At 38.4% G+C, this 72,089-nt stretch overlaps 1 protein-coding gene across 3 annotated transcripts; it reads left to right on the top strand.

Moving 5' to 3' along the window:
• The first annotated feature begins 29,957 nt into the window (after window positions 1–29,957).
• On the top strand, window positions 29,958–61,512 carry zbtb7c (zinc finger and BTB domain containing 7C). 3 transcript variants are annotated; one of them, XM_030151027.1, is made up of 4 exons: window positions 29,958–30,074; window positions 55,160–55,920; window positions 58,166–58,839; window positions 59,315–61,512. In XM_030151027.1, exons 2-4 carry the CDS (start codon window positions 55,186–55,188, stop codon window positions 59,931–59,933), a joined length of 2,028 nt encoding a protein of 675 aa, XP_030006887.1. In that variant the 5' UTR covers window positions 29,958–30,074; window positions 55,160–55,185; the 3' UTR covers window positions 59,934–61,512. The 3 variants fall into 3 exon arrangements, with proteins under 3 accessions (XP_030006887.1, XP_030006888.1, XP_030006889.1); XM_030151028.1 differs by lacking the exon at window positions 29,958–30,074 and adding an exon at window positions 48,986–49,423; XM_030151029.1 differs by lacking the exon at window positions 29,958–30,074 and adding an exon at window positions 48,986–49,428.
• Window positions 61,513–72,089: the final 10,577 nt, after the last annotated feature.

Here is a 72,089-nt window from a genome sequence, read left to right as displayed (position 1 = left end):
ATTTTACTGGAAAAAGTGCAAATTCAGAGGATAATATTATAATAAGTGGTGATAAATCACTTAAGAAAGGTTAAATAGAGAGAAAAATTCATTGGGAACAAGCACAAAAGTCACACTGGGTCCTTATGGGTTAAAACTTATGTTAACGCATCTTTAATCTTTAAGACCAGAGGCAACGTTTGAATGTTTTTGGACTGAAGATCGATATTTGTATGTTGTAACTTTAAAAGACTGGTACAGGCATGTTTTTACCTCCAAGACTGGGAGTTTTGTTACCGTTTTTTTTTTTTTTTTTCCTGTAAGACTGGAGGATGTTTGCATGTTTTTACCTTCAACATACCTCATCTGTTTAACTTCACTGTTGCACCTTTATTTTCTATTTATTGTCTCCTCAACCCCTGCTGTTATAGTTGTATTGTATTTTTTTATTTTTTTTTGTATTTTTTCTACTATGTTCATTTTGCACTGTGGGTCTTAGAGTTTTGCAATTTCAGTTTTCTCTATGCAAAACTGACAATAACTTTGAAATATTTGTGTAATTTTATATTTATTTGCGAGATTTCTCCTTGACAACACATATTACATTTGTGTCTTTTTACTTCTCAGACTGTTTATGGTATTCAGGCATTTTTACCTTTAAAATATTGGTTAATTTTTTTTACCTTTTCGTCTTTCCTCGCATTGATGGTAAAGAACACTTACACATCAGCTAAGCTTGTCAGAAAACCCTTAGTTTTACAAGGCCGTTCTCAATCAATACTGACGCTTTAAAGGGTTTGATGACATTTTGAGAATGTATCAACTTTTTCCATTGAACCAACATCTGTGTAAGATTTGTGTATTATCTCATCACAGATTAACCCATAAAGACCCAAACAGCCACCGCCGACCAAAACAATCTACTGATCTAATATGTTCAATACCTGTTGATCCACTAATACTATCAATACATGTACATAATTGATGGAAAATACGGTTATTCGCCTTTTCACGGTCATCAGATATGACCCATTTGGATGTTCAGAGGCTCCGTTGTTACCATGGAAACACCGTCATCTTCTACAACATTGATTCACCAGTAAAACCCATGGAGTTTGAATGACAGTGGATGGAAATGCTTGTTTTTATGTTCAGTTATTGATATATTTGCTTAAAAATTCACCTTTTCTTCAGTTTTCTCCGTTTCTTATATAATAACCCTCAACTTTAGTCTGAGCTTCTACGAATATATATATATGATTAATGAATTAAATATAGGAAAATACATGATGTTCACTGAAAAAACACCAAATAAAGAGTATAATGTTAGCATAAATGGAGATAAATCACTTATGAAAGGTTAAATCTAGAGAAAAATTTATTTGGGAACTGCCACAAAAATAGCACTGGGACTTTATGGGTTAATAACAGGAAATGCTCCTTTTGGAACTGTGATTATGGAAATGGTAATGGATATATCAGGTAAAATATAGAGGTTTGGTATGGTGAAAGCTAGGGAAAAAGACTTAAAATTGATAAAGTCTGAGAAAAATTACAAACTGATAAAATGCAAACATCATTATCTGCCTGTGACTAGAGGCAAATTCTAGTCTTTTGAATAAATCCACCACTTGACATCCATGACCTTATTTTCTGCCTTGCTGTACAAAGTGAACAAATTAAACATGTAGTTCAGCATTTTTCAGTATGAATGTATTTCCTGTGAGTGGGACCTTAAACAGCTCCACTGTTCTAAAGCTTTTAACTGTGTAATAAGAGACTCAGATTATCACTATGTAATGGACTGTTTTATTTAAAATATGCTCATAAATTATTGGTGTGAGATCTTTGAAGTAGTTATACATTGATGATAGATGACAGACAATAATATAAAAAAAAACCAAAAAAAACCGATGTCTTTTATTGTCAAGTATGAGGGTGTTCTGTAGAATGCTCTCACTGTTTTTTTGGAATAATTAATCTGTGTTAATGAATTCAACCTCCCATACTGGATGCTGTTTGGATCTGAGGTCAACACCACACACTTGACAGTGAAGAGGGCAGCATCATATATTTTGTACTGTTGTTTAAGCCAAACATTTGAACGTATCCCACTTTAAGTTTAGTTTTGTACCAGCGGTTAATTAGACGAATGCAAACTAGAGTCTAACCTCGACGAACCTCCTGCTATATGCTACATGTGCTTCAGTCTATAAAATATATTTCAAGAAACTCAGTGTGATTTTTTATGAGCAAGTCAAAGGTCAGTGTTTTCCACTTACTGTTGAAAAGTATTCTGTGCAGTATTTTAAGAAAGAACAAGACAAAAGAACTTGTTTAATGAGCCATACCACGGACGCAGAAAAAGTCTTTCATTTTATTTTCTATAAATAAAATATATATATATATATATATAAACACTGCTGAGGCTGTATATATGCACTACAAACAAATAGTTAAGGATATTTCATTTTTTATTGCCATTTTTTTATGTCATTTTTGCCATTTGTAAATAAAACTATGTCTGGTCATTAAAAACGTGTTTCAATTCAATTCACACACAAAAAAGTAAAAAGCGCTGTGCAAGAATCCCAACTGAAAAAAAATTGCCCAAAAATGAAAAATATTCTTAACTTTTTGTTTGTAGTGTATGTGTGTGTGTGTATATATATTCATTTTCTTATTTATTTTATGACCTAATGAATTATCAATCAAAATCAATCAATTAATACCATATTATCAATAGGTTCTTGATGTAGTATAACAACATCGAAACTGTCGTGTCATCTTTGCTTTACTCAAACCTTTGTATATTTAATTAAAATGACTTTTTTCCCCAGTTGCGTCAATGCAAAGTGCAAAAGTATTGTAAAACATATAAAGCTTGAGTTGACGTTTCTGTGCCTGTGTGTACAGTATAGGTGTGTGTGTGTGTAGACAGAACAGGAAATATGTGTTTAAGGTGAAGTACAGCCCTGGTTCTATTCAGAATTCTGTCGGGGGGGGGGGGGGGGGGGGGCAAAAAAACACTTGTGAAAAGCTAAAATGTTTATTAGAAATCAGTAAGAATGAGGGACTCAGTTGAAACCCTGCTGAGACAAATATATTACTGTCTTCTTAAGAGAACAAGAGAAACTAAAATGAAGTTAAATAGTGAAGTAAGTCATGTTGAATAAAACCACATTAACATGAGGCTGAGTCATATACGGTCGGTGGTTTATATGCATCTCTAATGTATGGGAACACTGATGAGAGATACACACCTCTTATACACAGACTATGGATAAATATCTCATACAACAAATACAGACCTAGGCCTTTAAGCTCCGAACAACACCATGCTGAAGTCTCCCAGAGCCGGTGTTACTGTAAACTCAGTCATGTTTAAACATGGAAAGTCTGAGTTGCTTTTCACTCATGAAACATTTACCTAGGATGTTGAAGCGAGATGAGGAGATAACTAATAAGACGGAACTCTGTACGTACACACACATGCATAGACAGTATTTGTAATGTTTGTTTTTTGGTTTACTCCAGTGGAATAAGTGTTGTTTTATTTTTGGTGGTTGATAAGTGTGTTGAACTCACATATGGGACAGGCCAAAGGTCCAAAAGACAAACTTGCTAATTCTATTGTTTTATATGAAACCACAGGAGGAGAGCAGTTTGGCTGTCAACTTTCACTCAGCCTCTTTCTTAAGCGTTATTGTTTCCCATTTACTCCAGAGAGAGCAAATCTGCTGAGGCCCACAGATGGATGGATGCTGCTTCTGTGTAAGGGTCCTACTGAGAAAACCACAACAGACTGATGACAGGTATCGGGACCCGCTGATAGCAGACACCTTAACCTTTAAAGCTGTCTCTCTCTCTCTCTCTCTCTCTCTCTCTCTCTCTCTCTGTGGAAACGATTGAATCCTCTACCACATCCTGTCAACCCACATCAGCGTGGCCTCAACATGACTTTATGCAAAAAAAAAAAAAAAAAAAAAAACAGGCACACAAGAAACAGAGCAAAAATATAGGCCAGTTAAAAGATGCAAATCTATAAAAGATGCTCTCGTTTTTAAATCATTGATGTCAAAGCAGATGAGAATGGACTAATGTTTACATTTCTGTTGATTTAAAAAAAAAAAAAAAATTCTAGTCACGTTTTCAGTGAAACAGCCACTCTGGCCTGTCCCTCATGCAGTGATGGCGTTTGTTGCCCACCCGAATCTCTCCCACCTCCTCTCTCAGTGGGTCAGCTGGGCCCGGGGTGTGTGGGATGTTACTGTATGTTGAGGGAGAGGGAAACTGTGTGAAAAGTGTGTAGGAGAGGCTAAGAAAAACATTACGGCCTGGCAGCAGTGTTGTAGGGAGTGGAGGATGAGGAGGAGATCAGGGGAGGGGGAGGGGGGGGGGGCAGGGTGAGCGCATGGGTATGGGTATGACGGAGGGGAAGGTAGGAGTGTGTGTGTGTGTGTGTGTGTGTAGGGGTTGGGGGTGGCTGCTGAGGTAAAAACTCTGGGAGTGTGGTTAGATCATATTCCTCTCCCTGTATTCTCATGCTGTGGGTGGGGTTTTGTGGTGGGGCCGGCTGGAAGAGAGGGAGGGGATGGAGGAGGAGGAGGAGGGTTGGGGGAAGTATGGGGGGATGGTGGGGGGTAGGGGTGAGAGATGGGCAGTGCTCAGTTCTCACTCCAGCAGCAGCAGCAGCGTTAACGCCCCTGGAGAGGCAGGACCGGTTCAGCCCAGCTGCTCTCCACCTTACGCCTCAAGTTTCCTCTCCGTCTTCCCCCTTTCACTTGTTTCCTCCAAACTGTTAACTAATTAGACACTCTTTTGCGGTTTAACACAAACTGGATGATTTAGACCGAATCGGAAACCTCAAAATCAAACACATCAAGCAGAGAGGCACTTACAAGTCAGCAAAATTGACCATAATTACTCTAATTTATCATTGTTCACCCTCCGTATTTCTCAGGCTGTGGCGATGCTCAAAATATCCTGCTGAATTTACTTCAGTTGACCCTTATATACGACACATGTATCAGATGGTATTTTAAAAGTAAGAGCAAGGCACTTCGGAGATAAGTGGGAAAACAGGTTATTCTACTAAAGCTTTTTTTTTTTTCTTTTCTTTAAAAGGGCGCAATGTTTATGGGGACTGAGGAGGATCTAACTGCAGAAATGGAAAATAATATTCACAATATTCACAAGTATATAATACGGTGCTCCTGCCTCCATCATCATGATTCATTTATCCATATAGTTGTGATAGTGTTTATTACCTCCGCCAAGGAGGTTATGTTTTTGCCAGGGTTTGTTTGTCTGTTTGTTTGTCTGTCCGTTAGTGTGCAACATAACTCAAAAAGTTATGGACAGATTTGGATGAAATTTTCAGGGTTTGTTGGAAATGGGATAAGGAAGAAATGATTAAATTTTGGTGGTGATCGGGGGTGGGGGGGGCCACGGGGGGGGGCGCAGACCACAAAATTTCATCAAAATCTGTCCATAACTTTTTGAGTTATGTTGCACACTAACGGACAGACAAACAGACAGACAGACAGACAGACAGACAAACAAACCCTAGCAAAAACATAACCTCCTTGGCGTGGGGGGGCCCACGGGGGGGCCACTGATCAGCCTTGGCGGAGGTCTGCGCTCTCTGAGTGCTTCTAGTTATATAGTGACATGGATGGCAGAGGTTTCTATTATTGGTACTAACAGCTGCAGCAGTAGTACATCCACCAAGGTTATAATAGTTGTGGATTTTTCATTATAGTTACCTCCGCCAAGGAGGTTATGTTTTTGCCAGGGTTTGTTTGTCTGTCTGTCTGTTTGTTTGTCTGTCCGTTAGTGTGCAACATAACTCAAAAAGTTAAGGACAGATTTTGATGAAATTTTCAGGGTTTGTTGGAAATGGGATAAGGAAGAAATGATTAAATTTTGGTGGTGATCGGGGGTGGGGGGGCCCACGGGGGGGCCACTGATCAGCCTTGGCGGAGGTCTGCGCTCTCCGAGTGCTTCTAGTTTATTTTTATTTAGTTTTGACCTTTTTTTTTCTCCAATTCAGTTAGTTTTAATTTGTTATTAGAGCAGGTTTTCTAATTTTAATTAGTTTTCATTTTTTTCTAAATGCTTAGTTTTAGTTTAGTTTTAGTATTAATTTTGGTTTTGTCGTATCTTTTATCTTCTTCGCCGTCGTATTCAAATAAATCCCAGACAGGACTCTGAATTCTCTAAACTTTAGTCTCCATGTTTCCAGGTAGAGTGAGGACCAGAAGACAACTCTAAACCATAAGTGACGACAAGTGACAGACTGTAAAGTGCCATATGGTGCTGCTAGCTAAAATTGCTCGAGTGAAATAAATCAATTTCATATCAATCCGAAATTGATAAAGACGAAAATGAAGGGAATTTTATCCACAATTTTTATCTGTTTTAGTTAATTTTGTAAGCACACAATACAGTTTCAGTTAGTTATTGTTTTTTTTTCTTTTAATTATAGTTTTTATTTATTTCAGTTAACAAAAATGTTTTTTTCAATTCTAGTTTTCGACATTTCGTTAGTTTTCGTTAACGATAATAACCTTGATATCCACTGGTAGTACTTGTAGTTGGAGTAGTAGCATTAACAGTTATGGATATTTGTACTAGTTATTGGTACTTATACTAGTGACAGTTCCAGTCTTTAACACAGTGTTTTTCAATCTTGGGGTTGCAACCCCACACAGGGTCGCCTGGAATTCAATTGGGGTCATCTAAAATTTCTAGTAATTGATTTAACAAAAAAAAAAAAAAAGAAGAAATTACTAATAATTTTTTTTTTTTTTAATGTTTCAATATACATTTCATTATAATTAAAGCACCACACACTTTTCCTAATAAAAATCAAGTTCAAAGAAAATGCAGGATATACTATCTGAGAGGGCATATCTTGATTGATCCGATCATGTGACCGTATGCGTTACTAGCTTCAACCTGCCACAGTCGCAGTCAGAAAACCGGACTGAACAGAGAATGGAAAGATTTCTTCGCCCGCCTGGCCCCGCTAAGACATCTCCAAAAGAAACTGAGAAGCAGACACCAAAAAGGTGCATTAAATATATATATAGACTAATGTCATCTAATGTTAACGTTTATTTGCAACATAGTACAGCAAACTATTACATGATCAAAATCTATTAATTTTAGCAAAAAAATGTCTCAGTTTTGAATGCCTGGGGTCACCAGAAATTTGTGATGTTAAAATGGGGTCATGACACAAAAAAGGTTGGAACCACTGCTTTAACAGTTATAGTTCATCCATGTGTGATTGATTGATTGATTAATGGACTGATAATCACACAGAAATGACAATTGTTGCTGTGCTTGTTGCCTTCAAATAAGCTGTTTCTATCTGAGGGGGAGCAGGTTGTCGTTTACAAGTGCACCACGGTTCTACAGTAGAGTCCACTATGGGGGAAAGCAAAAAAAGTGGATTTAGTTGATTGCATTATGTAACTTTGCCGCTAAATATCACAAACTGAACCTGTCAGTAAATTAGCCTTGCATTTTCATTTGTCACATCTGAGAAGTTTGTGCTGGAGAATATGTTAAACAGCAGATGATCTTTTGTTGACATTAGCCAAGTGTTAGCATGTTAGCATGGTGTTACACAATGTTGTCACTGTAGAGGAGCAGTGAAGGGAGCAAGCACAAGGATGTATGGCAACTGAGAGAGTTGGGAGGATGGGGGGAGTTATTTTATAAGGTATGTAACAATCTGTTTACATATATAAAACAAGGCTTACACTGTTGGGGGCCAACAGCAAGGGTATGTCCCCGAAATCCCCCCAATCTTCTGCTATATATAAATCTATCCACGATAATTGTTAGACAATCAATATGAACTCAATTTGAGCTGCATTGACCTGATATTGGCAGAATAATTATCAGAGAACCCATTATTCCCCACAAAACTCCACCTAGTGAATGAAAATGACCCCATATGAACTCTGGATGGTCGACAGAAAATGGACTTTTGGACGACGATCAATATGAAACAAATTTGATCTCAATCGGCCTATTATTGCTTGATTTATGTCCAAAAAACAGATTTTCAACTAAAGCGTCCCCATGTGGATGACTTATAATACTTGTAGAGAAGCTGAAATCCATAGGGTTCTTCCACTATGTTGGTTATCAAGGGAGAAGAAATCCAACCAAATCTGTCCAACATTCACACGAAGGAGATCCGATGGTGGCGGATCTGGCTACGGCGGGCGGTGTAAAACTATTATATCCCCAAAACCTGATTTTGAGGATATAAAAAAATAATAATAAAACACTCGACACAAGTAAGAGTAAATCCACATTTGGTGTCAGATTTTTCAAAATAATTATTTCAGTTAAATTTCATGCATTTTTCTAATAATTTTGTGGCTGTTTTATGTCTTGGTCTGAATGGTTTGACCAGCTGTAAATCTGTCCACAAAGTCTCTTTACAATTTAAATAATGTATGACAAAAGCAGCTGATGAGATCTGTTGATCACATTTGTTCTATGTACTCAGTGGTTATAAGAGTTTTTAATCACATTGTGGATCATGTGCAGTTCAATCATTGGTCTATTTTTCTTCAACAACAGATCAATTATTCTAAATTTTTCTTCAACAACAGATCAATTATTCTAAATGTTGACCTTTGACCTTTAGACTGAATATGTGTCACCACAACTGGATGACCTTCAACCAACCATCATTTTCCAGTAGATGGTGCACCGCCACATTGGGGACTGCATGTTTGTAGGTTCTAAAATCTAACATTTGCAGACCAGTGGATTGGACGGGATGGTCATATTCCCTGGACACCTCGTTCAGCAGATATCACTGCCCTGGATTTCCTTCTATGGGGTTATGTTAAAGATATCGTGTATCAAACAAAGATACGGGACATCAGCGACCTGAAGGAAAAGATCACTAGTCACTTTTCCATTGGTCATATGCACTAAACTTTACCGATACTTATCAAATGTCAAGAAAAACCAAAACAAAACACAAGTGTGTAAAGTCGATTTTTCCGTAAAATCACAAATGCGATGAATGTTTATTTATTATCGTGAGATGACACAAGAAGTCATTCCATAAACATGGTGATAAACATAAATATCGTGTTGATTTACAGATAAATTAATTATTATTATATATTAGCCATCTATCCCATCCTAAATTAAAAAATATTGGGTTTCCTGGTGTGTCCACACATACCACACCATGTTTTTTTTTTTAAAAACTTTTCTTCTTTGCTTGTTGTAACGTCCGTCAACATTCGGGTTTTTTTATTCACATGACTAGTTGCAGAAAAAAGGTCTTTCCATTGCAATTTTGAGTGATATACCATTTGCGCTACGCCTGAAAAACACCTCTTGCCAGTGCAAAAACTTTGAATCGAAAAACGAGGTTTTGGCGAAATTGTCATTTTACATTAAGTAAATTTTTATGTACAAGTTATATTCGTGCAATTTGAGGGTCAATGGAAAAGTGACTATTGATGCCATTGACACCATTGATGAGTCTATGATACAGCCAGTCTGGATGTGTTTTATAAAACTAATGGTCCCATATAGAGGTAGATTAAATGAACCAAAAAACTTCAGTATCTACTTTTCATTTTGTACTAATTTCCACAGATTTGTCTATTCATTTGCTTTTATAATAAATTAGTTAAATTGTAATGAGACTTTATGGACACCCTGTATTTCTGCCTGTGCCTTAACCATCATGTCACCCTGCTTCATTTGCTTTTGTTTTATAATTAGCTGTAATTTTCAGTGTAGTTGCATTGTGTTAAGACACGTTTGTCATAAGTCTCATGCTCTTCATTCACTCTCTGCTTTCTTTCTTGGAATGTTGGTGTCCTTCCCATTTCTTCTTTTCAGTAAAGGCCTGTTAAACTGGTTTTAACATCATTGTAGTGGCCAATAAGGTTATATGTGAAGGATTTATGGTGACTTAGTCAGGATGAATAATGAATAGATGTGTACCACCCCCTGAAACTAAAAGTATGCTCATCTGTGCCAAATCCCACGAGATCACAAACACTAACCTGCCTCATGTTGCTTTTCACAGATGGATGCTTTTACTGTCTTTATTTTTTTTTTGTCAACACTGTAAGGCTTTCATTCATTGCTCATCTTAGGTGTACGTCTGTGCTCTTTCTCCAGCAGGACACCAGTTTCAGCTGTGGCAGGAGATCTAAATGAGGAAAAATATCTCACTTGACAAAATATATCAGCTGAGTGCAATATCAAGCTGAAATAGTACGGTACAAGAACATGAAAGGACGTTTCAAAAACTGTGCTGACACTGAGCTGACAGACAACACAGAAACTACATATACAAATAGCCTCCTAGTTGTAATTATGTGGCACGTAGATCAGATGGAACTTGGAATTAGGCATGATTTATGTAGCATACTGTACATTCACTACCTAAATAACCGACTGGGTTCATGGGTGGAACTACAGCTGAATTTACTGTGTAGAACTAGTGCATATTCATTTAGTTCCATAGGTATTGTCTTGAACGTGGATAGATGGTGTTCTACTCCAAATGTTTGAGTTTAGGTCTTGAGACACAATAGAGTTACAGTCTGTGTCAAAAAATAAGCACTGCTAAAAGAGAGTGGAAATAGCCCTATAAAAGGTATTTTAAAACCAGGAATAAATAAACTGATTTAATAACATAATGACTTCATGACTTCAGTTTCATCTCAGAATCAAACCAGTTGTCATGTTTGTCTGAGTCTCAGACCAGGAGGACTTATGGAGTTCATACCAGCACAGATGTCACTAAACTGCCAGTGCATTGTATGATTTATTTATTAACATAATTATTGTTTTTTGATCTAAAACACCTGAATGAGCAATAGTGGAAAAACTACTGCACACTGCCTCAGTGATCATGTACTGAACTGTACAATGGATGAATCTATAACATTTTGAAAGTTTTGACAAAATGTCTGTTTTTATCAGTTTTAAAAATCTCAGATTCTACTAAATATAATTTGGGAGACCATTTCTGCACTAAGGAATCACTGGTGCCACCCCCATTAAAATTATTAGGAGAAGATATATTAAAGCATAATGTTTAACGGCTAAAATTTGCTTAGAGGTCTTATTTATGTCTTTGTGCATAAAAAAACAATATAAGTGAATCCCCAAAGGAACTTTGTGTTGGTAAATGCAAGTTCTGCAAATTTACAGCAACATGTTGATGGTCATAGGAACTATGTTTTCAGGTCAAAAATGTCCAATTTCATCACAATTAATGCTATATTTTCATGTCACAAATGGCCAAGTTATATTTTAATGGAATTTATCTGAAAAACAAATATTCTATTCTTTTAGATTCCCCAATTTTTCTTACAGATTATATACTACATATCATGTTTTATTTTTACAGGTTGCAATATGGAGTATGGTTCTGATCCATCCTGCTTATGTTACGCCAATACATACATTAAGAATGTCACACATCACTTTTTAAATCAACAGTTTTCTATTAATAAGCATTTTTATGAAGAAATAATTCTATATTGTTATTTACTCTTTAGTATGATGATAAACTATACAATAAATAATTCTGATCCTAGTTTTTGCACAGGGATCATTAGTGTAAACGGTGACATGGCTGCCGAGCATCAGTATGATGGGATCTGTAACAACCATGTCACATCCGTCCACTGCCACATTTTGTGTTTTGTGTCAGCTGTTATTGTTTAGATCCACAATACTAACATTTATGAAGAAGAGGATAATTAGCAATAGTAAGTATATAAGTTTATTACTAATAAAGTACTGGTACTGACCAGATCATCATGGATAATGTCACGTCCGTCCACCAGCAAAAGTTTTCACATACATGTGCTATTCAAAATCCAATATTTCTGAAAATATAGCTTCCACTGTCAAATAATATCAGTAGTCTGTGCACAATGTATTAGCGTTATTTCAACACAGTTCTATGCATTTCTTACAACTTTTGTTTTTTAACAATAATGGCCACTCATTTGACCCCCTAAGTAAATTTTAGTCGGTAATCAAATGTAAATTTTAGCAAAAATATCTCTGATTTGTTTTTTCTGTCACATAATTCTCACCCTGTGTCCTGTAGTTCAAGTCATCATTAACTAAAGTTGTTTTTTAACTGTATTTACTTCATTTCTGTGTGAATATGTTCACTTCCTGGTCGAAGGGTGTGAATCGAGTGTGTTCCAAAAACCTTTAGTGAACAGGTGACCTGAGGCTGTGCTGTCACTGAAGGGTCACCTCAAGCACCCTGTGATCAATCAGACTTGACTGGCTTCTCTGTACTTCTGATTGAATAATTTTCACGGGGTAATTAGGAGGTACTGACAGATACAGACACTTGAGCCAAGGGAAGTGTTTTAGGCATGTCAAAGCAGTGGGAGACCCCAGGACATGATGGATGGATGGATGGATGGACACTTTCAGGACTCCAGAAGGAACATGAGACAGAAGATCAACCTGCTCCACGTGACACAGGTAATAAAATGTAGTCCTGGTAAGCCCATTGCACCTCCCTCTAGTCAACTCCACCTCAGCGTTTTACAGGAACTTCACTGTAATGGAGTATGACGAGAAAGACCAGTTGCAGTTTGGCTACACTGTAACAAATTTCTGTAATTTCTACAGTAAAAAATTACATTAGCTTCCTGTTCTAACAATTTACAAGGTGTAACTGTATTTTGCAGTGCATTATGGGTAAAAATATTTACTGTAACTTCAAGCATTTGTTCACAGTATCACATTGTAAAATAAAATTACAGGATGGTTGTGTTTTCACTTGGTCCTGACTGTAAACGATACAAATGACAATTATACACTGTTAATATTAGAAGGCATGACAGAGGACATGAAGGCAAACACAATGGAGCAACCCCGACATCCATCCACTCAATAAAGTGTAAGTAAGACATTATTAGCCCACAAAATTAAAATGAGATTCAAGTAGTAACTTCATGCAATAGAATTTGACCGTGTAGACATCTATTTTAACTCGGAGTGTAATGTAAACATGTCAAAACCACATTTAATGCCGCGTTTCCACTACGTGGTACCGGCTTGGCTCAACTCAACTCGACTCAGCCGTTTTGCGTTTCCATTACGAAAAAGGACCTGGAATCTGGTACCCGGTACTAGTTTTTTGGTATCACCTCCGCCGAGGTTCCAGGACTGGGGAACAGATACTAAAATGTGACGTATAAACTCTGCAGACTACTGATTGGTCAGAGAGTCGTCTCTGTGACCCGCCATTTTACAAAAAACAGATGCGGAAGTTTACAGTAAATATAGCGGTAGGTTAATCCACATGATGACAGCCCGGAAAACTACACCATTCCGTCAGGAGATTCAGTCTTTGGTGGCCGACGTAAAAATTCAGCATGAGTTTGACGAGAAAACATGCAACGAGCGAGTTTATCAGCAACTCTCTGAGCAGATGACACAGAAGTAATGTGCTGCATCGCTATGACGTCCAGGTACTGTAAAGTCTGTAGTATCCTGTAATGGAAACGGTCTCCAGGAATAGTATCTGGTATCCGAGTCGAGTCGAGTCGGTTCCACGTAGAGGAAACCCAGCATTAGTGAGTAACTGTATTTCACATTATTCTGTTTATATTAGTCGTGTTTCATACAGAATATACGGGGTGTGGGACTCAGAATGCTGTTTTTGCAAATGTTAGCTGGCAAAAAAACTGGTCAAGATAAGCTAACGCTAGCTGTGTGCATTAGCCCCGTTCGGAAATGCCTCCAGTAATAATCCAGGCTCTGTTAGCGCTGTTAGCACAGCTAAAGTTGTACTAGAGCAGTCAAAACAAAAAAAAAAGTGCAATTAATGGTTGTTTCTAATATAAAACAATACATTGCTGTAATTTATATATGGCACAAACCTGTAATATACTGTAATTATTTTTACAGTAATTAGCAAAAAATTTTACAGCACTTTAATGGCAACTTTTTTGCCTGGTATTTACTGGAAATTCTACTGGAAATTTGTTTCAGTGTACAGAGGTAATGTAAGGCCCCATTATAGCCACTGGTCTGTGGTGGAGTGGATGTGTTGTGAGGTTGTCATCAGTTCTTGAGAGCTGCACAAATCTTTTTTTCCCACTCTTTATTATGGTTCCTCTCCATCCTCATTCCATCGCTTACAACTGGTACAACATGCAGCTGCCCGTTTCTTGACCAACTCCTCCAAATTCAACCACATCAGCCCCATCCTCTCTTCTCTGCACTGGCTCCCAGTCCGCCATCGTATTGATTTTAAAATTTTAATGTTTGTTTTTAAAGCTTTAAATGGTCTGGCTCCTCCCTCTTTATCTGAGATTTTAACAGTTCACCGCCCCAGCAGAGCCCTCCGATCGTCCTCTCAGATGGTTTTGGATGTCCCCAGGTCCCGATATAAACAGTGGCGTGATCGTTCATTTGCTGTTGAACTTGTTGCCCTCTGACTTGCGAGTCCTCACCGACCTGCCCCTGTTCAAGTCCAGGTTAAAGACTCACCTGTTTAGACTGGCTTTTAACCCTTAGTACTGAGACACTATTAGGTTTGAATCTGTGGTCTCTTTTATCAGTGTGTGTTGTGTCCTATTGTTTAAAGCATATTTATGGTACTGGATTAACCTGTTTTTTATCTTATAATTTAATCAAGCTTTTAGATGTAAAGCACTTTGGGCTTCGTTATGTTGTTGTAAAGTGCTATAGAAACTAGAAGCACTCGGAGAGCGCAGACCTCCGCCAAGGCTGATCAGTGGCCCCCCCGTGGGCCCCCCCCACCCCCGATAACCACCAAAATTTCATCAATTTCTTCCTCATCCCATTTCCAACAAACCCTGAAAATTTCATCCAAATCTGTCCATAACTTTTTGAGTTATGTTGCACACTAACGGACAAACAAACAAACAGACAGACAAACAAACAAACAAACCCTGGCAAAAACATAACCTCCTTGGCGGAGGTAATAAACTTTGATTGATTGAAAACACTAAAAGCCAGGTGGAATTTAGTGAACATCAAACTCAAACATTTATGACATACCAGCTGACGGACAGATTCAGACTTCGGCTTTTCACACAGATTCACAACAGCTGTGTTCATATTCTCTTATAGGCCGACCTGTTCCCAGTCTTATCAGTACCAAGGCTGTCTGTATCAAAACTCTTCAGAAACCTCTTCAACCCTCTACCAAAGACGTTTAGTCAATATTATGAGTACATGTTATGGTCATGGATGGATACACTCGGCCTGATCACAATCAAGGGTACCAGAAAGGGTGCACATATAGATTAAAAAAAAAAAAACAATGTTCTATCAAAAAATCAGACAGGCCATTTTATTTGTCTGATGTTTTATCTTTTAAAGTCCAAAATATTTTTGTATTATGGTGTCTACTAAAAATTTCGCAGGCTTGTACCCCTGTCTAATCAGAAATTATTGGGTGTACGGACACTCCAGCCTAATAGCCTCCATATTTAATGCCTACAAAGATAATCAAATGTTTCAGCACTCAGGATAATCATGCATTGTTTATTGCATAGATGTCATGTCCAAAGCATGCGAGCTGAAAAATTCCATATATTGACAGAAACAATAAAATTAGACCCACATATTTTGATATGGTGTACGGACACTACTTGGTGTACGGACTCTACAAGATTGGAATGGAAATCTGGCTTACCACATGGTCGCATCTCTGTTAGATCTGTAACTAAGTCTTCCTGGTACAGGAGGAAATAAACATTTGTGAACAAGTTATAACAATATATCTACAGGGTGGGGAAGCAAAATTTACAATGAACATTTAGTTGTTTTTTCTCAGCAGGCACTACGTCAATTGTTTTGAAACCAAACATATATTGATGTCATAATCATACCTAACACTATTATCCATACCTTTTCAGAAACTTTTGCCCATATGAGTAATCAGGTAAGCAAACGTCAAAGAGTGTGTGATTTGCTGAATGCACTCGTCACACCAAAGGAGATTTCAAAAATAGTTGGAGTGTCCATAAAGACTGTTTATAATGGAAAGAAGAGAATGACTATGAGCAAAACTATTACGAGAAAGTCTGGAAGATACTATTAAAGAAGAATGGGAGAAGTTGTCACCTGAATATTTGAGGAACACTTGCGCAAGTTTCAGGAAGCGTGTGAAGGCAGTTATTGAGAAAGAAGGAGGACACATAGAATAAAAACATTTTCTATTATGTAAATTTTCTTGTGGCAAATAAATTCTCATGACTTGCAATAAACTAATTGGTCATTCACTGTCTTTCAATCCCTGCCTCAACATATTGTAAATTTTGCTTCCCCACCCTGTATAAGGCATATACGCCATATTATTGATGGAAGTATATTGGTGTACAGACACTACATGAATTTTGGTGAACGCGCCATTAAAAACATGCGGTTTGACGTAAACATCCGTTTGCCACATTGTTACCAAATTTTCTGCAGCCAGGGAGCATACCAAAATCTGTCTAGATGTGCATATTTAGTCCTAATAATACTTAAATAACAGGTTCTCATTCTATTATTACAATTAAAGGGCTGTAAAAGAAGGGTTTTCAGAACAAAATGGTTGATTGTCTTAATACTGCAAAATAAGAATTGATAATCAAACAGCTGTTCAACAAAAATGATCAATAAATGAAAAGCAATGTGATGTGTGTATTTTGTAATAAAAAAAGACACAGGAGTTGAGTAGTAATTATTTGTTGTGTTACAAAACATTATGTACCGTAATTTTGCTCTTATAACAATAAAATTGTGTACATGTTTTCACGCTCATTGGGTCGCCATTTTATCAGTTTTTATCCAGTTTTCTTCGAATTTGGAGGATTGCAAGATCTAGTAACAAGATGGCCAAAGAAACATTTTGGGAATGGTTTTGGGGGTATCTTTTTTGCAATACTGATCAATAACTGATGCAAATACACTTGTACACCTTGATTGTGATCAGGCCGACTGCATGTTTCAGGGCTGTGGTTAATTGCCAGAGACCTGCTAATGAACTTAGCATGTATTGAGGCTAATGCAGAGTTAGGTTTGTACCAGATGAAGGAACAGGACAGGATGATAAATTGTCACATTTCTGATTGCGATAAGGAACAACCTATGAAAAGATAGGCGGGATGGAATGCAACCTCTCTGTATGTGTTTTCAGCCTCTCAAAGTCTTTGTTGTCTCAGCCTTCATAATAACGCAACAGATGATGTTGTTGTTTACTCCTTGGTCTTCCTCTGACACAGGAGGTGAGTGAAGACAAAGAGGTGTATCTGGGGCCATATAGAGCATATATGAACTCTGAGAGCTGCTGATAATGTTGGTGATGTTGTTGCACCTCCTACATACACCTACACACCTCTGACCTACACTGCTCTTAGTTAGCTTGTTGCACACATTTTTACCACTTCACGGGAAGAGAAAAGGTGGAGAGATACTTAGTATGTTACAGATAGCAGGAAATATTAATAATAGTATGAGAAGACACTTTTTCATTACAGAGTCTTCAAAAATATATCTCATAACCGGGGATGTTTTTGAGGTACATGTCTCTTTACTCATACGCCCTGTATCTTAAATCAGCTTTGACTTAAAGGGGTCATATTTATCTAAACCCACTATTATTAGTCTTTGGTACATTTATTTGTGTATTTGGTACAGATGATAATCGATAAGAATTTAACGATTCCTATTCCATTATCGATATTGCTTATCAATCCGATTCCTTGTCGATTCTCATTGGGTGAGGGAGTAAGAGTACAAATGGGTGTGGTTGCATTAACTGTCTTTTGTATTTTCATCTCTGCAGAGAAAGTATAACATATACAGTAGGCCTGTAACGGTACACAAAATTTTCGGTTCAGTACGTTTTCGGTTTTGAAAGCCACCGTTCAGTTTTTTTTTTTTTTTTGGTTCGGTACAGGAAGAAAGAAAACCCCTCAAAATGTCTTTAATGCATTTATTATTAATTTTTAAACATTTCCCCACCAACTTTTGGAGACAACAGAATATAGAAAAACAAGAATCATATAATTCTGCTTCAAGAAATCAAATAGAAAATAAAATAAATAAAATATTACTAAATGTATTTTAAACATTAGTATTGCACTTTTCCCAGAAAGGTAGTTTTGAACAAACAAAAATCTAATCACAGTTCTGTCAGTTCACATTCTGCATAAAAATAACAAAAAAAAAAATCTACATGAAATGCAACATTATCAAGAGGATAAACTGGTATTCTGTTTAAACAAACTGAAGAGCAACATTGACAACAAAACTAACCAAATTATTTATTTTAGGACAGAGAACAAACTGTTTAGGCCACTTTGTGTATTTGTGTGTGTGTGTGTGTGTGTGTGTGTGTGTGTGTGTGTGTGTATGCAGGGTGTGATTTGTAAAAAACACAGAGGGGGATTTTTTTTTTTTTTTTTTTTGGTCGGAGCGGGGTGGTGGGAGAGCACATTAACATAAGTGCTGATGCGGTCCATACCTACCACTGACGCGAAACGAAAGTGAAATTTTACATACTTTCAACGTCCAACTCCAGGGTTCTATTCCTCTATTATACAGCGTGTGTGTGACAGAGAGACAGACAGAGAGAGTAAGTGTAAGTGTTTGAGAACTACTGGACATAGGTGGTTGTCTTTCACATGAACCTGCAGTGATCCCAAACAAGACTGTAATGATGGCGGAGGGTCTTCTGTCTCTTCCTTCCAGGTTGACATCATATTTTTTGTTTTTTTCTTACCTTATATCAGCTGCTTTTTTGTATTTTGGGTCAATGTGCGCTCCTTCAATATGTCCGTGTGGAACTTGCGCAAATTTAAAGTTCCACATCGACCAACGTCTTTCGTTCCTTTTTCTTTTTCTCAACATACTGTGCCGTTTCAGTACAGCTGTGTACCAAACTGAACAGGTGCATACCGAAACGGTTCAGTATGTGTACCGTTACAGGCCTAATATACATTATGTATAAATAATAATAACGGATGACGCTGGGCCCAGTTGGGGGAGGTGCGTACTGTGAAAGTGAAACTTAAAACGCTTTACTAATTCTTCTGTGTTTCCCGTTGTTGTGCACCTCATTTCCTTTCCCCTACCTGTGGAAACTTTTATTTGAGGGGGGCAAGGTTATTATCATTAACAAAAACTAACGAAATGACGAAAACTAGAATTGAAAAATCATTTTCGTTAACTGAAATAAATGAAAACTAAAATAAAAAAAACAACTAACTGAAACTATTGTGTGCTTTAAAAACTAAAACGAATAAAAATTATGGATAAAATTCCCTTGTTTTCTTCTTTGTCAATGTCGGATTGATACAACAGCAATTTATTTCGCTCTAGCAATTTTAGCTAGCGGCACCATATAACACATCACGGTCCGTCACTTCTCGTCACTTGTGGTTTACAGTCGTCTTCTGGTCCCCACTCTACCTGGAAACATGGAGACTAAAGTTGGGAGAAATCAGCAGAGTCCTGTCTGGGATTTATTTGAATACGACGGCGAAGACGATAAAAGATACAACAAAACTAAAATTAATACTAAAACTAAACTCAAACTAAGCATTTAGAAAAAAAAAACCCAAACTAATAAAAACTAGCAAACCTGCTCTAAAAACTAATTAAAACTAACTGAATTACAGAAAAAAAAGTCAAAACTACATAAAACTAAACTATAATGGAAAATCCAAAACTATTATAACCTTGGAGGGGGGAGGACATTTGTTGCCTGCACCGGAACTGGGCCCAGATGATGGCCTGGTGTTTGTTCTGCCACTAGATTCACAAGCGTCACTAGGTAGTGTATCAAATACTGCACGTGACATTCCTGCAAATGAATCACATGCTGTGTGGACAAATGTTTGACATTGGAAAGATTTCACCCTTTTGATGAAATGGAAGCTTGTAAGTGTTAAGAGTGGCCCTGGTGTCATCTTTTTGGACTGTTTCTGCCTCAACACCATTTTGGCAACATTCTGGCCAAAAACAATGCAGCGCGCACATGACGTCATCATGCATGTGCAACGAATGCGGAATCGATAAGCAGAATCGTTAAGCAGGCGGGCAAATGATTCCAAGGAATCGAGCTACTGGGAACCGGTTCTCAAAAGAACCGGTTCTCGATTCCCATCCCTAGTATTTGGACCCTAATAGTTCATAAAGCTTGAATTTGAACCCTCCAGGTGCTGCAAAGATATCTTTATATTCATTTTGGCAAAAATAGAGTGGATTTCTACAACCCGTTTTATTCCTTCTTAATTTGATACATTTTATAACTAGTTACATCATGACATTTGCACATATAAGGTCAAGATTTCCGATGAACATTTCTCCAAGTACGACATAACTGTTTGTCAGCAGCAGCGGTTGTAGTCCATACTGAAAATATGTCCAAACTTCGAGCAGATTACCTAAAATGTTCAGTTGTTGGTTGTATTAACAAACTCAAGTGGTTGAACGGGATGGAGCAGCACAGCCAACAACCTGGAAGGGGGTGGGTCATGTCCATTTAAAGGGCCATCACTCAAAACCACCTTTAGTCAAAATAGGGTTGAAGACAGGCCTGCACAGTTGAATTAATGAAGAATTCAGACCTAAGAACAGCATTTACAGTTTATGTGAACCACAGAGAGATGTTTTAAAATGCACAATTTCATTTAAAAAAGCAAAGTATCACTCTTTTAAGCCATGTTAATACATACGTCTTGATACAATCAGTTCCTTCATAACAAAAGTAAAAGTTAAGTCATTAATTTGTATATTGTTTATTTTACTTGATTCACTCTTGTCAGTTTTTATGTGGTTTGTTTTCCGTTCTTTCTGTGGTCATTTTAACCTTTATCATAAAGGTTCTTTGTGTGATATTTAGTGTAATATTTACCTTCTTACCATTACTGGCAATAGCAGTAAAAAAGAAAAAAAAAAAACTCTTTGCAGCTTTGATTTGTCCATTATGGGCTCATTAGTTAAAGGGATATGAACCCTTTAACCCCTGAGACATTATTCCTGGTAAATATGCTACTGTAAATTGTTGTCTGTTTCAGTGTCATAAAAGCTGCTTGTGTTCCTTTTCTTCAGTGGTTGAGTTTTACTGTGTTTTAGGGTCAAAACAGGTGGAATAAGAGAAAAAGACAAAGAGAGGAGTTGAAGTTTGACAGGTTTTTACTAAATAAAACACTCAGAATGTACATTAATAAGAGATTTAGAATGTTGAACATGAACTGTGAACTGGAACACATTAAACAAGTATTTGAACTTTTTTTTCTAAATCCATACAGCTGCTTTTTGGCACCTGGTTGAACTCCAAAAAAAGGTGTTACACAGACTAAACTCAGTAACAGCACAGTAAGAAAATAAAGGCAAATCATAACAGCACTGCAAACAATGGTTAAAAAAAAAAAAAAAAGCCCAAACTATGTATTTTTAAACTGAGTCGGTCTCACTCACTACTCTGTGTTTTGCCCCCCGTTACACAGGTGGTGGGGGTTGAACTGAGCATGCTCACATGTCTATGGAAAGAACAGGGTCTATTCTATCGGCACGTTTTGAGATTTTTCCTATTGAGCAAACAGTTGAATTTTTATGAATATTAAAATAAATCATACATTCAGATCGCTCACCACAGACACATCAGGGGTTAAAGGGATAACTCTAGTCCACACATAGTCGGTGATGGTAATGCCTCTAACTGCTTGTATCAGCTCCATTTGCCTTGACTCAACTTGGCGTGGCTTTTTTGGTATTTCCATTGCATGAGAGCTGCAGAGAATAGTTCTTGTTTTTTTGGCAAGGTTCCACATAGGCCCAAGTGATACTTAATTTGGTTTTGCAAATCCAGAATTGTTGCTGCATCAGTAAATATATCATGTTGCGATATGGAAGCCAAGCTCATGGGAAAGTTGGAGTAAATTTTCAAGATGGCTCAATCTTTTTTATATACTCTATTTCTCTTTTACTCTTCTTTTAATGTGTGTTCTGAATTGCTTTTCTATTCTTAGTGTGTACTATCTGTGAAATTCTTTTTATTTGACTCTAAAAAATGGTTGCCATTTTGACCAGGACTGGAAAAATAAAGGATAAATACAAAGACCACATATGACGTGTAAGCGTCTTTATTCTCACCTGGAAAAATGTTAATATAATACTTCTTTTTAGAAATTATAACTGACAGTTTCAGGTTTCATCCTCCTTCATTGGTGCATTGCTTGTAGCTGAAGATGACGCCACAATAGTTGGTGTATCTCTATGACAATGAATCACCCTGAAGTGCTATAGCAGCAGCGGAAATGTAATGTGCTGACACTGGTACAGATTAAAAAAAAAAAAAAAACAGCATTATGCACAGAACCTTAAATGACTGATATTTTGCATTTTTAAATGGAATTGAGCATTTTCAAACATTTCCCTGTGGTCTACATAAACTGTAAATGCTCTGCTTGGGTCTGAATTCTTCATTAATTCAACTCCACAGGTCCATCTTCAACCCTATTTCTGAGTAATGACACTAGAAAGGTGGTTTGCAGCGCTGGCCCTTTAAATGCAAATCACCCCGCCCCCTCCGGGTTGTTGGCTGTGCTGCTCTGTCCCATTCAACCAACAACTGAACATTTTAGGTAATCGGCTCGAAGTCTGGACATATTTTCAGTTTTTACTAACACTGCTGCTGCTGACAAACAATTATGTCGTACCCCGAGAAATGTTCGTCTGAAGTCTGGACCTTATATGTGCAAATGTTATGACGTAACTAGCTATAAAATGTAACAAATTAATCAGGAATTGAAACAGGTTGTAGAAATCCACTTGATTTTTGCCAGAGTGAATTTACAGATAACTTTGCAGCACCTGGAGGGTTCAAATTTAAACTGTATGAACTATTAGGGTCCAAATACACAAAGAAATAAACCAAAAACCAATAAAAGTGGGTTTAGATAAATATGACCCCTTTAATGCTGGACGTCACCTGTGGAACAGACTGAAGAAGTCATTATCCATTTTGAGTGTCTAAAGAAATATGGTTAGGTAACAGACAGACTCCATAAGCGATGCATCGGTTCTCATTTTGATGTGATTAATGACATCTTCAATATTACCCAGCCTGGTCAAAAAGGTCCCTTTTCCTTTGGTTCTTTCACCTGAACTAATGCAGTGAGTAGGTTCTCAGTTCTGAAACAACCTTCAGTTTGTTAGAAAGCCCAAAGATTGAACACTGTCAGGAATTACTGGGCTCATCCAGTTTGTGACAGAGTGGTTCAGGAACATGAGACATCACTGTCACATGGATTTGACCACCACGCAGTCGAGACCTGAACCCTACTGAGAATCTATGGTAGGGATGTCAAACATATGGCCCATGAACCAAAACCAACCCACCAAATGGTCCAATCCGAAGTACAAAAATTACACTGAAAATATTAAGAGTAAAGAGTGTTCAGGGGCCACATACAACTCAATATGATGTCAAGTAAAAGAACAATATAATAACTTATGAATAATGACGACTCCAAGTTTTCTCCTTGGTTTAATGTGAAAAAAGTTCAATTACTTAATTAATATATTTACATTTATAAACTATCCTATCATAATAAAATGTGAATAATTTGAACAAATATGAGAAAAATGAAATTTCTTAAGAAACGTAAGTGCAATTTTGAGAATATAATGCCTGCTCCTATATGTTTTCTGCATTTGTAGATCCACTGTGATCTCTGTGATCTGTAAATTTTGTTAATAAGTTGAGACATAATATTGTTGAAATTGCACGTATTAAAAGATATTTCAGGGTCACCTGGAATTCAAATGGGGTCACCTGAAATTTCTAGTAATTGGTAAAAAAACAAACAAACAAAAAAAAACGTACTAATAAAAAATATATGTTAAGTTGACAATCACAGTACCATAAAAGACATGACAAACTCTGAAGCTGAAACTGAAGCACTGTGGTACTGTTTATCTGCCAAATGTTCATTGTGGTCAGTTTCAGATGCTGCAGCTCTTTCATAATTCATAGTTTGAGTTCTTGTTTCTTCAGTATTAACTGTCAGCCTTGTAAATCCAAGCTGGACTGACTGTACATATCCTGACCAAGGAAAATCAAATTCTCACTTTGTGCAGTAATCTACACCTGGATTTACTGCCTCCGTCCAGAATAATATACATTATATAGACTAAATGTCCTCTAAAATTAACCTTTATTTGCAACATAGTATAGCAAACTATTACGTGATCAAAGACAAATTAATTTTAGCAAAAAAAAAGTCTCTGTTTTACATGTCTTGGGTCGCCAAAAATTTGTGATGTTAAAATGGGGTCATGAGCCGAAAAAGGTTGAGAAGCACTGGTGTACATGGTTATTCAGGTTATTCACATTTTCATAATGTAATTTAACTTTCACACTAAAACAAAAGGAAAACTTTTGATTATTATTTATAGGTGATAATGCCTAATATTTTACCTGAGATCACATGGGGCTGTATGTGGCCCCTGAACTAAACTTAGTTTGACACCCCTGATCTATGGGATGTGATGGAGACTTGGTGCAGCAATCCGACTCTCCCGTCACCAAGGACAAGTTCATGTTGAAAAATAAAAGTAATTATTTGGATAAAATATTGAGACATTTACTGTGACATTGCATGAAGTGATACCATGGTGAATGTGTCCTACAGTCAAAACTAAAGCTGGTCCAATGAAATATTGTATTGAGAGTTTCTCTTGTAATGTACCATATGAAGACATTTTAATCCTTTAACCCCTGACGTGTCTGTGGTGATCGTTCTGAATGTATGATTTATTTTAAATATTCATAAAAATTCAAATGTTTGCTCCATAGGAAAAATCTCAAAACATGCTGATAGAATAGACCTTGTTCTTTCCATCGACATCTGAGCATGCTCAGTGCACCCCCCGCTGCCTGTGTAATGGGGGGCAAACACAGACCAGTGATTGAGACCAACTTGGGCTTTTTTTTTTTTTTTTGTCGTTTTTTGTTTTTACTGTTTAGAGTGTTGTCGCGATTTTCCTTTATTGTTTTTACTGTGTTTTTAGCAGGTTTTGACCGTGTAACTGCTTTTGAAGTTCAACAAGGTGTCAAAACGCAGCTGGACTGATTTGGGGAAAAAAAACACCTCAAAACAAAAACTACTGGGCCCAAATTCAAATCCTTGTTGTTCAGTGTGTTCCAGTTCACAGTTCATGTTCAACATCCTAAATCAATTATTGATGTACATTCTGAGTGTTTTATTTAGTAAAAACCTATCAAACTTCAAGTCCTCTTTCTGTTTTTCTCTTATTCCACTTGTTTTGACCCCAAAAAACACAGTAAAACAAAACCCCTGAAGAAAAGGAACACAAGCAGCTTTCATGACACTGAAACAGATGACAATTCACAGCTGCATGTTTACCTGGAATAAAGTCTCAAAGGTTAAATACGATTTGTCTTGCTTTTGATATGATGATAGTTCCAATGAACACACACACACACACACGTGTTGTTTGATCCACATTACAGAAAACAACCAAAGCTACCCATGAAACAGATTCCATCACCCAAAACGTGGCCCTTGAGCACAAACAGGTCTATGTGACAGATTTGGTGGCTAGGATGGTGACTCCCACTCCACAGGTGGCAGGATGAAAGCAACAGCAGCATGTGGGTGTAACTTAAGAGTTGTTGCTTTGTCTTAGTCCTTTTCCATCATCGTATGCAGCGGGGTAGTTTTGTTCCCCAGACCCTGCAGCGCTGTGGACAGAAACACCTGGTTAGAAACTCAGACACATCCCCATTTTCATCTGTTTGTAGATGATAGTTATGCACAGGCAGACCTGTTTATACAAAACAAAACAAACCTCCACATTATTCATTCTTAATTCGCCAAGAAACCCAAAGTTCTCAAAACTGTGCATTTGTTTTGCTGCGCTGACCTTGATTTGTCTCTTTTCACTAACATTTGTGAGAAAAAGTTCCAGTAATTAATAGGATGGGAAACCTTGGATTTATGTTAATGGAAGTAAAAGGCCCCTCATGTAGTTCCAAGGAAAAGTAAAGAGAAAAAGTTTAGGACAATCAGTCAATAGGACATAAAAACAAAGTTTTATATCGACTTCCATAGAGATATCAAACTGCTTTTAATGTGAAATAATTGCAGAATACAGCTGTTATCTGAGAAACACATATCTGTGTGACTCAACTAGTTTATGACAGCCAACAAGACTGAAGCAACCAGTTCTCTATAGGAAAGAGAAGATTTTCTATTGTGGTCCTTTGAATTGAGGCGCTGCAGAGAAAAAGATAAAACATTAAAAAAAAAAAAAAAAAAAGAGAGAAAAAGCTTTTAAGGACCTTGTGGAGAGAGATCAGGTCTGCAGAATTTCAAGCAAAATGTTGAATCGCTGGTGTTCTATCAAATGTTATGCTACTTATGGACAAAGTCATGTTTTGAAGTCAAGTCAAATTCAGTAACACTGAAGTCGTCACAGTGTCACATTTTTATTTAGTACCCGACTCTATATTCTCTAAGGGTGTATTCACACCAGGAAAGTCTGATAGTTCACTTGCTTTGGGCCGGACCAAATTTTTTTTTTTTGGTGCGCTTGGCTTTCACATTGTACATGTTTGTAAGTGGACCAAAATCTGTAAACAAAACCACATGTGCTGAGATCGTTCAGCCATTGGACAGAAATGAGCAGTGTCGATTAAAGCGCTAAGTCCAAAGTGAAAGGAGAGAATCATGGAAATTTTGCATGATGTTTTTGTTATTGTCATAGCGATATGGTTTTTACAGATGGAGACATTTACACAAATGTTTGAGCAGCAAGAGCGTTTGATGCAACGTCAGGTTTACGATATTGTAGAATTAACTTCTCAATGACAAAGACACAGGGCAAGACAGCCACGGAGGACAGCGCTCATGTGTGCACATCATGTTGTGACTGTTGCTCTTCTTCACACAAAATGTAACAGGTAGGAAGTTGGAATTATGCCAGTATATCAAAAGACAGTTATCAAAAAGCATTAGTGCTCCATACTGCTTACCTATGTGTAGCTATCCTATATCACCGTTAAGTTTAGCCAGGTACAGAATTCCTTATCGCAAGTAAAGTTTGCTGGGGGTGATGAAGTTGTTTATTTTTCCTTTCAAGCACAACAGACAGATCTAACCAGACTTCTGAAAATGAAATGTTACTGTTTTACATAAGCACTGAATCCAACCCATACCCACACTGAAGCTCAATTACCGGGAACATAAACAAAAATGATACTGGCTTTTGACCTCTGCCTGTCTACAGTGCGAATATGAACTAATAATGCACTATTTCCACAACAGTTAAAAAAAACAACTGTGTCTGATCGGGTCCGGGCTGCTTTCACACCTCAAACGAACTGCACCAGGGTTCGTATGGTACAGCGCCGAGACCACCTCTTCAGCTGGGTCTCGGTTCGCTTGTTTGGTCTGGAACAGAGTTTATTGGTTTTCACTCACACCAGCCCAAAAAGTCCGAACCAAGGGAGCAAACGAACTCTGGTTCGCTTTAAACGAACCAAACAAGGCAGGTGTGAATACACCCTTATTTTAACCTCTCACCCTGACCCATGTTGTTGTCCCAGTCAAGTTATTTCATGCCTAAACCTAATGAAAACTCAACAGACAGACAGACAGACAGACAGATTCCAAAGGTCCTCTCTATGTATGTCAAAGCTGAAAGCATTTTCTCAACAACCACTTTTTTAAAGATACATAGGCATTAAAATAAGTGCCTGTCCTTCCACAGGACAAGAAAGTACGAGGGGCAGGACATATAATGATGTAACCTCTGCTGGGTGTGTACATCTGTAAATAAATGCAGTGTTTCTTGAGGCTTGGCTGTGAGATCCTGCATGAGACAATGCTAGAAAAGGCCACTGTAATCCTAACTCACACTGGCATCAACAGTGGTGTAGACTTAGCTAGTTCAGACCCGAATATATATGTGTTCTGTATTATTATGACACCTGGAATAAGGAAAAACCCCTCGTAACGTCTTAATGGCATAGTTTGCATATGAAATACAAAAGTTCACCTTCCTCTAATTTTATCTACTCAAGTGTGGCATGTCTGTGGGGTTTTCCTCCACCATAACTAAGAAGCATTAAAAACACAAGTACCAATGTACAAAATTTAACATTTAGAAATAAATATCATTAACCTCATAGCATCATTGCCTAACTCATACACAAATGGACAAAAGTATTGGGACATGTTGAACATATGTATATATATATATATATATATATATATATATATATATATATATATATACATACATACATACATACATATATACATATATATATATATATATATATATATATATATACATATATATATATATATATATATATATATACATACACCACACACACACACACACACACATACATACATACACACACACACACACACACACACACACACATACACACACACACACACACACACACACACACACATACATACATACATACACACACACACACACACACACACACACACACACACACACACACACACACATATTAGGGAAGTGGTCCCTGACCTTTTTGGCCTTTAAAATAGTGCACAGGTTGTATTTGAGCCACAGGTTTTCAAACTGTTTCCAGATTTACAAAATGTATTTTAGAGAAAGTAGGTCAATAACACTATGAACTGACCAGAAGAGCTCTTCAGGAAAAACTTGCATTGAGTGGCTTCACACCTGTTGTTTTTGTGTTTGTCATGTGATTTATATGATTTCTAAACTGACAGACTCCATCTAAAAAACAGCCATCGAACAGTGAATCCACAAAAGAGTTATAACACTTTATGAAGTTGACTTGACAGACATCTTTTCATAAATTAGAATGTTTTTATTGAGATTTGCACTCTTTTCACTCTCTTTAAAGTTTATTTAATCATTTGATACAAAGCTTTTACAGTTTTCTTCACTGATATTTTTGCTGCCATTTCCCAAATGGATTCAAACTGAAAATGTCAAACTAGGTCACAGCAACTGATTTATTTCATTACTTTATTTTTATCCATTCAAATATTAGTGTCACATCACTGATCCAAACACTAGAGTATAAAATTTTACAGAAAATGTTTTTATATTTCAATTTATTTAGTGTGACAAGTTGCATAGAAACTTGAGTTTCATAAAGCATTTTGACATTATGTACAAAGTCATTTACACCCTTTTATTATAGTCATTATGTTGCATTACTGGCTTCAGAGTAGCACAATTGCTCTTACGTCTGGCCAGGTACGAGCTGGTACAAAGAGCACACACCCTAAATACTCAGATACTGTCACCGGCTCTCTATCACCCTGCCTTTCCTCAACTTCTTTTATATTTTCGCCCCTGATATGTCTTTTGTTCGATACCTGATATGAACCCCTCTAGCTCCTGTTTGGCACAGGCCAAGATCCACCCAGTGTTTCAACGCTGCCTTATTGTGATTCAACCTCTGTGCTGTTATCCAGTATATCAGACACTTTATGACCAGCAATCTAGTGTCAGTCCCTCAGTTTTCCAGCCCTCTGTTCTATATCCCCTCCAGTCTCAGATCTCCATCCCCTCTGTCCTCCAGCACCAGCTCTGAGCCGTGGTTTATTCCCAGCCATAACCATACCACCAGAACTTCACAAGCAGGTTTTAAGGCTTGGCCTTTAAGTGTGAGTGTGAGTGTGAGTGTGTGTCACTCCCCTCCCCTAAGCACAGGTGGACTTGTAGGGAACCCTGCCAAATACTTTTGGTTTAGAGGGAGGGAGGGGTGTTGGCTGAGGCTGGTGGGTGTAGCAGTTTTTGTTTTGTTGTGTTTCTTAGATAACCGTTTCGCGGAACGGTACCTTTTCACTCCCCCAAATCACCGACACACCTTCAGAGCAAATTTGAGCTTCTCATGTCTCGAGCTCACTCACCCGCTCTCACTTTCACAAGTCTGTCAGAGCTGAGACACTGTTGAGTTTCCTGACAGAGACTGAGAGTGCACAAGAGACCAACAGAAATCAAAACTTCTCTTCTAAAAGGTCAGTAACATTTCACTGTCTTTCTCTTTCACTGTGTTCTATTCAGTTTTTAATCCACTCCAACTCTATTTCCCAAACCTCTGAAAGTCATATGAAAGATTCATATTTTCTTTTTATTGTGGCAAAATTTCAATGCATGCAAGAGCTGCCTGCTACCTACTGTGCACCAGAATCAGCCTAAAGGATGGCTGACCTTTTGGAGAATCAGGTCCTTCTGTATTCAAATTTAAAGTGGTGAATTGCACCATGTCCTATGCTTTTTTCTTTTACATGTCTGTACATAATAGGGCGTACAGTAAAAAGAGATGTCTTGCTATTTGAACAGAAACTTTCCCGTGTGTATCTTGCAACAGATGTGTTAGAGACTCCCCCTCCACATGATCAACCACACACTGAGGAGGAAACAAGTGAAAGTATGACAAAGCTTGAACAGACTGAAAGACCAATTGATTTTTCTTTTTATATAGCTGTATCTTGTTTAAGTACAAGGTGATACTGTCCATCATTTAAGTCTTTATAAAATATTTTACACCATCAAAAATCAAGAAGCCACGTGACTGAGTTGAAAGAAATCATCCAAGGTCTCGAATGGACGTGATTATAGAATATGTCTGTCCCTGATTTGATCATGCAACTCGCTTTTGCTCTCAGACTGAACAGATGTGCAGGACGAATCGTTCAATAATAATAATAGTAAAATGGATCATTCATCTATGGGATCCCTGTCAAATAACGAAAATATTTACAACTAAAAACACAGGACACTGGCTGATCAGATCCTAGTCCTGCATCATTCAGTCTAGTAATAGAACCGATATTAACATAATTATCATGGATACAAACCTGAACGTGTCTATTCCAGGTCCATTAGTGGACATAAATTCCCAGTGATTTTAGAGTTAGGGTTACATTTGAGTCATGTCTTATACCTGCATGCTGGCCTTACACCTATGGTTCAGTTATGCTTCCATGAAAAGAACAAATATTAAAAGATGACTTTTCTTTCCCTGAGGCATACTATTTGTATTGTCTGCTAGTTTCATCAAATATATAGTATGATAGACTACTGAGATAAAATAAAAAAAATAAAAAAAAAACTGAAGAAAGATGATATATTATAAATTAGTCCAAGTACAGGTGCGTTACAAAACTTGAAAAAAAAAAAAAAAGAGCGAAAGCCTGCACCTTCTTGTACAAAACTGACATTTTCATTTTCACTCAGCACGTTGAAAAGAGACGCGCTCCAGCTTGAAACCTATATCTGTCATTAATGGAGGAGAAAAAAAGCAGACCGTATAGAGCATATAGTGGAGCTCTCTTCCTGCTGCAGTGGGGGTTAGATGGGGATAAAGTCAAGTAGACACTACCACACCTACTCCAGTCACACACCCTGACAAGAGCTCTGTGTCTGCCCGGGATTATCTGAATTGAACTTGATCTCGCTGGTCTTTTGTTATAGGCCTCTCTTACGTTGGTGTGTTTGACAAACATTACTCGAGGCAGGTTTCATTCATGTTTGCTCAATTTCATATACCGTATATTATGTGAGATAAGCCAATATTCAGGTCCCTCTGTAAAGGAATTGACCCTATATTTGTACAGAAATGTTTAAGCGTGAATGCGTGTGAGAGAAATTGTGCATTTACGTGAAAGAATGAAGCTACTGGAGGGTTGTGTATGAGCGTGTCCAATGAATGAGGATGTTGCTTAATAATTGCAAAATGATGCAATGTGTTCATTATGAGGCTGACAGAGTGAATGAGTCCACACGCCTTCTTCCCACCTGACAACGTGTGGGCATGCCCATAGAACAGCATTTACACGGGGACACACAATCTGATTTTAACCTCCTATGACACAGATGTCATCTTGTCACAGTTGTCTAAAAATCAGATTTAGTGTTTTCACTTCTTGCTTAGGCAGCTCTGGCACAATCTGCTCCATGCCACAGAGTGTCACTCAGGTGCTGAACACGTACACATCATGTAACCTCAAAAAAACATCTGCGTTCATCAGGGTTAGTTCACCCATGTGTGTTGGCATGCATGTCTACAATGGCTGAGGAGCTGTTAGTGTGTGCATACGTGTGTGTGTGCATATGTGTGTGTGTGTGTGTGTGTGTGTGTGTGTCCCTCCTCCGTAGGACTGAGGTCCAGGTTTTGTTGTGTGGAGTTGGGCTGGGTGAGTAAGCCGCCCCTCACAGATGAATAGAGGATGGGAGGAGGCTTGAAGAGGCTGCCGTGGGTGGGAGGCCCGAGCCCTGCCAAAAAAGCTCCTTCTGTGGGATTTGTGTACTTTTGCGTTCCTCACGAAACACAGCGCCTGGCTCCAACGACAAAAGCAACCAGGAAAGGCAGGCTCAGGCTTTCACACTCCCAGAGGTCGGGCTTCATCGCACCCTCTTATGTTTCAAGATATATACTTTTTTTCCGTTTACAATTTCTCTATTTCCCTCTTTGTCATTGTTTTTTTTTTTTTTATTTTCCTTTTGTCGCTCCTGCCTCTTCCTCCCTGTGGAGTCTTTCTTACTGTCAAAGATCAAACTTTATTCAGTTCATGTTCAGGTCCAAGTGACTTCAATAACACCTGTGGGTAGAATGGGTCTGCATTTAAAAGGTGTTCACCAATACATCTGATCAAATAATACAATAACACAACAATCTCAATGCTTAGAGAAATGTGATGGTTAAAAAAACACTAGAATAAGAACAAATAAATAACTTTAAAGCTGCATATAACGTTTGTCACCAATTTTTCATCAAATCTGTAAAACCCGAGTGACGGTTTCGTTTAGGTTTTGGTTTGTAATGTAAACAAATGGACTGTTTGAAGTTGTTCACTATGAGGGGAGTGATTCAGGGACGTAATCACTGAAAGGCTAACGGCTTCATGATACTTAGGCTATGACTCGGGTTTTACAGATTTAGTGAAAAATTGGTGATGAAGATCAAACGCAGCTTTAACATATTTACTATCTATGCAACATTATATAACATTTCCACATCAGACATTATCAGTTACCCTCATTTTGAAACAAAGGAGACTTTCACTGTGTGATAAATGACAAGATATGAGAGCTGGGTGATAAAAAAACAAAACAAAACTGCATCTCTGTTAAAGATTTAGTTTTAATTGTTTAACTTCTGGGTACATGAACTGAAGCCAAAACATGACTGAAAAAACACTTTCTCTTCTAAAAGTATTTGCCATCTAAATGGACAAAAAGACTTACACTTAATATATTATATGAAACAAACAGCTCGCATTGATCTAATTAATTCCACATATTGCCCAGCCTTACATCTTACTGTCTATAATGTGAGAAATCATTTAAAATCACTGTTCATTTAGTAGATAGGTAAAGGTTACTGGCATAAAAAATTGGCAGTATGCTTAAAGCCCTACTTGCGACACAAACCTTTACTCTATGAATTGCTCTTTAAAATACTTTGCTCTTGTGCAAAGTTATGAAACTACAGCACCTGAACAATATTTTTAAATTACACTGTGGCTCAGGCTGTAATTGTTCTTCATACTGGGTCAAAGTCATCAGAGAAATATTTACTCCACATTCACTTCAACATGTAAAATGTCAGCAGCAGCCACAGTTGATGATGTCGTTGTGTAATGAAGCATTCTTCATACAAATTGTGGGTGTTTCCTGAATGTTACCTAGATAATAGAAAATAAGCCCCCGTAACCACTAGCAACCCACCTAGCCTCAGCCTGGTGACAACTGCAAAGTGACATGATTCTCAAGCAAAAATTACAGCCCGGTAAATTATGAAATGAAAGCGTCAGTTTACATCTCAGAAACAGAGCCTGTAAAGATGTGGATGAGAACATACAGAATCGAATGTCATTCAGCATGAGGGAGTTAGATGAAGAAAAGAAGAAAGGGAAAAAACGAGCATGATTTCATAATGTCTAAAAGAAAGATCTGGGTTGAATAAGTGGGTCCACCCACCTGTGTGTGAGAGGCAGCGAGAGAGAAAGCAGGGCTGGATGGCAGTTTTAGAGACATGAGTGTGTGGGTTAGGCTAGCTGGCCTGCTTATGCTATCTAATCACTGGGAGAGAAAGGAGAGCAGCATGCCTTGATCCACCCACCCACCCCAGACAAACAGCGGTTAGCCTGCTAAGTACTATATGTGGTTGCCTGCAGCTCTGGGCCGTACATGGGGGAACAGAGATAAAATGTGACAGAGTCTGCAGGTAGCAGACATTCAGGACAATTATGTCTCATTCTGTGCTGGGGAGGAAGAGAGATGTGTCAATCTGGAAGCAAGTATGGGTCACGACTGTACGCCAGGAAGTGAGTGTGCACGTTTATGAGTGACACCAGTGAGCAAGTTGGTCATAATCTAGATGGTTTTTCAGGAAGTAGTCAAACTAATGAGAGATCATTGACTGATTTTGATTCTAATTAGCCAAATATGTTTTAACCTAAGGCAAAGCCTTGGAAATAAATAATGGATTCACTCCTGAAACTGGCACATACACGGGTCAGGTACCAAAAACATTCATGTAGCAATGTGTTACTTTTTTATTTATTTATTTTTTTAGCTTGCCTCCCACTTTAGGCGGCCTCATTAACATGAATTATGTTACTGCTGTGTTGACTGTTGACTGCTTTTTCTATCGTTTCAATGATGATTTGGGTCAGATGCAGATTAGCTACCTGTGTGATATCGGAGTGGGTGGGATGTGATTGGGCGTGAGTTTAAAAATAGCTGACCTACGCACTGCACATCACTTGTGTATTTGTAAATGTGCATGTAGCTGAACATAGTCCACCACCTCGTGCATGTGTGTGTGTGTGTGTGTGTACATATGTGTGTGTCATGACAGGCATCTGTCTCCCCTGCCCTGCAGCCTGACTGGTTTTAATTAGGAGGTGCCAGAGCGCCTGAGGGCTCTCCTGCTGACACACACACATACACATGCTCACACACACACACACAAACACGCATACACAGACACACACACTACCTGAGGGCAGACAGAGGCTGTCCCACCAAGGCTGGCCTCCTTCTCGTTATCACCATAAGGAGTTGTCCTCATTCACCCCACGACCCCCTCAACACAGCCACGCTCTCACACAAATGTTCACGCTACAGCGATCAAATAAACACAACACACCACAGATCTACGTTGAGGAGCAGCAGTGAGGAGATGGTGCCCGGACGATTTGACGTCTTGTTCGTTTTGTCTGCACTTTTGGGTTTAGTTTCTTAGCTGAAATTTAAAAAAAGAAGACCGTGATCTTCAAGGGACAATTCCTAACACACATGTGCGAAGTTTGTGTTGTGTTGAGCTGGAAGCCAGTGTTTTCTTAAACTTAATCATTTAATAGCTAATGGTTGTTGTGCAAATGTGTTTATCAGTGTAGCATTTTTCTGAATTGGACAGGTGTCATGTGAGCATTATATTGCATTTGGATCTGAAGTAGCCTGAACTGTGCCTTTTTCAGAATGAAGACTAAAACACTAGTCTTACCGACCTGTGTGTGAACCTCAGGTAATGGATAACAACAGTGAACTTAATCACATACAAAACATGTCTGATATTTGTATATAGGTGCTTCTAGGAAACTGGGTTCATTTTGGTATCTTTTCAGACCTAATAATAAGAGAGAAATGTAGACATATTTCCCTCCAGGATGTACCTAATGATGACCTCAGATAAATGCAAAAAAATTATACTCTTGCTCTGAGCCATCTCAAAATTAATGAATTTTTAATAAAATATTGGGGCCAAAAATAGGACCCAAATTGGGACAGGAAAAACTACCAAGGTGTCAGTGCATTAGACCTGAAAACATGGCTGTAAATGGTCTTATATAGACTATAAATAAAGACACTGTGTTAAATGTGTCGATCCTAGTGGTTTTGCTAATCCAGGCATGTGGATTTTTCATGAGTCTCAGTCTCATTTCAGGTTTTGTGTGTAACCCATCATGTCCACTTGCGTTACATGCAGAACCTACCCATTAAAACACAAATAAATCGTGCGTGATTTTGCAACAGCAGCCATTTTTGTGAAACACTCTGCCTTGGATAATTAGTTCAATTCCCAAAATGTACCTGAGAGAGGATAAAAAGATTTTTAAAAAAAACAGTAGCACATAATTTTTGTGCCTTTTTGACCGTGTTACATGGAAATTTTTATATAAAAGATAATATGAAAAAATATGAAAATGTGTTTCATCTGATAAATTGTTTCTTTTTTATCTCAGTAAATATTTATTTTTAAAATAGACCCAAAGTGCTCCAAACTTGCTTCATAACATTAGTCTACATCTGGTTAGAATTTTTAGCTCCCATGTTCTGCTTTTAGGACCAGTTTCATATACCGCGTTTTCATTACGTGGAACCGGCTCGACTTGACTCGGCTCAACTCGGATACCACGTACTATTCCTGGAGACCCTTTTCATTACAGGATACTACCGATGTTAGAGTAGCTGGACGTCATAGCAATGCGGCACGTTACTTCCGTGTGTCTGCTCAGAGACTTGCTGATAAACTCGCTCGTTGCGTGTTGTCTCATCAAGCTCATGCTGAATTTTCACATCTAAGCCCCCTCGACAAACCATGGTGTAGTTTTGTGGGGTGTCATCATCATCACCGCTATATTTACTGTAAACTTCCACATCTGTTTTTTTGTAAAAAGGAGGGTCACAGAGACAACTCTCTGACCAACCAGTGGTCTGCAGTGTTTACACGTCATGTTTTAGTATCTGTTCCCCAGTTTTGGAACCTCAGCGGAGGTGATACCAAAAACCTAGTACCGGGTACCAGATTCCAGGTCCTTTTTTGTAATGGAAATGCAAAAAGACCGAGTCGAGTCGAGTCAAGCCAGTACTACATAGTGGAAACGCGGCAATAGATGCACCCAAATTTAAAATTCCACTGCAAATGACCTACCCTATTTCAGCCAACACAGAGGTCCTGAGCTAATATAAGTCCAGTGTGAAGTAACATTTCAGTGGTTGGGTTCACTGGATGGATATGCAACACTTTGTACTTCCTCCACACATTGATTCTGCCCATTTCTTGGATGATGATGATAGAGGCTGGCCTAGTGATGATCAGTGAAAGTGTTTTAGGTGGAAATTCAGGTGGCTCATGTCACGATTTATCAGGATATTCACTGAAAGACCAAACTTAAATCCTTCAGAAGATGAAATGATATGGATGAAATGCATGACAGTTACACTAAGGACCATGTATCAGTGTTTCATCAGTTATCTGTAAGCGCTGAACCTTGACACCAGAACCGGGGAATAATGTCAGTAAATTCAAGAGGTCCACAGGTTGTACGAGCCCCATGCAAATGAGTATTAAGACTTGAGAGATCCAATATTCTGCGTTTATGATTATTCTTTTTGTGTGTATACAGCATGCATTTTACCACAAGCTGAAGAAAAGGTGGTTTTTTCAAGAAGGTGTTTGACGGAATGATACAGGGAAGTTGTGTGTGCACAGTAGAACATTGTTTTCATTTGCCATGTAAACAGCTTAAAAGGACTTCCTTTATGGGGATTAAGCGGAAAAAAATGAATATTTTGTGCATGTAAATGCTGTCACTGAGAGAAGAGAGGTATTGAGGTTTTTTTAGTGGAAAATCCAAACCGAGTCCTCTACATACATATTCAAAACCCAGTGATTTAGGTACTTAACAATCCCACACAGTGGAAATAAAATCAGGATTTCTAAATATCCATTTCGTTTCAATTCACATCTTTAGAATGAGCACAACAGTCAGCAGAAATTATCACTTGCATCGCAGTTACCGTCACAAACACCAACTGGTTCATGCAACAATTGCCGTCAGTATTTCTAAATATGCGGCGTGTGTTCTTTACCTCCCTTCTGGCAGAGCTTCAAATACTGATTAGGATGTTTGAAAAAAAGACAAAGTTAAAGCACAAAGAAAAAAAAAAAAGTTAAGGCGCTAACAGACAGGTCAGCAGAAGTAAACACCCTCACCTCATCCACCCGGGTAGCATGCTCCAAGGTGAGTTCTAATGACCCCGCTATGACAGATGGCTGTGTGTTTCAGTTTGTGGATGTGTCTGAGCATTTGTCTGTGATTGAACACGGCAGAGTGATTTATTCCGCCGCTCATATGAGTGTACAGTAGGTCTGCTCCTATTCCAGACTCTCTTTGTGCTCAAGCTACATTGCATCTGTGTTACTTCTGTCCTTGGGTGTCTGGAGGCGGGGGGGTGTAGACGACCTGGCAGCCGGCTGGGATGCTCTTTCTTTGGACGTGTCGGGGGATGATTACCTCCCTTTCCTGCTTGTTTCCCACACCAGCCACACCTGGCCTTTGAGACACCAGGGTAAAGGGCACAAGTTGGGCTGGTGTTTTGTTTTTGTTTTTTTATGTTCTCACAGTTATTAGTCCAGGGATGGTCTGCTAAGTACTTCCCCAGATCCTCTTTCTATTGTTTTTGCTGTAGTGGTCTTTTTGTCTTCCTTTAACAGACTGATATTTTGCTTTTTTAAATGGAATTATGCGTTTTCCCTGTGATCTATATAAACTGTAAATGCTCTGCTTGGGTCTAAATTCTTCATTAATTCAACTCCACAGGTCCATCTTCAACCCTATTTCTAAGTAATGACACCAGAAAGGTAGTTTGGAGTGCTGGCCCTTTAAATGCACATGACCCCACCCCCTTCCGGTATGTTGGCTGTGCTGCTTTATCCCGTTCAGCCACTTGAGTTTGTTAATACAACCAACAACTGAACATTTTAGGTAATCAGCTCGAAGTTTGGACATATTTTCAGTATGGACTACAACCGCTGCTGCTGACAAACAATTATGTCGTACTCTGAGAAATGTTCATCAGAAGTCTTGACCTTATATGTGCAAATGTCGTGATGTAACTAGTTATAAAACATAACAAGTAAAGAATGAATTGAAACAGGTTGTAGAAATCCACTCCATTTTTTGCCGGAATGAATATAAAGATAGCTTTGCAGCACCTGGAGGGTTCAAATTCAAACTGTATGAATTATTAGGGTCCAAATACACAAATAAATGAACCACAGACTAATAAAAGTGGGTTTAGCTAAATATGACCCCTTTAACCCTTTCTCTTTAACCCCCAAATGGTTGAGGCAGATGAACATTCTCCAAGAGTTGGGGTCTACTCCAGGTTTCTGCCTGTTAAAGGAAGTCCCCCCCACCCCTCCACCACCTCCGAGTGTTTGCTCCTGGAGGATTCTGTTGGGTAGAAAATCAAGGTCAATGAAGCTACCATATTTGGTTGTTTGTCTGCAAGCAGCAAAAATATCCAAGAAGTATACAAAAAAATGCAAGAAAAACACATGTAAAGTGAAAGAAACATGTCTTTTAGAACATTAGACCAGCATAAGTGCTGATCCAGACCCCTGTCCACATCCACATTATCCCTTTGAACATCATTCCTTACAGTAGTACCGCTACGTCATGGTACCGAACAAAGTAGATACACTCACTGTTCATGCAGAGGTGGACCTTACAGACCCTGGAGACCACATTGGACCTGAGATTGTCTCCTCACTGTCCTCACTGGAACTGTCTTAATGTGTGCGGAAATGTCCAAATATAGCTACTTGCCCAATAAAGGGTTAAGAGTCTGGTTTAGACCAGCTAGTGTCATGAGATAACTTTTGGGCCCAATCCCAATTCACCCATTAGCCCTCCCCCTCAGCCCCTACCCCTTACCCCTTACCCCTTACCCCTACCCCTTGGCCCTTGCACTTGGCACTACCCCTTAAATGGAGTTGTAAGGGTAAGGGGTTGAAACATTCCCCTATGAAATGGAAAAAACCCTTCCAGACCTGTTACGTCAACAGCGGTCATTGATGCCGCTATTAACAGATGCCAAATCTTTGTTTCCAAAAGTATTCACCATGCCATCACCAGCTGTAACCATCTCTGTTCCATAGGCTTTGGTCATCTTTTTGCGGCTATCAACTATAAACCGCAGAAATCTGTTACACATTGAAACGGCATTAAACGGTCAATCAAATGATTAAGTTGTTTACAAAGAAAATACGTACATTTGTGTTTCTTTCATCACACTGCTGCACTTTTTGACTGTGTTTACCTCCATCTTGCCAATGATTCGAACAGAATTATGGGAAATTTCTCCTACCCCTCCGTTTGTAGTGTGGTCCTGGAAAATCCCCGTTTCAAGGGTTATACAGCCATCCGCCTTAGCCTCTCTAATTCTCTAATTGAGAATCAGGATAACACTACCCCTTCACGTGAACGTGCAAAACAAAGGGGGAGGGGCCAAGGGGTGAATTGGTATTCAGCTTTGCTATGATGTGACACAATATAGATAAAATTTCATTGATTGATTGTTTGAAATGTACGACCTAGCATAAGTTCCAGATAAAACAAGCAATACTAGTTGTTGCATATTGTTAATAAAATCAACACTCACTAGTTTTGTGGACGATATTGATGCAATTACTGCACTCCATACTCAACAAAATAATGTTACTGATGAGTGCTGTGGAAATAACAAGAGCCCTTAAATGACTTGATCAGCTGAATAAATTATACAGGTCAACAGTATTTGAAAACTGATTTCTCCTCATTTTTCTGTTGATGTTGCTGGTTTTGAGTGTATATGCATCCGTGTGTGTGTGTGTGTGTGTGTGTGTGTGTGAGAGACAGAATGCATTCCTGTAAGCGTAGGAAGGTGGTTTACTTCAGCAGCACTGGTGGGGTTGCTGTGTAAGTCCTGAGGTCTGAAGGGTGATCCCCTCACCCTGGAGCTAAACGGGGAAAATCTGTCTTTGAGTATCGTTTGGCTATTTATACCTCTGAAGGGAAAGGGAATTTAAAGGGGAAAAGTTTGCTAAAGTAGCCTTCAGCCAGACTTAAACTGAAGATGATGCAGACTGTTCGCTGCCTGGTATCCTCTGAGAATTTTCTTCCTCTTTAACCCTAAAAACCCAGTGTTACTTTTGTATTTAACCTTCCTTAAGTGATTTATCACAGTTTATTATAATATGACTGTGTTTTGGATTTGTAAGTGAAAATCTGGTATTGTCCTATATTTCATTCACAGATCATGTTGATGTTCATTAAAGCTCAGATTAAAGTTAAGGGTTATTATGTCCAAAACAGAGAAAACTGAAGAAAAGTGACTTTTTCAGTAAAATCTATCATTAAATGAACATAAACCAAGCATCTCCGTCAAATTCCCTGGGTTTTACTTTCCACGTTCACTACGGAGCCTCTGAACGTCCAAATGAGTCATATCTGACGACCATGAAAAGATGACAAACTGAATTTTACGCCAATGATTTACAAGTATTGATAGGATTAGTGGATCAACAGGTATTAAACAGTTTAAATCAGAAGATGGTTTTGGTCACTGGTGGATGTTTGGGTCTTTATGTGTTAATCTTCTCCTTGAACAAAATGATATGAAGAATATTACACAATCATTCATTCAGAAAAACACCGTCTAGAACCTTTAAAGGTTCCGTCCGTAATGATTAGTGGCATCTTTTGGTGAAATTGTACATTACATCTACTGAATCTGAGCACACAAATTAAATGTCATTTATCACTGGTGCTATGAATACAGATTAAAATTAAGATAATGTTGTAGTTACAAAAGTCTATGGATAGAATTTAAAGTAGCTCAGGAAGGGAATGTGGACCCAGATTTGGTAAAAGTACACAACATTGGATCCCAATTTTGTAAAGGAAATTTGAGGTTTGGATTTTTTGCTACACAGATTTGCTTGTTGTAGGGCTGCTCGATTATAGAAAAAAAAAAAATCATGATTATTTTAGCAATAATTGAAATCACGATTATTAAAAACAATTATTTGTTAACCTTAAAGTTGTTTTTTTTTTCTTGCAAAACAATGTAAGATATACTCTTTAAATATAAATAAAGCTTTTAACCATTAAAACAAAGTATGTTCACTTTTGTACGAAACAAAAAAATCTTTGAATGCAAATAAGTATACTGTAAATTCAAGTATTTCCTTTTGTAAACAAATAGTGCACTGGAATTAAACTGCTCTAGACTTGCCATAAAACTGGAGCAATAAAAAAAAAAAAACTCACGTAAAGTGCAAATTATAAATTCAAGTATGTTCAGTGTAGTATGAATCATAGTAAATTCAGTGGCGTGCCGTGAGGTTTCAGTTAGGTTAATACGGGAGTTGCAGCGTAAAGAGATTCGGAGACTGAAGATTGCATTGCGGACGAAGTTGTAGACAGAGTTTTTTTATGTGTTTTAGTTTTTCATAAGATTATGATAAAGGTCGCAGTGGTTAAACTTTAGATGGTTAAAAAGGTTTGCTGTGTTACCGGTTGGTGCGGACACAACTACGAAACACTTTTTGCACGTAATGGGTTTTTGCTCTTCATCAAACCCAAAGTAATTCCATACAATTGAATTTGACTTGCCTTTTTTGTTTACCAAGCACTTCTGCTGCGATTCTCCTGCTATTTTTCCAGATCGCTAGGTACAACTTTCCTCTTGGCGTGGACCTGCCGGCTAGCAGGCAGCTGTAGCTTAGAGGGGGGCGGGGCAGAGCAGCTCATGGTAGCTTGCGTGTGCATGAATTAAACAACTCAAAATTAATAATCGTTTTTTTCTCGATTACATAATTTTTGTAATCGTTGCGTGTAATAATCAAAATCGTAATTGAATTTCGATTAATTGCACAGCCCTAGCTTGTTGCATAGATCAGTGCATCATTTCATTGTGAATTCCTGTTAATTCATTGTTAAGTGGACAATTGAATTATAGCAGCAGTCACACTGACATAGTGAAACTACATTTCTGACAGTTTTGTTCAATGTTATCTTTAGGTGCACAGCCACCTGTGAACCTCTCTCACTGTGCAGCATAGGACTAGGCTTTATTAGCCACTGTTAAAGATACTGCTACATACTGCCATCTTTCATCTAGGACAGCCCAAAGTAAAACAATGTACCGGACTTACCTCAGGTCTACACTCAAACAGAGTTGGATGCTACCAGCTATAAAACTGTGACAGAACTGTGAATCAACCTACCCCTCTTGTAGATGTAAATGGATCAGTCTAAGGCAACAAAAACACAAGACTTTATTACGCACAAATGAAAATGTAATTATTCATAATGTATCCAATATCTGTAATTAGAGCATCCTAAATCTTACACACTGCACCCTTGGGTGGAGTATAAGCACTTGAGCTATTCCAGCAGAATCACCCAAAAGTGAACTGATAAAAACTGTTCCTTTACAGCGGCAAAACAAGCAACTTCAGTTTAAGTTGGGACTCCAAATATTCCTCTAGAGCAGGGGTGTCAAACTCAGATCCTCGAGGGCCGGTATCCTGCATGTTTTAGATGTTTCCCTCTTCCAGCACACCTGACGGTCATTATCAGGCTTCTGCAGAGCTTGATGATAGGCTTATCATTTGAATCAGGTGTGTTGGAAGAGGGATACATCTAAACATGCAGGATACCGGCCCTCAAGGATCTGAGTTTGACACCCCTGCTCTAGAGGGTTAATTAATGTTTACTTTTATGGTATGATAAACCAAGCTGAGCACTAGGGATGCACCGATACCGATACGAGTATCGGCATCGGCTCCGATACTCAGTGTGTGTGCTTGTACTCATAAAAGATACCCGATACAAATGCACCGATACCACTTACGGCCGTGTAACATTCACAGTTCAGTGGAGAAGGTACGCGGCGGTGGAATAATGTGTGGGGAGTGTGAAGAGTGTGGAGATTTTTCAAAATAAATGACGGTGATAAAAGTACCACTGACTGCAAGTAACGTTAAAGACACAGACAGATACGGACGCAGCGTTCTGTCCGTCCTCTGCGTACATTCCATCCATTTTCCAGGTGCTGGCAGATGCGTGCCCAGAATGAGAATACCAGCGGGAGTACAAAGCGGTGCAGACCCCCGCCAGCGGAAGTGAAGACAAAACTTATCGCTCATTTCTCTTTTCTCTACCTACTGAAGCTAAGCTTTTAAACCTTACCAGAGAAAACGCTGCAATATTAGTATCACAGTAGTGTTACCTCTGTCGTCTCCATGTTTGTTATTATTGACTTTCTTCTTCTTCTCAGAAAACTTTACTCCTCTTCGTGGTATTTGTCCAGTATGGTTAATTCAGAGTAGCGCCCCCTGGTGGATTAATTGACAAACGCTCATTCCAACACATTAAATGTCAGTAGCAGCACCATGTTCCAGTCAGACTAATGACAATGACAATAAAGCACATTTACAAAAGGAACTAAGAACTGGAATGGGATTATTAAGTACTCGTATCGGTACTCAGTATCGGCAAGTACTCAAATGTAAGTACTCGTACTCGGTCTGGAAAAAAGTAGTATTGGTGCATCCCTACTGAGCACAGCATTGAAGTCTTCATGATATCAATTTTATGTAACAACGCTTCACAACCCAACCCCCCTCCAAAGTGCCAATCTGGTGCCCTGGTACGTGTATCACGCTGGGCACAGCAGGTGCCAGTAAACAGGTACGCTACGATGCCAGACAGACAGACAGACAAAACAGATGACTCTTACTCAGCCGCTAAATCTTGTGTTTTGTGGACAGACTAAGTGACTGATCTGCACTCATATTTAATATTTAGCCTGATTATACTCCACACAGAGAACTAACTGAAGTAGAAGAAAATAAATGTGCTTTACTTTAGAGAGCAAACACATTTGAGGGTTTTAGTTTGCCATTTCCATATCTAAACCACCTTTACACACAAAATGAACATGCAATTTAGCCAATTAGTACTAGTGATTGAATAAAAGGCATGCTACTCCAATTGGAAATACTTTTATCAGAATAAAGAATAACCCAGTCACCTAACCCATGTGTTTTTCAAATGAAATCTTACTTGATTTCATGACTAAAGATATCCACATATTTTGTCTTGGATTGCCCAAAATAAAACCAAGCACCGAGCTTAAGAGGTTATTAGAGTGATATTTTGCTTTTTTTTTTAAAGGAATTTTGCATTTTCCAACATTTCCCTGTGGTCTACATGAACTGTAAATGCTCTGCTTGGGTCTGAATTCTTCATTAATTCAACTCCACAGGTCCATCTTCAACCCTATTTCTGAGTAATGACACCATAAAGGTAATTTTGAGTGCTGGCCCTTTAAATGCAAATGAGTCACTTCATGCCCCACCACCTCCAGGTTGCTGATTGTGCACTCTGTCCTGTTCAGTTCATTAATACAACCAACAACTGAACATTTTAGGTAATCGGCTCAAAGTTTGGACATATTTTCAGTATGGACTACAACCGCTGCTGCTGACAAACAATTATGTCGTACTCTGAGAAATGTTTGTCTTGACCTTATGTGTGCAAATATCATGATGTACTTAGTTATAAAATGTAACAAATTAAAAAGGAATTAAAACGGGTTGTAGAAATCCACTCGATCTTTGACGGAATGAATATAAAGATAGCTTTGCAGCACCTGGAGGGTTCAAATTCAAACTGTATGAACTATTAGGGTCCAAATACACAAATAAATGAACCAAAGACTAATAAAAGTGGGTTTAGATAAATATGACCCCTTTAAGTCAGGTGTACTCTCCACTGTCGTAGGTGACAGTAAAGCATCTCAACAATGGTTTCCACCTCTTGTAAAAAAAAAAAAAAGAAGAGGAAGTCTGTTATGGGCACTAAATCACTGTTCTACGTCAATCAAAACCAATAACAATATGCCTTCACTTTTCCCTCGGAGTTTAGAAGAGCGTAGTTGACACAGGTACCACTTACAGCGTGTTGCTATGGCTCCAGTGACATGAATAGATAGCCCCTCTTATAGGATGGCAAATGCTGTTTTGTCTGGCCGTTTGGCCGTCCTGTTAGCAGTTAGTGGCTAACCCTGTTTATATATACTAGATGCCAATGTGAGCTGGCTGCAGCGCTCCTCCTGTACAAAACAGTGTAAACCACCAGGGTAAGGGCTGCGGTTTGCTTTGGTCCATGTTTTCCCCAGGGAGAGGAGGGCATCGTAGTCTGATGTACACTGTGATGTCTACATGTTTGTGTAGGTTAGCTCGACACTATTTAACTGCTTTCCCGGTATGATGGTCGGGTTGGATTTATGGACGGTTGCAAATATTTTTGTCCAAACACCACAAAGATAACAGTGACTGGCTGCATATTATACTTCTATGAGTGAATACAGGCTAGACTTGAAATAATAGGATGAACTGCACTTGGCTTTTCCAGGTGCTAAACAGACAATAAGAATCAAACAACAGGAAGGCTGAATATATTTCATAAAAACCTCAATGTCTGGATGTTGATTCTACTGTGGTTTATGGTGGCAGGAAGTGAAATCTGGGGAATAACCTACATGTCCAAATCAAAAGACTAAATATAATTATACAGGATGATTTTGATTTTAATGCCACTATAGAAAACTTAAGTTGAAATATCACTGTTAGAGGAGCTACCATGTTACTTCTGTGATGCTCTATAAATGAGAGTAGGAGTATCACATCTGACATTAATTGTCAGCATCTTCTCAAAAGTGTTCTGTCATTGGGTTCGTTTTTCTACAGCCTGTAAAATGTAGTTGAGTCTTCTTTTATTTCAGACCACTTGGAAGGTAATTATTTAAGTTTTATCCAATTATGCAAAAGGCTGAGGACACACATATTCAGTAAAATTAAAAAGTAGTATATGTAAATATCTTCATAATTGGATGTTCTTTCTACAGTGGTTTAATAAAAGTTACACTGAAGAGCAAAAAATGATTCTGATGGTGAGGACTTCCTGTTGTAGGCGACTTAATGAAAAAAAAGTCTTTCATTGGGAGTGGTTTATTGAGGTCATACAGGAAACCTTCCTTCACTCAGTCATGTGAGTGTGCTATGTCATGGTAATACATTTAGCAACTTTCTGAAAATCAAGGAAATTGTCTTCCTCCCTTTTCTTATTTTACTTCCTGCCGTTGCACAAACACTCACAACTAAATCATGTCTTCATCATCTAGTCCACCATTCCTGTGAGATCATAGCTCGCCTTCAAAACTTAAATCTGATTATAGCATGCATTATTTCTACACCTCTCTGCGTAAACTTCCTCCGCCTCTCCATTTACTGAGGTTATGTCTGCTCACCGACTGTTACCCCGCTTCACTGCTATGTGACTCAAAACTGAAATCTAACATGAGCCTTCTGCTTCAGCCAACCTAAACCGTGCTTTAAAAGAAAAACAAAACATCATAACAAATCAAGGAAAATAGGTACACTAGTCTCTTGTGGGTTTGCTCTGGTGTGATAGTTCCTTTAAAATTAACACCACCATCTGAATCATCACTTTTCAGGGGCGTGAATGCAAAGTGGGTTGATTTATCATAAACTTTCAAAGACTGTGGTTACTGAGCATTAAAAATGGTTGCACTTGCCCAGACATTAACCTGCAGAGTCCAACAAACCCAGCTTCCAAACCAGGGCCATATCAACAGCATTAAAGAGAAATTCTAGTACAAAATAAAACAAATCTGTTAAAAAAAAAATAATGAAAAAACTGGAGTAAAAAATAAAACAAACCTGTATAAAAATATTGGAAGAATTTGAGTCCAAAAGAAAAGTGACTATTTAAAAATAATTTTAAAAAAACAGAAAACAACTTAAATTAGCAATTAGTGAAGTAATTACATGACTTTGATGGGTATGTATCATTTATGATACAAGGTGCATTGAAGGCTTACCACAGTGGTTTCCAACCTTTTTTGGCCCGTGACCAAATTTTAACATCACAAATTTCTGACGAACCCAAACATTCAAAATGGTGACTTTTTTTTTTGCTAAAATGAATTTGCTTTTGATCATGTAATAGTTTGCTATACTATGTTGCAAATAAACATTAAGTTTAGACAACATTTAGTCTATATAATGTATATTATTATGGACGGAGGCAGAAAAGCCAGGTGTAGATTACTGCACAAAGTGAGAATTTTATTTTCCTTGGTCAGGATACGTAGAGTCAGTCCAGCTTGGATTTACAAGGCTGACAATTAATACGGAACAAACAAGAACTCAAACTATGAATTATGAAAGAGCTGCAGCATCTGAAACTGACCACAATGAACATTTGACAGATAAACAGAACCACAGTGCTACAGTTTCAGCTTCACAGTTTGTCATGTCTTGTATGTATAGTGATTGTCTCTGTCAACTCACCATAGATTTTTTTATTAGTAAGTTTTTATTTTTATTTTTATCAATTACTAGAAATTTCAGGTGACCCCATTTGAATTCCAGGCGACCCCATGTGGGGTCCCAACCCCAAGGTTGAAAAACAGTGGCTTAACATATGCAGATTAGCATGGGGCCCCTATGTTCACGGGGCCCCCCGGCAAGTACCCATCAGGCCCATGCGTTAAGACAGCCCTGTTCCAAACAGTGGATAAATCTCATTATTGTATCAGACTATCGGTGATAATGTGCCTTTTTTTAAACAGGTGTAAAACTGAAACTAAACATCTTTGAGTTGCAGTTTTTAGCATACGTCTCATCTCAGTTTGAGGCTGACCAACAGAGGTGCACAAAATAGTTTTCCAACTTTTTCTCTCCCTCTCTCTCTCTCTCTCTCTCTCCGTCTCTTTCTGGTTTCCTTTTTTACCCTCCCTCAGTCTCCCCAAACAACCCCTTCGAGTTTCTTTGCCCCGGTCCCTTTATACTGAAATCCACTCTAACACAACTAAAAATTCATTTTGTCTGACCTAAATCAGCGGGTGTCTGCGCCATGGGCTTATTACACAGTGCGCTTAAACTTGTGTTGTGGAGGAGGATGGGGTATTATTATCTTCCAGCTACCCACCCTGCTATAAAAACTAGTGGTGCGACATCTCCACAGCGCAGTGCTGCTGCCCTCCCTCCCTTCCTCTCACTCTCTGTGCTCGTCCTACATGAGCCACACACAACAGTGAGCCTGACTCTAAACTCCACACCAGCCACTCGCTTCACACACAGACCCAAGATTCACACTCTGCTCTTCTTCTTCTTTTTCTTCTTCCTCTCTGCTGCTGCTGCTGCTTTTTTGCTTCTATCCATTGGATATTCCTCCCTGGGTGTTATCTTTTTTTTTTTTTTTTTTGTGAATGGGCATCCGTGGCCGGTGTGAGGAGCTTGTGAATGGATTGACTGGCTGACTGATTGACAGACTGTGTGAAGAGAGTGACAGCTGGGTTTCAATAAAAAGAAAAAAGAAAGAAAAAAAAAAAAAGAGGGCGATGCTGAGAGGTCAAGCGAGGAGCGACAGACCCTCTTTGTAGTCCGGAAATATATAAAAGACACGTGAGGAGAATCGAGAAACTGGAGGTAAGGTAGGCGAGTGCTGAAAGCTGTGGAATGCTGGTGAACGTATCAAGACATGTGTGAATTAATTTGAATGCCAGAGTTTTTGAACAAAGTGTGTGTATGTGTGTGTCTGGGCATTTTTGTTTGTGATCATTTGTCCTGTTGTTACACATGTCTGTGAGCAGCTTTTATGTTGAATGTGCATCAATTACGCATGACTGTTTAAAGAGTTTTTTATTGGAGCCTCGTTGCGTTCGCATCGTAAAGGCCTGAGTGGGTGCAAACAGGTCAATAAAGTCACTTAATGACTCTTGGAATTCATTAAGTTAAAGTGTAAATATGGCTCAACAACAAGTGTTCCAGTCTCATGGTAGTGTGTAATGTTTTGTCTCTTACAGAAATGCCACTACTACTTCTCCTTGTAGCTTCTACATTTACATATTCTTTAAAATGTTAAATGAATGTCCATGTAGTGTTTAAGTTAAGGTTCAGGGGGATGTTTGTGAGTGTGGACACAAAAAAACATGTTATGGATTCGAGGCTGAGCTGTAAATTATTGTTTACAGCAAACCTTGGTGACACTAGCTTATAGACCTCTTACCTCATGGAGTTACAAAATGCCATGACCAGTAATACCAGCCAAATTGTTTACTGCTGCCGTTTTTCCATCCAGGTCTTATTATTATTACTAAGATTTGTTTGTCTCACAGTATTCTTAACAGAAAAAAATTATGCCTGAAATATCAAATATAAAATTGAAAGGACATGAAAAATAAAATGTACATGCACAAAAGGAGTAAAATAAATAGCAGAGCAGTAATACATGTATAATAATTATTTGTGTTAAGTATTCTATTGTTGTTATGTCATATAAAGCGTTTATTAAGTCATTTTCAATGACTACATGTGCTTACACACCTACTAAAGTGAGCGTTGGAAAATACATATTAAAATCAAACTGCAATAATAATAATATGCTTTTTAAAAATATTAATAATATCGCTTGCCGTATTAAATACATCCACTAATTCCTTTCAACTTCTCTGATGAATGTTTTTATTTAATACAAATGAAGAAAAGTTCAGTGAAGTAAAAGAAATAATACTGAATAATTCATCAATACTTAAAAAAATAAATAAATAAATAAATAAAAAGGCAGTGAATAGTGTAGAAGTATCAGCACTAATCACTAAATCAATATTCTGGAACTGAAGCCTAAACTTTTGTTTACTTTGGGGTAAGAGAGATAATGGTGTGTAGCTGTGGGCCCCCCTGAAGGCTTGAGAGATGACACTTAGCGCAAACAGGCTCTTTAAGAGGCCAAGCGATTTAAATTGGCCCCCAGATCTCTCAAGACCTGGTCGGGTAGTGTCTTCAAAATAATATGAAATTGTATAATCATATTTGTAATAATGAATACCAATAATGCATTCATTAAAAGCATGACTTGCAAAATAAATCACTGATTCATAAGAGAAACTAAACTGATGAATTTGGTTTATCTGAAAAACTAAAATTTTTCACCTCTTTTCCCTTTCTTTTCTTCTTTTTTTTTTCTTAGAGCCCTTTTACAACACTGAAAGTGACCAAAGTGCTTTCCAATAAAATCAAAGCATTTCTTTAGAGTTTGATCTGCTGTATTTTGTAGAATTTGTTCAAGTGTTCTGCTGTATCGCTTCCGAAGCCATGAAATTTCATCAACACCTTCTTTTCACTGTAACATAGTGAATATGGTTCAAAACAAAACAAAACATAAATATCCAGGTAAATTTCTCAGATTTAAGTGATTTTAACTAGAGGATGCTGCAAAAGTTGTGCAGGTAAAAGGTGCAATATGACCGTGACATTTCATTATTATTATAAAGATTGATATTGTATAGCTGTCATATATACTATCTGCCTCTGCTAATTGACAGCAATTAAGATGAATTTAAAAACGCTCCCTGTTGATGGGATTGGACAGTTGTGCTCATGTGTAAACTGCAGACACTCATTTAAAACACCATCCAAGGAAGTGTCTCCTCCACACACAGGTGCACTGTTACAGTGGTGATAATGGACTACCTTAACACACTGGGTCAATTGAATGTCTCCTCCTAATAAGGGGGGTGCATTTTGGCTGTCAATACTATAAATTATTGGTCATGCAATTGTCCATCTGTGACAGCTGTTTAGCAGGTGCTTGCTATGGGCAGTTGGTGACAGGGGTAAACTTTGGCTGCTGGTGATTTTAGCATGTGGGTCAGGTGGATGTATACTGGCCTGACAGGGATAAACTAGGCTTTAGCTGTTGTAGCTTACAGGCCAAATGAGTGTCTGCCTGTGACAAGGGTTGAGATGGACATTAGCTGCTGATTTGTGGCCTGAGCGGTCAGGGCCGGGGACAAGTTAGCCACTCCACTCAGGGCATAATGATGATACAGCTGCAGTGAGAGGAGGAAGAGGAAAAGGAGAAGGAGGAGAAGGAGGATGATGAGGAGGAAGAAGAGGAGGAAGAAGAGGAGGAGAAAGAGGAGGTGGTGGTGGTGGTGGTCAGAGCCCTTGGAAAGCAGATGAACTTCTTGGGAGAAAGACGATACTGAATGGAGGTGACACATAGTTTGAGGTGGGAGTGCTGAGTTGAAAGTGTTAGTGACTAAGTGAGGCATGACATGAGATGTGGTCAGTACAGGCATGAAGACGGACGGATGGACGGACAAACAGACAGACCACTAGAAGTCAGTTCAATAAATATGTTGATTCTGATGATTTTATTCTGCACATATGGAGCCGTAGTACCTATTTAGTACATTCACCGAGGCGAGCGATTTTAATTATAACTACTCAAAAATATTTTTAAAGTTGTGTCACACTATAAAGACTGAATGACAATTTGGTTTTGCACAATAAAAAAGTTCATTTACATCCCTTCTGTAGGTACAAAATACAACAAACACTAATTATCAGCACCGTTTTAGAGGACATTTCAACCCTAGCTGTCCTGATGGGTGGGGTGGGGGTGTGTGTGTGAGAAGTTAAGTCTGTTTAGCTGATGAAATGTCGCTCCAGGACCTTGTGGTGGGAAAGCTGTGCCCTCCTCCCCTCCCTGTCTATGTGGCACATCCTCCTTAGATCCTCTCCACATTGTAATTAGGGGCCGGCCGCTAAGAGCTACAGCACTAGCTAGTGGCAGGCAAACAGTGGGAACAGAGGGGAGTGGTGCTCACTGGGGCACCAAGCGAACAAACAGCAACAGCAGCACGTGTCCCATAGTACCAGGAGTGGGTGGGATGGATCGAGAGCAAAACGAATGACAGCGGGTTAGCCGAACCCTCCCAGTCAGACTCTCCCTCTGTCTTTCTCTTTCTCTCCCTCTTATCCACTCGGTGTTGTTCCAAGCCCTGCACTATTGTTTGCCTTGGCAGACTGTTCCAGGGAGGGGCCCCTCCGCTGGTGTTTGTGCAACCTGTTAGGGAACTTTTAGGGCCATCTGATCTCTTTCTGAGATCCCTCACTTCTCCCTCAGATTCTCTCACCTTTTAGCCAGGCTATTACTCTTATGGATGTTGTACACGTGGAGTGAAATACAACAAAAAAGGGATATAGCAAAGCAGACAGCTACATCTGCACTTGCGTTGTGTTGAGGATAAGTCAGATGCAGTGAAAGGAGTTAAAGTGTATTGTTTGCTCCTTGACTCTGTACTGCAGAGTTCAAGGTACATCCCCAGGACCAACTCAATAGTCACAATCTATTTTTTTAATACATCCTCTGTTCTGCCGGCTCAACCAATGAGGAAAAACGGCTGTTTGTCTATCTGCCTTTTGTTCCACTCTCCTCAGCTAGTTGCATGGGTCTGTGGGCCTATAGCCTATACCACCACCCACTGTATAGACTATTTAATTATGTCCACACTGTATCAATGGCATGAACATAGCAACTGTTACCTAGCAACAGGATCGACAAGAATAAACTACATGTAAGATTGGTATCTGTGTTGTATACCTGCAGAACTGAGGGATTTTCTGGCGTCATTTTTATGCTGTGTGATCCTCTGCAGCACAAATGAGCACAAACTGAGACTCTCAGGGTGTATATAAATATGTGTGTGTGTGTGTGTGTGTGCGTGTTTGTGCATGTGTGGCTTTAGCCCTGGCCCATTTAGAGCCAGTCAACAATGCAGCTGTGGTAAGCGGGGCCGCTTCAAAGTATTTATCTACACATGCCTTCGGTGACCACCAAGTGTGGACAGCTAAGTTTAAGCTCTATTCATAGATGTGAATGAATGAGCACCCTGCCAGAGGAAGTTTTATCACTGTAACTGTAAACAACAGCGCACTGAATCAACAGGTAGGAACTCAGCAGCTGTGCAGTAAAGATTTTAAGGAAAAACAGCTAAATGAATAAAGGTTTGTGAGTGCATTAGGATGGGATCTGTTGTGAAAAAGCTGCGAGTCAGTGTGCTGTTAATCAAATGAGTGAGGAGGGAAGGACTGCAAACAAAGCATTTTGACAGGATACAGTATCTAGGGTACAATCTGACCTCTTTTGTCGTTCTCTTCACTTCTCACCACATTTTAGAACTGCATTGTTCAGATCATTTTGTTACTCATATCTGGTAGAAGCAGACAAAAAAAGGCTGGACATCACAAATGCTCTCATTAAAAGTTCATGTGCCAAAACAGAAGGCAGACACTGGCTTATTTATTTGTCCTGTGAAGCTGATGGGGTTTCCTAACTCATTTACAGTTGCAACACAAGAAATCGTGATAACACATTCAAGAATAAACATTATTCAATGTGATGTTTGCTCAAAAGAGGACATGCTGTATTTACCACTTGTTGCCATTACTGCACAGATGGCACACAAACAAGTATGCCTACAGTATATTTTAATAAAGCTTGACTGACAGTCATTGCGTTAACAATATCTGCTCCTGTTAAAAACATTGCCGGTTGAAATATATAAGCTTTCTGCAAATATTTTATCTAATGAATGAATGGCTGTCTCTCATCCGATACGCTCCATTTCTGAATGCTGTGATGATATGAGTCAGACTGATGTCTTTTCATGGCCACTTATTACAAACTACTTGTCACTCCTGTTTCAGCCTTTAACCTGCAAACACCCTGTGTCATTTCTTGTCCTCATTAACTTTCTGCTGGCACTTTCTGCTCAGGAGGATCTCTTATCAAGTACTGCATCACAGTGAAAACTAATGTGACAATTCTTCAAATACCAAACAGGAAATCAAACAAGGCAATGCTGAAATGAGTCAGAGTGTTTCAAAAATAAGTGCATTTCTGAAGGACAAATTACTGTTGATGTTTTAGGAAGCGACATTTCTTTATTTAAAACTTACTTATTTAATGTAAATTATGATAAACTCTAAATGCATACAATAATCACAGCCTCATTTTGATTGAGCAGGGGACGTATATATATATATATATATATATATATATATATATATATATATATATATATATATATATATATATATATATATGTATGTATATGTATATATACACACACACACACATATATATATATATATATATATATATATATATATATGCGCCACCAAGTATATATGCCAATAAAAATATATGCTGTCAATGAAAAGTGATAATCAGGAGGTTTTTGAAGAACGTCTATTACACAGAATATGGTTCTACAGAATAAAGTAGCAATACGTTCTTTACAATGACTATTAAAAAGACACTATGCAGGTCATGTGTTTGCTAATGACATTTTTTTTTCACTGTCTGCTGTCTAGATAACAGTCTCAGATAGACAGAAGACATGGTTCATCACAGAGAAGAGGACCTGATCGGGATCCCCTTTCCAAACCACAGCACCGATGTCCTCTGCAGTCTCAACGAGCAGCGCCGTGATGGGCTGCTCTGTGACGTCATCCTCATTGTCCGTGACCAGGAGTATCGCACCCACCGCTCCGTCCTGGCTGCCTGCAGTCAATATTTCAAGAAGCTCTTCACAGTGGCCACCACTGACGGTGGAGATCACCACCACACAGCGGCCGTGTACGAAATTGACTTTGTTGCTCCAGAGTCTCTCACAGCCATTCTGGAGTTTGCCTACACATCTACTTTGACAGTGACAGCGTCCAACGTTAAAGAGATCCTAAACGCTGCTCAGATGCTGGAGATTCCATGCATCATAAATGTTTGCATGGAGATCATGGACAGTGGGGATGGAGGAGGAGGAGGAGGAGGAGGTGCACGAGGAGGAAGAGAGGAGGAAGAACTGGATGAAGAGGAGGAGGAAGATGTAGAGGAAGATGAGGAGGAGGAAGAAGAAGAGGAGGAAGAAGAGGAGGATGTGGGGTCAAGGAAGGATGAGCAGGAGGAAGAGGAGGATAACATCAGTGAGAGGTCGCTGCAGTCATCGGAGAGCAGGGGGGAGCAGACGCCTCCAGGGACGGGGGAGTCTCCGCCTCCAACTACATCCACCTACCATCAACAGTTTGACCTGCACAGGCAGTCATCCCAGTCCCCTGACACCATGAGAGGGAAACAGGTACATTTTATACATACATACATTTAAACTTACATTTTCTCCATTCTGGAATCTCTAAATCTGCATATTGCCTGTTTGACATCAAAAACTTGCTTTCAGTCTTTGACCACAGATTGCCTCAGGTTTTCACATTTGTACAGGTTGAATACTAGATCTTGATTGGTTCCAAAATGTTTGTGATTTCATATATACTGCTGCTAGAATCACTCCATCACTTCAAGTTTTTGGTACAGAGCAAAACAACTTTCTCCCTTTAAGTGAGACATCTTCAATATAGTCAAAGACAAAGACTGCAGGGAACTATGACTGAAAAACACTCGTGGAGGAAGGACATAGAAGGTCCAGTGTGTAAGATGTATTGGGATTTAGTGAGACTCAGTTGAAGATTTTGAATAAAACATAATAATCATGTTTAGGTGTGAATAATCACATTAAAAATGAGACCCACCACGTTTTGATCAAGTTGGACTTTTTTCAGCGTTTTTAAAAACAGATGCAGCAGGTCGTTGTTCACCAAGTCCACCATACTGTAGCAAAGGCATCAGTTTTCTGATATGCAGAGCTGTCTTCTGGTTTATGTTTTTTAATTGTATTGGGTAATCTGACAGATCTGGCTAGGTTCAGGCAAATGAGGAAAGAATGGTTAGGATCATTACGAAAATATGAAGATAAAGGGTTGGGGATCAGGGCTAAAATAAGAAAGGCTGTAGGAAATGCAAACATAAACCCGGCAGTTTTACATTCTGTTCAATATAAAATCTAACCTTGCAAGTCCACAAACTGTTTTTTCCTCCATTTCAACTGACAATTTCCTCCTATGTCATCAATTTCCACTACATGAGGAGTAACACTGATTTCTGCAAATCAAAGACATGGCCCTAGAGGAGTACCCAGTGAACTGAAAATGACACCAAGGCCTCTGTGATGGTGTGAGAGTGGAAGCAAGTTTTTTTTGCAGCCACTGTATGTTGAACTGGGAGGGTAGTACAATCTGTAACTTCACCACTAGATGTCCCAGAGGGTGTATTCAGACCTACTTTGTTTGGTCCGTTTAAAATGAATCGGAGTTGGTTTCCCTAGAAAGTCTGGACTTTTTTTTAGGTGTGAATACAAACATGCAAACTCTGATTTGAATCAAACAAGCGGACTCTGAGCCGGTTCATTTCTTGTATGAATGTAACCAGCCTCGAGCCAAAACAAACCAAGGAACGTTGCACCTCTTGGTGCTTGATGAGCCACCGTAGCCACTGGAAGTGGCCGAGCCACACGGGTAGTCAGAGCTAACAGCAGCAGCCATGAGCTGTGGACAGATGTGGACCAATGAGGAGATTGAATGTCTCATCGACATTTGGTCAATACCCATATTACCAAACTGGCTCTGAATAAGCTGTTCTTGACAGTTAACATTATTTTCGTAAAATTTTATCTGTAAAAATAGAATACATAGTCTGAAAATGATAACTACATAGGACTAGGGGTGTAAGAAAATATTGGTTCTGCAATATACTGCGATATTTCATTTCACAATACTGTATCGATATTAAAAAGTACTGTGTCGATATTTTTAGGTGTTTATTCAAATGCAGATATTGTGGAGGCTCTTTTTTTTTTCATTTTTCTTTATTGTTTATATCTTATTTATTATTATTTAACACTGTTTAATGGTTATTTGAAGCATCCTAAAAGCACTTTTTACTGTCTGAGAGGCAGATTTTAGTTCCTTTGGAAACTAGGAGAATTAGAAAAATTTTGCGAAATAGCATTAGATCCTATTGTGATCAAATTAAAATGTGTTCAGTATTTGTGCATATTTTGGGTGTAATTAAATTCTTCCAGGAAATAATCTTAAAAAAAAAAAAAAACATACAAAAATTGCCTTTTTAACAGTATCATGATATATTGCGATATATTGTATCATGATCCTAGTATCGTGATTTGTATCGTATCAGCAGATTTTTGCCAATACACAGCCCTACGTAGGACCTCCATGTTTGTTTCCCTCAACACCCGCCATCTCTGATTCACCCCGCCCCCAACTTTTCTGTCCAATGCCAGCACAGTTCGTCACATGTGTGCTTCTGTTTACAAATTGTGGTCCACTAGCAAAAAGTGCAATGAGAATGCGATCAGATCCAAATGACAAAAAAAATAACTGGGTGCTTCTAATTTGAAGACAAAGAGGGGCTTTAAATGATCCTGTACTGTTGCAAGTATCATAAATGTATAATTGTGTCATATTTTGCAGGAGAGTATGGAGAGTCGGGCTCTGAAGGACTTCTCCATCGAGTCTCTACTTCAGGAGGGGCTTTACCCTCGCATGTCAACACTGGACAGAAGGGCCAGCTTCTCTCCTCTCCTCCCGGGTTTCTACCCTTCAGTGTGGGCTGCTGAGTTTCCGGCCTTCCCCCAGCAGCTCTTGGATGCAGGCCACCATCAGCATCCGCACACGGGAGCCTCGCCACAATCCAGGCTCCCCCACGCCTACCCGACCCCGGCACCACTCGAGGCTTCCAGGCCCCTTGATCTCGCTGTGAAACGAGAGATCATCAAGGAAGAGATGAAAGAGGAAGTTCCGCCCTCTCTGTTGCACGGTGACTTCCTGAAGGATTTTGTCAGCTCAGGCCTGGGCAGTGCTGTAAACCCAGGGTCGGTGCAGACAGAGGGTCACGCTTTGGGTCCAATTAAGGACGAAGCCGACTTCCGGTCGTACCTGAACTTCCTGAGCTCCGCTTCCCACCTCGGGGCGCTGTTTCCCCCTTGGCAGTTAGAGGAGGAGAGGAAGATGAAGCCCAAGGCATCGCAACAGTGTCCGATCTGCAACAAGGTCATTCAAGGAGCCGGGAAACTGCCGCGACACATGAGGACACATACAGGAGAGAAACCTTACATGTGCACTATCTGTGAAGTACGGTTCACCAGGTATGTGCAACAACACTTTTTATCATAACATCATTACTTGCTTTAAGTGTTTTCTATTGATAAACTGCTCACATATCTTCACATGCTTATGTTCCTGTGAGTGTCAACTACAAAGCTCTTGGTTATGTAAAACAGCAGGGTAAACGGAAAAGTACCCCATGCTCTTTTGACTGAGGTTTATCTGTTTTTGCCTCATCTGAATATCAAAGAGCTGAAAGTGGAAAGCCCCCTCTGCTGTGTTCTCTGCATTAGCTTTATCAATCTTAATAACATCCTGCTTCTTTGGCATATTTTCCACCTGTTTTGTAGAGCAGAAATGTTAAGTTGTTCAGTGAAGAATTCTACATTATATTTAGATAAATCATGTTGTAAAATCTGAAATTGAAAAGGACAAGAAAAGGCAGCGTTGTAATTTATATCTTAACCTTTCCGCCCACATTATATGAGAACATGTGGTTTCGTTTTTCTTTCCCAGACAAGACAAACTCAAGATCCACATGAGAAAGCACACAGGTGAGCGCCCCTACATCTGCCTCCACTGTAACTCCAAGTTCGTCCACAACTATGACCTGAAGAACCACTTGCGTATCCATACGGGCGTCCGTCCATACCAGTGTGAACACTGCTACAAGAGTTTCACACGGTCCGACCACCTACATCGACACATCAAGAGGCAGAGCTGCCGCATCTCCCGCCCTCGACGGGGACGAAAGCCGGCAGCTTGGAGATCCGCACCCAGCAGCAACTTCCTATGCCCCCCCACTGCCGCCACCAACCGGTTCGAGGAGAACGGGTTGAGCTCCGCCTACCAGGCAGTCAAGAGTCACGGACTTGGGGAAATGCTGGGCCTCGGTGGCAGGGGTCTGGGGTTTAAAGGTGTGGACGGGAGCGTGGGCAGGGAGGAAAATCGGCGAACGGAGGGGAATCAAGTTGCAGAGGAGGAGAAGGCCAGGGTGGGGAGGCAGAGGGGAATGTTTGCCTTCGCCCTGTCTGGAGAGGAGGTGCTCACCCACTCACCATTTTACGGTGCGACCTCTGACCCCTGGACCATGAGACTGGAGCGTGCTCCACCCATCCCTGAGCCTGCCAAATGAGATTTGTTTTGTAATAAAAAGTGGAAAAGTCTTAATTCTGCTCTGAGAAGATAAAGCACCTTTTTAAAACACGAAAGACAAGAGAGATAAATGAGCATTTTAGAGCCAACTGTAAAACAGACTTTCTAAAAAAAAAAAGAAATCCACAGTCCACTTAAATAATTCCACAGATGCCATGTTAAATATTTGTCTGAATCCTGTGAATAATTTGATAGCATTTAAGAAAAGTCCAAAAGGAAAATATTTCACATTGTTTATGAGTAATGAATGCATTTCTGTTTTATTATCCACACAAAGTGTAATAACTACCTAATTATGGTATGAAGCAAGATGAGGGCTTTGCAATGCAAAGTATTGATATGCAAAAATATATATGATTCACAAAACAGGATCTAAAAAAATAAAAATAAAACTTTTTTAAAAATCTTGAATTAGAGACTATGATGAATGTAAAACATGATTACATGTACAAATACAATCAAGAAATTGTCCCTTTAACATTCTAGTCTTTTATTAATAAAGTAGGGGAGTTAATTAAGAATAAAATCTAAATAAATAAATCAGTCAGCATCCAGAGAACAGCCAGTTTTATTTAGTGTCGATGTGTTTAAATGTTAAAATGATGGAGCAGTGCTTTAAGAAAATAATCCTAAACATCATCTGGCACATGTCCTGACCATGTTCTACCTGTGTGTTTGATTTATTTAGTATTCACAGACAAAGGAAACTCACTTGAAGTTGAATAAATCAGGATATTTGATAACATGTCATTATCTTTTCACCGCCTTGTTCTGAATTAAGCTCCTCGTCTGCACTATTGTATATAAACCCAGAATATCAGCCACGGTGGTGTTCATTATGGCTGCGTTGCTGATGATGTAAAAAGAAACATTGCTCTTCAAAGACTCTGATGAATCCATCCAAAGATGTGTACTAAAGCATTTCACAGACTTGAATAAGACTTGTTTTAATGTTTATGAATATGTGTCTTCAGGAGATGTATATTTCTGACTAATTGACTGCCGCTTTAGCTGTACGCTTGTGTTTTACTGCAGCAAACAAATTAGTTTCAACGGCCCCCCCGCCCCAGTTTTCATATACTGTTCATCTCTGATTTGTGTATAAAGCTGTTCGAAAATTATTTGAATTGAAATGGGAAAGTATTTTCTTGCTATTTATGCGTATTTAAATGAATGAGCCTTGGCTATATTTTGCAAATCTGTTTTATAAAGACACTAAATGTTGAACTTTGTTTTGGTGTCGGAGTGTTTTTGTTTTGTTTTTATCTGTCAAGTGTCCACCGGGAGGCAGTGGAAACCACACACGAACACAACACTGAGATCACCTTTAAGCTCATCTAGGAAAACAGTTACAGTCTATTTACACCTGCATTGGATTGAGAAGAACATCAGCATTTATGTGGAATCCTCTAATGATGGTAAATTCATTATATCTGCTCTTCTCCACTCACTGAGGCCTGTGGGATTCTGATTGGGGTCCCACACACCAGAGGGCTAGTGTGGGGTGGGCTGGATTTTGTCCCTTGTACATTTCTAACTATTAAACACTGTTTTTATGCTTCCATTTGTTATCTTTCTGTGTCAGTTTATGGCATAATTTTTTTTTTATCTATGTAAATCAAGTGCCTTCCAGAAAAAAACACAAACTCACAAACATACATTATGAGTTATAACTTCACCTACATGGATACAGCGCTGGTTAAAACACAGCATGAATAACTATGAATTTAGACAGAAGTGGCGTTGTTTTACTCACAAACTCAAAATGAAGTTTAACTGAAAGATGACATGTCCAAGATAAGCGGTGTGATTCAGCAGCCTTGTGAATATTGAATGACATTAGTGTTTAATTACTTAAAAAACAAATGTTTCCATTAAAATCTTTTGTATTGGAGGGGAGAAGTGTTCTGTAAGTGTTGTAGTAAGTAAATGTACTTGTACTAAACCTTGAGCATGATTTTACAACTTTCTATTCTTATCATAATTATTATATTATGCATTACCTTGCTATTTATTTTGTGTCAAGACAACATGATATATTTATTTACCATAAACTATAAAGAAGAAAGACTATTATAAACTATTAAAAACACAAATGACCAATTTGTTTTTTTGGTTTTTTTTAATTTTGTCAAACACGAGTAATCATGATACCTGGGTATTATGTTGATATGCAGTTGTCAAATTTCAACTTAACCATGTGATAAGATGGTACCACACTGAAACTAGTAATAGTTTAGACTCAGATTATCTCAAAAATAAGCGTATGTGTAATAAACACAGATGGTTAAACAAAAAACTTTCTCTTTTACCTCCATCAGCAGCTCATTTGACTACTGGGACTGCAGTGTGTGTGTGTGTGTGTGTGTGTGTGTGTGTGTGTGTGTGTGTGTGTGTGTGTATGTGTGTGTGTCTGTGTCTGTGTGGGTGTCTGTGTGGCTAAGTTATATCACAGTGTTTTTCTTTTGTGCGACAAAACAGAAGTATTTGAATTAAATGTATGGCATCATGAAGCTGATGGAAAAGACAAAATCAGATGATACAGAACTGTATAATATGAGAAGTTACATACTGAAAAAAAGTGTTCAAACACTAACGTTGGCTGCTTTAATAAAGCCTGTGTGTGTACTCTGTATATTTCTCTAAATGTAAAACATAACTTTCATACCATGTTGAGGCAGCTGTGGAAACTGCACACAACATAAAGAGAAACACAGCAACGCTCTTATTAGTGTTACTTATTTTAGTCCGTTTCCTCTCGTTCTGTATAGCATCAGTAGTAAATTAATAAATAGATGAAACTTTGAGGCTCTGTCATTTCTGTTGGGACACATATTTGTGTGATTGTAAGCGTATTTCATGAATATTTACGTGACCATTAGAAGTGCTGTAAATTTGTGGTACTTTCATAAATTATATGAGCTGCTAGCTTTGTAAAAAGAGTACTCTTCAGTGTCTGTCTTGGTCCTGTATTTTGTTCACACCCACACAAACAGGATACAAAGGGAGCAGCTCCTCAGCTGGAGACTAATAGGTAGTCTGTATTTAGTGTGATTTTTGATTGCACAACAGCTGAAACCCTGCGGGGTTCAATTATGCTATTGTGTCATATATAGTAACACACATTTACCATTAAGGACATTGGGGGAGTTTTCATTCATATATCACAATACACAAGTAAAGAATATTTATATTCATAATACATAGTAAATAATAAGTACCGCTGGGCAGAAACTAAAAGATTAAACCAGGGGTGTCAAACATGCAGCCCGGGGGCCAAATGTGGCCCGCCAAATGGTCCAGTTCGGCCCCTGGGATGTTTTTGCCAAGTGCAAAAATTCCACAATCTTGAATTAAATAAAGCAAAAAAAATTTAGCTTGAATTAAGGAAAAAATCTTGAATTAAGCCAAAAAAAAATCTTCAATTACGTAAAAAAAAATCTTCAATTAAGCAAAAAAAAAAACCCTCAAATTTAGCAAAAAATCTTCAATAAAGCCAAAAAAAAATCTTCAGTTAAGTAAAAAAAATCTTGAATTAAGCAAAAAAAAAAATCTTCAGTTAAGTAAAAAATCTTTAATTAAGCCAAAAAATAAAAAAATCTTCAATTAAGTAAAAAAAATCTTGAATTAAGCCAAAAAAATCTGAAATTAACAACTTTTTTTATGTTTTCAACATTTTTTCATTTAAATTTCAGTTTTTTCAGGGTTTTTTTGGGGGGGTGGGGGATAGTTTATAAAAGTAAGTATTTTCATAATTTAATGGGGGTTTTTTACACTAAAACAAAGACAAAAATTTGGAGTTGTCATTATTTATAGGTTATTATGTTATTATTTTTCTGGTTCGGCCCACTTCAGATCAAATTTAGCTGAATATGACCCCTGAACTAAAATGAGTTTGACATCCCTGGGTTAAATTCTGTCAGAGGCAGTAGGGATAATCACAATACAATTATGACTTACGTTTTTTTATTCTTTAAAGAAACAAAAAAGTAAATAAATAAAAATGCAGGACAAGTTTGCACATTAGAATTCTACGGGGTTTATCAGGTCGTCATTGTAAATGGGAACTGGTTCTCAATTTACCTACCTGGTAAACTAAAGGTTAAAAAAATAAATAAATAGATCACAAAATGTAGCATAAGTAAATGATTGAGCAATATATGTAAATCAGGTGAACCCAGTTAGAAATGGAGGAAAAATACAGGAAATTTGTTCTTCCACAAAATGTTCCCATCTCTTGTTTCATAAATATGTCGTATTTACCACATATATTAATGATGTTTAAAACAAGACTCCATGATCCATGATTCATGTGGTGATTTATTTACTGACCTTAGTCTACCTATTGTTTAATATTTTACTGCTTCTTCAGTGAAATCTTTAAGATCTCACAATTTAATGAGAATTCCTTTGTCAACATTAGAGAACCTTAACACTGTTTGTTTCCAAAAACTTTGTCTGTAAAAACTCTTATCTCTCAGATGATAGTTTGACAGGCTGAGTTCAGGCTCTTATGTTTCTTTGCCCTGACCTCTAGTGGACAATAAGAGGTACTACTCTCTGTTGTTACTTGTTGACATGTATATTAAATAGATGTGTAACATACATATGAATTACAAAATACATGTTTAACATTTCATGCTTTAAAGTGCTGTTAATAATGACAAGTCTAATGTTTAGGTGAACATGCTCAGGCCCAGTCAGTCTCATAAAAATAATCCAAGAAAATTAAAAAACTGATGGCAAAAAAATGTCCAGTAGACGACTTGGTGATATGCCAAGTAACTTATTAAAGTAATTTTTCTAAATGTAATATCATCATAATGTAAGAGCTGCCACTTGGTTCTGATGAAGTCTTATTCCTCCAGAGGGCACTAAAGACCTTGGATCGACTATTGCAGAAGAGCAAGATAAAATCCTGTGTTTTTACAGTGGAAAAAGAAGAACACGGACGCAATTTATAGCATTAAATATAAAAGGCATATTTCAGGTAAGAACTTAAAATACTCTACTATGAAATTAAAACAGAAACTGTTTGGTTGAATCACATGGAGAATGTGACAATGAATGGAAATGTTTTCATGAGCTGTTCTATATATGAGCAGAACAAACCACATCCTTTTATGCAGCGCAGAGGTTTCCAGCAGCTGCTTCCTGATGGTTTCACTTATTTCTTCTAATAAATTATTTTTGTTATAACCACCCACAGACAAAGAAGAGTGAACCTTAAAGCTGCAGAATAATCTGGAGAAATTAGATTCTGTAACACCCTTTGTCACAACTGATCGTTATTACCCTGCCCCCTGAAGGGGAGACAAGGGGTACTGTTTTTGGTTCAGTTTGCTTGTTTGTTTCTTTGGTTGTTAACACTGTAGCAGCAAAATTATTGGTTGAATTCATACCAAATTGGGTTTATATATGGCCAGTGACCCAGAATAGATCTGATTACATTTTGGGAACAGTATGTCAAAGTTCAAATTTTTTATGAATTTTTAAAGTCTTTTTTTCCCCCCATTTACTTATAATGGGCAAAAGTTCAAATGTCTGTAGCAGCAAAACCATTGATTAAAGACAAACCAAATTGGGTTTATAAATTACCAGTAACACAGAATAGATGTGGTTGCCTTTTGGAAAAAGTAAGTCAAAGTTACATTTTTTTATGAATTCTTTCTTCTCCCATTTACTTATAATGGGCGAAATTTCAAATGTCTATAATAACAATCAATTTTGTTTCAATTTACTTCAAACTTGGCACATATATAGAGGCAACTGATATGCTGACATCAGCACACGCATAGACATGACGACATCAGCTGGATCCAATACGTGCAAGGGGCAGGGTTTGTTGTGCATGGCACCACTTGTTAACAGATAGAGCAGGGGTGTCAAATATCTGGCCCGTGGGCCAAAACCGGCCCACCAAGGGTTCCAATCCAGCCAGCGGGATGACTTTGCAAAATGCAAAAATTACTCTGAATATATTAACAGTCAAGGGTGTTGAACTGGTTTTAGTTCAGGAGTTACTTACAGACCAATTTGATCTCAAGTAAAATAATAGCATAATAACCTAAAAATAATATCAAATTTTCTTCTTGGTTTAATGTGAAAATAATATTACATTATGCCTATAAATAATGACAACTCCAAATTTCAACAAACTATCCTTTAACAATAAAATAAAAATAACCTGAACAAATATGACTGACCTGAAATATTTATAGAAAAATGCAATTTTAACAACATTCTGCCTGTTACTAAATGTTTTGTGTCTTTGTGTCTGTAATGCACATGTGTACATGATAAGCTGAGGCATAATATTGTTAAAATTGCACATATATTTTGTAAATTTAAATACTTTTATAATTTAATGTTTTGGGGTTTTTTTGCACTACAACAAAGAGGAAAAAAATTGGGGTTCTCATTATTTATAAGTTATTATGCTATTATTATTTTAACCATTTCAGATTAAATTGGGCTGAATGTGGAACCTGATAGAAGTTATTAAAAATGTTGACTTGTTTCTCAGTGTTGTCTTTTATGTAACACGTGTGTGTAAATTTCAATTATTGTTAAGATATTTTTACTATTGCTAATGTCTGCTTTCAGTGCTGTTTTTAGTGTTAATACATTTTAATTAGTTTTGTCCAGTGTTGTTGTTGTTCTTTGTTGCTGAGTACTAATATCACTAACCTTGATCAACTGGGGAATATTTAAAATGGGCTTAAACAGAAACTACAAACTCATTCCAAGTGTGTCACACTTTCATTCAGCTCAATGAAAATAAACTTAATAAATATATGTTATCCTAGGACTGAAAGACCTGCTGTAATAAACATCAATAATGAATAATACATTTCATTTACACTGTTTTTACCACCTCACTTTGTCTGTCTAGTGTGAGTTAGAACAGACTCTAAGGAACAGACATTTACTGGTGGAAAAGTTTCACCGGCCCGACAATGTTAAGTATATTTGTGTGTGCACATGTGTATGTGTGATTTCCTGAGCCTGAACTCTCCTGAGGTGTGACTTCCTGACCTATTGACCTGTGGTCCTGCCTCAGCTTTTGTGGGTTCCTCTTTCTGTTATTAACTTTAGTCGCCACAATGATGATCCTCAAGGTCTACAAAAAGTGCTCCTGGCTGAGTCGTGTGTGTGTGTGTGTGTGTGTGTACACATGCATGTTATGCTTCCAAACACACAAAGGCATGCCTTTTGCATTTTAATGGGACATCCTCTGAGGAAGCTGTGTGACAATGCAGCTCCAAGTTAACCCACAGGGACCGTTGGAGGTAACATGGTCTGATGTACTCGGTGGGGTTTCTGAGGGGCCGATGAGGAAACACCTTCATAACAAAGGGCCTTGAAAAAGCAACAGTTATTCAATGACTAGGTCACAAATGCAAGAAACAATATGCATGACATAATCAGAACAGTGCTTGTCTTCTATGTCAGAGGCTTCACAAGATGATAATTCAATGCTGATGGAAGAATTTGTGACAGGATCATATCCACTTACATTAAATTATATATATAATTCTACCTATTTCAAGGAAATAGGCTGCTTTGCAGAAGAAGTGAAGTATAGAAGTAGAGTAGGCAGAAGTGTCATAAAGGCTGCTGTGACTATGTGCTTGTGTTCCTTCTCTTCAGTGGTTTTGTTTTATTGTGTGTTTAGGGTCAAAACAGGTGGAACAACAGAAAAAGACAAAGAGAGGAGTTGAAGTTTGACAGGTTTTCACTAAATAAAACACTCAGAATGTACATCAATAAGAGATTTAGGATGTTGAACATGAACTGTGAACTGGAACACACTGAACAAGTGTTTGAATTTTGGCCCAATAGTTTTTCTTTCGGGGCTCTTTTTTTTAAAATCACAAAAAATCCAGCTGCTTTTTGACACCTGGTTGAAGTCCAAAAAGCAGGTACACAGTCAAAACTCAGCAAAAACACAGTGAAAATAATAAAGCAAAATCACCACAACACTGCAAACCACAGCAAACATAATGTGCCCGCACTTGAAAACCCTCTGCCTTCATTCCACGCCAGGGTTTCCTTATCATTGACTATCTGCGGCGCCCCCGTTGAGAACTACTGATGCACGCCAAAGTTTTTGCACAAACGAACGGACAGACAGATGGACGAAAATACTGAGGGCCAAGGGTAAAAATGACAAGGAAAACAGGGTAAAAAGAAAAAGCCCAAAGCATCTATTTTTATAGTGAGTCGGTCTCACTCACTGCTGTGTTCTGCCCCCCCATTACACAGGTGGAGGGGGGTGAACTGAGCATGCTCAGATGTCTAGAAAAGACAAGGTCTATTCTATCAGCACATTTGGAAATTTTTCCTATTGAGACAACAGTATTTAAAATAAATCATATATTCAGAATGCTCACCACAGACATGTTAGAAGTTAAAGGGTATAGAAAGACAAGAAGCTACCAGACTTACAATATTTTTAAATACATTTTTAGTTACATATCACAAGTCAGAGATTTGACTCAAAGGGCTTTACAATTAGGGATGCACCGATACCACTTTTTTCCAGACCGAGTACGAGTACTTACATTTGAGTACTTGCCGATACCGAGTACCGATACGAGTACTTAATAATCCCATTCCAGTTCTTAGTTCCTTTTGTAAATGTGCTTTATTGTCATTGTCATTAGTGTGACGGGAAAAAAGTGCTGCTACTGACATTTAATGTGTTGAAATGAGCGTTTTTCAATTAATCCACCAGGGGGCGCCACTCTTAATTAACCATACTGGACAAATACCACGAAGAAGAGTTAAGTTTTTTGAGAAGAAGAAAGTCAGTAATAACAAACATGGAGACGACAGAGGTAACACTAATGTGATACTAATATTGCAGCGTTTTCGCTGGTAAGGTTTAACAGCTTAGCTTCAGCAGGAAGAGAAAAGATAAATGAGCAATAAGTTTCGTTTTCACCTCTGCTGGCGGCGGTCCGCACCACTCTGTACTCGCGGTGGTATTCTCTGTCTGGGTACGCATCCGCCATCACCTGGAAAATGGATGGAATGTACGCAGAGCACGGACAGAACACTGCGTCCGTATTTGTCTGTGTCTGTAACGTTACTTGCAGTCAGCGTTACTTTTATCACCGTCATTTATTATGAAAAATCTCCACACTCTTCACACTCCCCACACATTATTCTTCCGCCGTGTACCTGCTGCACTGAACTGTGAATGTCACACAGCAGTAAGTGGTATCGGTGCATTTGAATCAGATATATTTTACGAGTAAGAGTACAAGTACACACACTGAGTATCGGAGCCGATGCCCAATACTCGAATTGGAATTGATGCATCCCTATTTACAATATGTGCAAAACACTCTTCACACCCTGTGAGCTTTGACCCTGTGTTCAAATGAGGAAAAACTTCAATTTAATAAAGCCTTTGAAAATGGAAGAAACCTCAAGAAGATCGACATGATCTAAACTGACAATGCAAGAGAAATTTGGATAAAAAAATGTGGGTGAAGTGATGATAAGCAGCAGATGGTCCAGAATAATGCATCAGAGCAAGAAGAGGCCAACAGGGGACAGGAGGATTTGACATGTTTGTTCTCCAGACCTGCCTCAGGATCACTTTTGACAGTCCCTGGTCTAAACTCAGTCTTGAACACACATTTCACTCAATTTTGGTCTTAGTGTCAAGTCTTCATGTCCCAAGTCTGCAGATACAGGGATATCACAAACCTGCCTGTGCGTTGTCCGATTTATTTGTTAACATCACTACTGCGTACAACAAAAACTTTAGGTGTTAAAGTTTTTTGTGCTAACATTCTACAGACCCTGTCAGACGTCACTAAAAACAAACATAAACGATATTAGCTATACATATTCATAATTTCATTCTACACACAATGACAAAGGCTATTCTATTCTGTTCGATTCTATTCATATTACACACCTATAAATAGTATACATCTAGTTTCAGTTTCTTGCCAGATGTAAATGATTTAGATATCTCACAAAAATGAATCTAACTAATGCAGTGACAGATGATTTTGGATGAGTGGTGACAAATTGTTACTCCTACATCATATTTTTCCTCGTTATAATCCACAACCAAACAGGCAAAGCCACATAAAGCTATGTAGTTAATGTAAGTATAGAGTTACATTACATCAACATGAGCTGATGTCAGCTCCATAACCACCACATGCTGCTGTTCAACTCCTTCATTTGGTGACTGAGCTGCAGCTGCATTTCATATAGGTCTGTGGAACATATTCTCCATTCTAACCCTAGTGCCTGGTGTAGCCTCTCTGTGGCTCAGTCATGCATTCATTATACACTGGATCTGAGATAGGGGGTACTGCCTTTGACATTACAGATGATTATTTCAGCGATACAGAAAGAAAATGTATTATATTATATTATCTAAATATTACTATACCCCCTCTTAGTTTATAAATATACCAGGAGTTCTACCCAACCTTCTGAGATTTTTGTCCAACCCATTTCTCGAAGACTGTTCACCCAATTGTTTTCAAATTTGACAAAAATTTGATGGTTGAATTGAATTTTTTTGCACTCAGGACTTTTTGCAACTTAGGAAATTTGTCAAACCCTTTTCTCTGACACTATTCACCCAATTCTTTTCACATTCGACACATGTTCTTCACGTGCCTTTCTCTCAATCTCTCCATTTTTTAAAATGTATTTTGTTTTATTTTTTTCACAAATTTTTGAAAAGATTGAAAGTCAAGACTAAAAGGAGGTTATCAGTGAGCAGGAAGTGCAAAGAGTTATGCAGCCAGGCAAGGGTATTAGTAAGCTCCGCCTATTTTTTCAATTGTTTTACTTATATTACAACCAGTGGTGTAGTCCAGGATATATGGTGGTATATGGTATACTCAGTAGTATCTGAGCCAAATTGCCCATTTTTTCCCCTCGGATGGTGAAGCCATGACCCACCCAACTCTGCCTCTAATCGGCTAGTACTTGCTGCCTTCAATGATTAGATTGGTTAACTTTAGGTATGAGGACTGACGAGCCAGTCAGAGGCAGAGTAGGGCAGGTCATGTTGAGGAAGATATTGCAAACTAGCGCCCAGAGCCCAATAAAGACAGTTATGACACGCTTTGATGTCACCCCTCCAGGGATCACATGGTTCATGTAAGTCTGAATAGGTCCAAACAAACAAAGCGTTCCCATGTTATTTCATGGGAGAAACAGCTGTGAGCATGGTAAATCTCAAAATAAACCACACACAACCGTTATGTCACTATTGTATGTACTGTTGTGAGGTTACACTTCTGAGTAGTGGGGTTGACCACTGAAAGGACTGCATTTATACTTTGAAAACTTAAATTCTGGAGGGAAAGGTTGGTGTTAGCTTGGGTAGGCTACTTACATGAGAGGTGCTAACTTTACAAGTTCATTCATTCTGTAATTGTACTGTACTGGTAAGGAGATGGATAATTTACCATTTTTAAGTTTAACTATTATAGGACTGTGGTACAAGCAGAAAACAGTGGTTAGCTGAGAACACTGTGTGTCTGCCAAGCTCTGCTCTGATAACACATACAATACGACATTAACCAGCGGAGAGCATAGCAGCTAACTTAGCATGTTAGCATTAGCACGGACGCTAAACTCATTAAAAACTCAACGTTAGCAATTTCAAACTCAACAGTATCCTTATAGGATGAGTCGGACCTTACAAACACCAAGTGACAGAAGTTTGCTTCCTTTAACTCATGAATAATAACTTAAATGAACTTTCATTGGCAGAGCTCAGCTCTACAGTAACTCTCCTCCTAATTAGCACATTACCTCAGCCAACAAACCTAACCAAACACCACCAGGTTCAGCAAAACAACTAAAATAAAACTCACTGGTAACAACATCTGTACAAACGTTACCTTATTATGAAAACTCCGTAATTTGTGGTTATAGTGGTTAAATCTCAACAGCTGTCCTAGTCAGCTAGCGAACTATAGGGCTACAGCTAACAATCAAATCAGATGTTTATGACAGAAACTTGTACAAACCCTAACCCTTACCAAAGACAACTGAATTTACAACATGAATGTCAGTTAAAACAGGACAGGATACACTGGATAATTTGAAAGACTACGATATCTTATTAACTTACCGCTGG

The sequence above is a fragment of the Sphaeramia orbicularis genome, chromosome 12, assembly GCF_902148855.1.
Source record: "Sphaeramia orbicularis chromosome 12, fSphaOr1.1, whole genome shotgun sequence".
NCBI lineage: Eukaryota > Metazoa > Chordata > Actinopteri > Kurtiformes > Apogonidae > Sphaeramia > Sphaeramia orbicularis.
Note: the sequence above shows the minus strand (reverse complement) of the source record. Positions and strands in the feature narration are given on the sequence as shown.

Excerpts from the sequence above, each read along its gene's own strand:
- zbtb7c (XM_030151027.1), top strand. The coding sequence starts at position 55,186 with ATGGTTCATCACAGAGAAGAGGACCTGATCGGGATCCCCTTTCCAAAC. Across the intron at positions 55,921-58,165 it reads ACACCATGAGAGGGAAACAG|GAGAGTATGGAGAGTCGGGC; the intron begins GTACATTTTATA and ends CATATTTTGCAG. Across the intron at positions 58,840-59,314 it reads TGTGAAGTACGGTTCACCAG|ACAAGACAAACTCAAGATCC; the intron begins GTATGTGCAACA and ends TTTCTTTCCCAG.